Here is a 67244-nt window from a genome sequence, read left to right as displayed (position 1 = left end):
CTGGGCAGGACTTCCAGGGAGAGGCTCCAGAATGTTCTTCCCCAGCAGGAGGAAGTAGGCAGTAGGGCCATGAATCATGGCACAGAGTGGAGACCTTGGCAGCGAACTGGGCCAGTTTCAGGGTACATTTCAGGGTCTGATTGAGCAGATGTTAAGCCTTCTCCTCAGTCTGCTGGGTGCTGTCCAGGGAAGCCTGTTCTCTGCAAGGTGGGCACAGCAGCCCCCAGGCCTTTGGGGCACCCAGCTGCGAGAACACTCATGCCCTTAAGACAAAATCTTAGCCCCTCATGTAGTGGGGGCAGTCCGGCCCTGCCATCCAGCCCCACCCTCACTTCACTGGTGCATCCTGAGACCCTGCATCTCTCAACTCTTAAAGCCATGGTCATGTCTCACCACCCAGTTCTCTCAGCATATGCACAGAGCTGGCCTGGGCAGCAAGAGGGTCTGTCTGTCCATCTGTCTGCAGTTGCTGCCTGGAGCTAGGCCACTGCCAGGCCCTAAATGAGCCTCATTGGTACCATCAGGGCTCAGCTGCCCCTAGTATGGCCCCCACTACCCAGAGGAGGCCCACACATAGAAGCTACCCAGTTACACAGATTTGGGGAAAAGAGAGACGAGGATCTAAGGGCAGAGGTCCTGCCTCCCTGACCCAGCCTGACTGGGCAGCTGTGAGCGGGTGGACTTGAACCCCAAGCTGGCAGCCTCCAAGGGGGATGGCCACATGGACTGTCTGCCACAGATGAGGGCCGGGACGGGTGGGTGGAAGGACTGCCATGAGGGGGCAAATATCAGAGGTGGTGAAAAAGGAGCAGGGAGAAGGGGGAGCCCAAGCAAGAACAGCCCACACTGGTGGGAAATTCCTTGGGGGCAGGAAAAAGAAACACACACCCACATGCACACAAGAGCACACACATGCACACACGAGCACACATGTGCACACATGAGTACACACACACAAGCACACACGAGCACACACGAGCACACACAGGGCAGAGCTGGCCAACGGCACCTGTTCTAGACACAGAATGAGCCCCCATCTGGGCACAGGCCTCCCCTTGGTGTCCAGAAGCCCTGACCAATGGGCAGAACACCCGCTCTGCTTGAGCTCCAACAGGTACCATGCACGGAGCGGGGAGGCAAAGTGAGGATGCCCCAGATCCCCCCTCCATCCCACTCCCGACCCAGGCCCAAGGCTGGACTGGCTGTGCAGCCCTGCTGAGGGCTCTCTAAGTCTGAGGGGTAGTCCCCAGGGTCTGCTCACCAAAGAGATACCCCACAGCTGGCAGGGTGGCCAGCACAGGTAGGGCTGGTGGGGCTGTCCTTTGTTTCCAAGCCAAGGTACTGGAAGGCTCTGCATTCCGCGGTGCCCCAGCAGCCTGCTCACCTGTCCCAAAACCTTCCCTGGGCCCTGGATCCCACAAAGCCTGGAGCACAGCCTGGGAAAAGGCCCCACGGTGCTCCGTGGGCTCAGAGCCCGCAAAGGTCACACTATTCTCCAGGGAGAAGGTTCTGAGATGCTCAGGCCTTTGTCCTGAAGTTGGGTAACAAGAAAACTCTCACACTTGTCAAAAAGAGAAAAGAAAAAGAGAGAAAAGAAAGCCAAGGACTCAGTCCACGGCTTCCCCTCTGCTCCCCCTCCCACTACACACAGCGACCTGAGTGGTGGACCATGTCAAGCCTCTTCCTACTCCGCTGCCCCCTCCACCCAGCAGAGCAGGGACAGGGGCATGGCCAGGACAAAAGGCCTTCTGCAGGCATCCACTGCTCTTAGCTATGGCCACTGGTCAGGTGGGGACGCAGCTCTGTCCTGGCACTAGGACTTGCCTGGCTGAGGCTAAAGAATCTGCAGGAAGCCCTGTCCAGGGAAACCCTGTTGCCCTCAAGCCTAGACAGCCTTCCCCCACACCCTACCCAGCTGCAGCCACATCTCCAGAGGCCTGTGGGGTGCCCATCTGTGCCATGGTTGCTCCAAGGCTTGAGGTGGCTCCTTGCTGCTGGCGGAACAGTCCCTGGACCTCACACCTTCTGCAGGCCTGAGTTCTCCATAGATCGCCCACCTACTTCCTCTCCCCCAACCGCCCCAGCACAGAGCCTGACCCGGAGGAAGCTCCAGGAATCCCTTCCTTCCCCCAGGCGGACCTATGTATCTCACCTCCTGCCAGCCATGCCCCCAGGCAAAGGACTGGACCCCCATCTCCAAACTGTGATGGGTCTTCCCATCTCTGCAAGGTGGGGAGGACTTCCTACCCACAGCCTCTCTGAAGCAAATCCCTTCCTTCTCCGCAGCCCTCCAGCTCGAGAGAGCACACCCAAAGACTCCACAAAGCAGCGTTTCCCTTTTAAGACCAGAGACCCAGAGGCCCACCTTCATCTCCTCCCCAGCCCAGTGGCCTCCACTTTCCTTTAGGCCCCTCCTCCTGGGCAGCAGGAGCTCCTGGAAGCTCCAAAGGCAGAACTGAAGGAGGAGAAACTTGGAAGGAGGACTGCCCAAGTCCTCTGACAAAGCTTGGAATTCAAAGGGCCCCGCTAATCCCAGACACAAAAGACAGGGAAGCACAGCCCTGCAAGGGGGCTCCAACCCTCTTCTCCACTCCCCGACTCTTCAGGCCAAGATAAAGGGCAGGGGTGCCCTCCTCCAGCTTGGGGGTGCCAAGGGTGGGCAGAGCGGGGCTCACACACACTCTCCACAGACAGGCCAACACACGGATAGATACACACTCCCAAACTCACCTGAACCTTGGCCCCCAGGGGCTGTCAGATCTAAGAACAGGGACTCCTCAGGTCACTCATTGTGCTGGCTTCACACACACACATACCCTTGCATACACTCGTGCGCACACTTGGGGCCACACACAATTTCGGACACCCGTGGACGCGGCAAGCCTCGGCGCCTCTTCCCAGCTCAGGACTCGGAGATCTCGGACCGGGCCCTCCGACCTGGAGGCTTGTTCTGCTCCAGCAACTTTCAGAAGTTCCCCCAGCACCTGTGAGGCAGCTTGGGACCCCTCTCCGCACCCCCCGGCCGTCCCGCACCGCGCCCCCAACCCGGCCCCGAAGCGCACACACTGCGCACCGGGTCTCAAGGAGGGGCCTTCGGGGTCGCGCACAGGGCTCTGGCTTCCCACTCCCCGCTCCCAGGCGGCGGAGAACTAAGGCAGCAGAAGCGCGTGGGTCCGAGCTGTGCCCAGCCAGGAGCCCGCAAAGACTGCTGAGGACCCAGTGGGCAGAGCTGAGAGCCGGGGGCGGCATCCGGATCCCCTGTGCTCTGGGACTGCTGGGCCCGAGGACGGGTCACCACTCACCAGCTGGAAAGTACAGAGAAAGATGAGAGTGCAGCGGCCGGAGCAGCGGCCCAAGGTATCGGCCCTGCCTTTGGGCGCCGCCTCTGAAAGTCTGCACCAGGGACCACCCGGCGCGCCGGACTACAGACCCTCCGTCAGCCGCCCACGCCCTGCAGCTCCTCACTATCCCACCTCAGCCCCGCCCATGGACCCTCCCCCGGCCCCTCCCTCCAATCCCCGACCCCTCCCCGCAGACTGAAAACCTTCGCAGGCGAGGTCCCGCCCCGAAGCCCCCACCAGTCCTCTGCCCAGCTCCGCCAGGCAGCCAGGGTCCCCCAGCCCAGCCCCGTCTCTCCGAATAACAGCTGTGCCAAGTCTCTCTCCTCTAACTCGGACTCTGGGGGATTCTCGCCAGCTAGGGACTGGGCGCGGAATCCCCTTCTTAAAGGGGCGATGGCGCGGCTTCTCAGGAGGCCTGGAGTTGGAGGCGCCCTGCGGTGGCTCCAGGGCAGACCTGGCACTGCTGCCAACCCACCCCATAGTGTCCAGGATATCCCGCCCCCACCCCATACCTCCTGCACTTGCCCCCAGGCCCTCGCGGGACCCAACCAACCAGCCTCCTTCCTAATGGGGGCCCAGGCACACTCAATCACTGAGGCTTCCTGGGCCAGGTCAAGTGCTCAGAGGTCTGCCTCCTGGAGCTGAGGGCCCAGGAGGAAGAGGAGGGGGTGGCCAGCCTATCGGAGTTCACCTTCCCAGGCACCGTGGGGGGCCTGCAGGCCAGGCCAGGATCAGGCTGGAGGTGGAGGGAGACCCTGGGTTGCAGTCCCTCCTGTGCTAACTGGAGGGAGGACTACACGAGGACCCCCAGGTCACAGGTGTGGAGGTGGGACTGAACAAGAGAGATGGAGGCAGTTAAGGTGGGGGCCAGAGGTGTGGGCACAGCTGGGTTGGGCCTTCTCCCCTGGTCATAGAGAGCCTCTGGGTTCTCTGTCAGTGTGAGTCATGGTCAAGTGTGCCATGCCTGGAGGGGGCACAAGGCCCTGGTTAGACCCCAGGAGGAGCAGGACCCGAACAGAGTGGCCGTATGGGTGGGAGAGGGAAGGGACACACTAGGTGAGGGGCAGCTCAGCAGGTGGAACGTCAGTCCACCTGAAACCCTTCTTCCCTCCCACCCTCAGGCTGAGTTCCTGCTTCTCTGGACAGACAAGTTGCCCTTCACCCTACACTGGTTTCCTCCTTCCTTCCAGCAGCAGTTCCCCACCCCGCCCCAGAGAGAAGAGGAGATGGAAAGAGCCCCACCCAGGCATCTCCAGCATTCATGCCAAGCTGGCTGGGCTCAGGCTGGGCCCCGGGGACACAGAAGGGAGCCACGAAATCCCCACTTCAACTTTGGCCACAGGGAGAGCTCCCCTGACCCCCAAGGAATATGGTGGGCTGTGAGACAGGTGTAGACTGCTTGCTCCCCCACCCCTCAGACTTCTGTTGAGCCCTTGCAGTCCTGGGAACCTGCCTCCCTCTGGGGCTTCAGGGCTGAAGCCTGGGTCTTAGATGCCGCTGGTCAGCACATTCCATCCCTTTGGCCTGTTGTTGGTTCAGAAGTGGACACATGACCCAAGCGACTGCATCTTGGGCTTTTGGCTGGGATGTGAACCACAGAGCTTACAGCATTAGGAGCTGCATATTGGGGACCTTCAGATGAAAATGAGACAGCAGAGCAAACATACAGAGAGAAACCTGGTTCTTAGTAATGCTGTTGAGCTGCTGGATCAAACCTCATCCAAAAGCCAGATTACCACTGGGCTTTTCACCACATGAGCCAATAGCATCCTTTTGTTATTTAAGCCATGTGGGGTTGGGTTTTCTGTATCTAATTAGAATTTGGACAGATTCTTGACTAAGGTAGGCATGGGAAGGGCTAAGGCAGGGGGTATATGGGTCTTCCTGTCATAGCCCTGGGATCTAAGCCCTCAGGTCTGCAATCTGAGAAGCTGTCCCTGTCTTAACACATTCTTGGCTATGACTCCTTAGCCTGAGTAACCAAGTGTCCTCTGGCACAACTGCAAGTTCCTGGGTGTTTTAGGATGAAGACAACTCAGGTTCAGAGACAGCTGTGCTCTGCAGTGATGCATGGTCTCGAGAATCAGCACGGCCACATTCCGACTTCCTTCCACCTCCTTTATCCCAGGGCACAGTTCTTCCCTGTGCATCTTCAGAGCCAGGGGCAGGGGTCAGATAGGCCAGGTCGACCAGGCCTTTCTTCATGTGGGGCCAAGTCCATCCATACAGCAGGCCAGAGGCCAGAGGCCAGGAGTGTGACAGCCCCAGTCTGAGCCAGCCCCATGCCTGTCTCTCAGATGAAGGATGGATCCACTTCAGGGAGACACTGGCTGTGGAAGTGGTCAATGAAGGATAGAAACAGACAGAGCACAGAAACCAGGCAGGTGTCCACTGGCCAGTGAGCATGTGCCCAGCTCCACCACCATATGAAACTGGAAATCAAAGCAGCAGCGACAACACATATGTTCACAGTGTGGCAAAGATGAGCTACCGATGACGCTCAGCCGGGAGGCGTTGTACCTAAGAAACGGGTGCACTGGCATCAGGACATTTGGTACAAGGGCTCTGTGAACAATCTGGTCGAATCCACCAGAGCTGACCCAGCACTCACACAGTGAGAGTCGACACCATGTGGGCATTGCAAAGTGCATCCACAGGCCCACACCCGAGGGGGCCTGTGGTGACTTTGCAGGTGGACTGTGTGGCTTGGGCTGGCCCTTGCCTCGCGGAGCCATTTACTCTGAGGTTTTCATTTTGCTGCTCTTGTGTTCCCTTCAATTTATTCACATCGAGAACTTCAGGAGCCCTGGGGAGGAAACCACTAAGATGATCATGTTACTCTGACTGGAAGTTAATGGACTGCTGGTGGTTCCGAAAGAAAACAAATTACCTATGTGTTTTAGATGGGGCAATAAAACACCTTCAATTTGCAGTTCCATGTTCAGCACCATTCACCATGTCATACCCAGATTTCTCCTCTGTCACTTGGTCATTGTGCCAGACTTGAGACGGCAGAGAAAGGCAAGGGCGCGACAGCTGCTGCAAGGTGGCAGGCTTCCCTGTCCTTGGAGGGCCCTCCCTCTGCTTTTGGCTCTGGAAAAGACCGTGGCCCTAGGCTCCCCAATGGTGGAGTGGGGATTGACTTTTAGCTTTGTAGTCAGAAAACTAAACATCTAGCCTCTGCTCGGTGTTTACTCTTGTTGCTGTTGTTCAGTTGCTCAGTTGGGTCCAACTCTTGCGACCCCATGGACTGCAGCCTGCCAGACTTCCCTGTCTTTCACTATCTCTTAGAGTTTGCTCAAACTCATGTCCATTGAGTCAGTGATGTCATACAACCATCTCATCCTTTGTTGCCTGCTTCTCCTCCTGCCCTCAATCTTTCCCAGCATTGGGATCTTTTCCACTCAGTTGGGTCTTCACGTCAGGTGGCCAAAGGATTGGAACTTCAGCATCAGTCCTTCCAATGAATATTCAGGGCTGATTCCCTTAGAATTGACTGGTTTGATCTCCTGGCTGCCCAAGGGACTCTCGAGAGTCTTCTCCAATACCGAATTCGAAAGCATCAATTCTTCGGCTGTGCCCTTTCCAGGACCACTTTCCCTTTTCCTCTCCTACCTTTCAACGTCCTTCACACCTCCTCCTCCAGGAAGCTCATGTAAGGAATCCAGCACAGGGCTCTGGCTCTCTGAAGCCCAGGGTCTTGTGCTGAAATCTACACTGCCTCACAGTGCCCCTATGTAGACTCTATGAGTGCTCTGTCCACATCACCTCAGCCCTCTTGTTTCTGTGCATGCCAGCGGCTTCTCCCTGTGAGACCTGCTGGCTCCTTCCTGAGGGCTTCCCCTGACTGCAAGATGTGCTCATGCCAAGCTGGGCACAGGGCAGGCTAGACTGGCCAGGAAGCCAAGGTAAACCTCCAGGGCAACTTTCAACCAGCAGTGGAGGGAATTACAAATGAGATATAATTCAGAGTACCTGCAAACACTGGCCCCCTCACACTGCTGCTGGGGCATGAGATGGTGCCCCCATTTTGGAAGACTGATTCACAATTTCTTATGAAATTCAATACACACTTCCCCCATCACCCAAGAACTTTAAGTCTAGGTAATTGTGCAAACAAAATGTTAAGATACACCCACCAAAAGGCTTGTGTGTGAATTTCAGGGTAGCTTTATCCACAATAGTCAAGACCCAGAAATGACTCCATTGTCCAATATGTGAGTGGATAAGTGAGATATGTTCATTGAATGGAATAGTATTCAGCAAAAAAAGGAATGAAGAGCTGAAATATTAAGTGAAAGAAACCATTTGAAAGAGTACTTATTGAATGATTCTGTTTATGTAAAGTTCTAGGACAGGAAAACTAAGAAATGGGGATAAAAATAAGAACAGTAGTTGCCTGTAATGGAAATGTTCTATGGTGGAGGTTACACTGGGGTATCCATTTCTCAAAACCTATTGAGTGTAAATCACTGAATGTAAATTATACCTCAGTAAAAATGTTCATACTGTGCTTAGGCGCTCGGTCTTATCAGACTCTGCAAGTCTGTAGCCTGGCAGGCTCCTCTGTCTATGGGGATTCTCCAGGCAAGAATACTGGAGTGGGTTGCCGTGCCCTATTCCAGGGGATCTTCCCAACCCAGGATGGAACCCAGGTCTCTTGCATTGCAGGCAGATTCTTTACCATCTGAGCCACCAGGGAAGCTCAAGAATACTGGAGTGGGTAGCCTGTCCCTTCTCCAGGGGATCTTCCCGACCCAGGAATCGAAACGGGGTCTCCTGCATTGCGGGCGGATACTTTACCAGCTGAGCTACCAGGCAACTGGATCACTCCAAAAGTTACACAGATCAATGCAGAATGTGTGGATATACAAAAAAGCACAAAGTAAAAACAAAACCAAACATCACTTGCAGTTACACTCCCCAGAGAGAGATCACCAGTCTGGACAGTTACTCTTCCTACAGTCATAGTTCCTATACTTGGGACCCTACTATTTACACTGCTTTGCAGCCTGCTTGCAACATCTCCAGCTGCTCTCCACATCCACCCCCATCCTTCTCTACCTCAGATTACACCTGTGGGCTTGGCCAGTGGGAGGCAAAATCAGGAGACCAGAGGGCAAGAGACCATAGAAGCCGGTATTCACTCCTGTATCTTTTCCTACTGGATCACCTTGGGCTCGCCATGCCCACAACCAGAGATGACAGCGCCTCTGGGGCCGCGGCGCCGAGGACACTGTCCTTCCAGAGTCGGAACCTCTCCCATCCCCTTGGAGCCTGTTGACGTCACAGCTCTGCTGCTCCAGCACTGGGTTCCCGCAGAAGTCCTGCGGTGCCCTAAACCTGCTCACACTCTCCTAATCAGCCCCCTTGTAAGTAAACGCCCATGAATCATCCTAATTTGAGCAGGCCATCTTTATCCCGTCTGAATTCTGACGGGGCAGCGCCGGTGAGAATGACCGTCGGTCCCCAGAACACCGCGGTCCCTGCTGGACTAACAGCTCTGGCACAGCAGCCCGGAGGAGGACGCGTCCCTATAGCGACGGAGCAGGGTCGCGCTTCCGGCCCAGCTGGCAGGACGGAAGTCCCGCCCCCGCCGGCCCGCCCCCGGCTTCCCGTGAGACCCTGCGAAGCGCGACGTAGCCGGAAGCGGGTGGCGACCGGGTGGGCGGCCGGCGCGCGTCCTCTGTGCAGTTCGCGGCGCGGCAGACCCTGGCCCGACCCCCGCCGAGACCCCCGCCCTGACCCCAGCCCGACCAGGCGGAAAGGATCTAGCGCCCTGCCCGGTAAGCGCGCGACCTAGACCTAGAGGTCCTGGTTCCCCCTGGGGCTGGTCCACGGCCCCTCCCGGTGGCCACCCCCGCCAGACCCCCACCCATCTCGAGGCAGCCATCCACAGGATTTGGAAGCGCCGACCTCGCCCTCCCCCAGTCGTTCCGGGGCTGGTCCACGGCCCCCCTTCAAGTCCCCACCCCCCAACGCAGCACCCCTCCTCCGGCCGTCCCCGCCCAGACCCCCACCCACCCTGCAGGGCGCCCCAGATCCCCAACCTTCTTTCCTCTGAGACTGTCACGGGCCCTTGTTCACCTGCACCCCTTCCGTAGGGCCAGCCGGCCCTGCCCCGTCCCCTCCTTCGGATCCAAGACGTGGTCCGGACTTAGGGTCCGGTCAGGCCTCTTTCTGAGTTCTGAAGGGTCTTCCACTCTTCAGAGGGAAGGATCCTCCTCTCGGTGTTGAAGAGGCCTGTCTCATCGGGAGCGGCAGCCACCCCTTGGCCGTGGGTGACGGTGTTGCGGGAGGGAGGGGAAACCGAGAGAGGACTTTGGAATCCTCCCTCAGTTTATGTACCTCTAGTAGAAGGACTGTGTTTCTCATTTGCCCTGTTAAACAGCTTCTCGCCTGCCACAGACGTGAGAGTTAATTGTGCTCATTTGGTGCAAGCTTAAGGGTCCAGCCACCATGGGTTTCTGTGCCAAATGGGGCTGTCATAATGGTCCAGGGGATAAGTAGTGTTGAAGTTGGCCTTGGCATCCCTTCCCCACCCTGCAGAAGTGCACAAGTAACAGTGCTTTAGGATGAGAAACGGTGGTCCTTCCATGTAGGTGCTTTGAGTGCTCAGGTGGTTTCAGAGAAAGATCAGCATGATTTGTCCCTGTCGCTGGTGACAGCCCCAACAGTGTGCTTAAGTCATCCCTTTTAATCTCAGGTCTTGAAGAAGTTTCCACTTAGGGAGCAATGTTCTAGGGTCTGACAAGTGGCTTCTCTCATGAGCTGAGAAAAAATGTCTTGGTTCACCATTTACTGAAGCCTCGTCCTCTTGCAGAGAGCTGTGTGTTACCATCTTGATTTCAAGTATTAAAGCAGGAGTTCTTGGATTCTTTTTCAAGATAAACTTTGGCCACCTCATGCGAAGAGTTGACTCATTGGAAAAGACTCTGATGCTGGGAGGGATTGGGGGCAGGAGGAGAAGGGGACGACAGAGGATGAGATGGCTGGATGGCATCACTGACTCGATGGACGTGAGTCTCAGTGAACTCCGAGAGTTGATGATGGACAGGGAGGCCTGGCGTGCTGCGATTCATGGGGTCGCAAAGAGTCGGACACAACTGAGCGACTGATCTGATCTGATCTGATCTGATGGTTTTGAAAGAAGGTATTTGTTTCTCATGTATTAAAGTTAGGATTTCACAGAATTAAAGGGTCTTCTTATGCAAAAAAACAGTTGCTCTTAAATCCAGCCCACCTCATTCACTTTCATGTGACATGTTTCCCCCGCTGTCATTCTGCCAGTCCTCACTCTGCCTTCTTTTACACAATTACACATTCAGGGCAGGCTCATCCTAGTTTTGACTTCTGTTTGCCTGTGTCCTGTGAGTGTTTGGCATTCTAGATTCAGGAAGCATGGTTGTGGGGACAAGCTGGGTCCCCTTGAGGAGTAACTGAAGGTAACAGGCAGATGCGGACCAAGATGCTCCTGGGTTTTCATGCCGTTGCATTGGCAGGGAAGCTGGTGGGAACAGGCCCCTCTCAGACAGTGGGCGTGAGGTCAGAGGTTGCAAACACTGCTAGCGACGCAGGCGTGTGGCTCTGTCTCTGACAGTGGCCTATGTGTCCTCGACAAGACACGTCCTGCCGGGGAAGCTGGAGGGACAGTGTGCACACTCTGGTCCCAGGACCCCGGCCAGGTTAGGGTTAGTTTACATCCAGCACTGTGCTGGGCACCCTTTCCCTCCCTGGCTTGATTCTTACTGTATCAACTTTCCTGGTCATGAATTAAACAGGCCACCATTGAACTTGAACTTGGCCAAAGCTAGGAGATCTGTGAAGAGATGGCTTTTCTCTTCAGCCCAGGCTGTGTGGCTGCTATTTTCCACAGTGTCCCCATGAGGCATTGTGACAGATCTGCAGGTCTATAGGCCCCTGCCCATGCCCTGCTGTAGCTATGCTCTCTGTCATTTCCGTCCTTCAGATGGCCCCTGGGAGGCCAGCCTCGTCCCATGTCAGTCAGGACCACCGCTTCTGCCCCAGGCCTGGAGCCTCCCTGTGCTGGCTTGAGGCAGGTGGGGCGTTGCCGGGACCAAAAATGTGGGGCTCCCTGACTTCAAGTACCATCAGCCTGAGTCCAGTATGTTGCCCTGAAGGCAGGAAAAGAGATTTAGCAGCCAGTTCTGAGCACATTTTATAAAGCCCAGCCCTTTGCTAGGAGCTTCACTGGAAACCGACATTCCATAAATTACACAGTCTTGATGCGACGTGGTAAGTGGCCTCTAGTAACTGCACGTTGCTGCTCATGATCACTTTATTGGCCTGGCAGCATCCACACTGCTTTGGGCTTTTCCTTGCGCCTGGAGAGCAGGTTCCCACAGTGAGGGGCCTCCACGCTGCCTGTAGTGAGTTGTCCTATTCCCTAACAGCTTCCAAGCAGCTTCTTGGGGTTCCTTGAGGTTATATCTTGTAGTGTGTTTGCACTGGCGGTTGATTTTCTTGTGAAAATCTTGTTTTTCTCAGCACCATGGCCAGCCCAAGAACCAGGAAGGTTCTTAAGGAAGTTCGGGCGCAAGATGAAAACAATGTAAGCATCTGCTTTTCCTCGACACCCAGTTCAGGTTTCAGGAACCTCTCGGGGTAGTGTGTGGTCTTGGGGTCCTCACTCCCTGTCACAGTTGGCCTCATAACCAGCCTCCCTGTTCTTGCTCTTGGGGCCACCACTGGGTCTTGGGGGTCCCTGGGTCCTGCCTCAGCCTCTGGACAAGCCCCTGGACACCCTCCGCAGGTGTGTTTCGAGTGTGGCGCCTTCAACCCACAGTGGGTGAGCGTGACCTATGGCATCTGGATCTGCCTGGAGTGCTCGGGGAAGCACCGTGGGCTTGGGGTTCACCTCAGGTCAGTGCGCAGGGGTGGGGAGGAGTGGGCCCCCATGTAGGTCGGCCCCTTTCACCCCCGGGCTCTGAGTCAGGGGGCGATATAGGTGATGAGGCCAGCCCTCTGCTGTGCAGCTTCGTCCGCTCTGTCACGATGGACAAGTGGAAGGACGTGGAGCTGGAGAAGATGAAGGCGGGCGGGAACGCTCGGTTCCGGGAGTTCCTGGAGTCTCAGGAGGACTACGACCCCTGCTGGTCGCTGCAGGAGAAGTACAGCAGCAGGGCTGCTGCCCTCTTCAGGGACCGGGTGAGGCAGGCCGCCCGCCGCGTGGAGGCTGCTCCGGCCACGGGCACTGAGATCCCCTGTGGTTCTGACCACAACATGGAGGCCGCGTGCCATCTGCGTGGAGACAGCATGCATGGCCTTGGCTCTTCCCACCTGGAGGACTTGGGGGGCCTGTGGTTTACTGGGCTGAGGATGGGCTTTCCTCCCAGATTCCGGGAAGCACTGTGTCCAGACACCTCTGTGCATGCAGCTAAAGCTCCCCTGAGAACTTCAGTGCCTGCGGGGGAGGCCCATCGTTCGGGGTGTAGAAAGAGGGCCTCAGAGACTAAGAGCTTGCCCGTTTGGCGTCCACACCCAGCAGAGCCCCCAGCCCGTGGTGTAAAGCCAGAGGGGCTGTGTGGGGGGCAGGGAGTGCACTGCGGTCAGGAGCATTTAGGCCACCTTGATGGGCCCCTGCTCTCTGACCCAGGTTCCCTTGGCAGGTGGCTGCTCTGGCCGAAGGCAAAGAATGGTCTCTGGAGTCATCACCCGCCCAGAGCTGGACTCCGCCTCAACCCAGGACACTGCTGTCCTCTGCCCACCGGTAGCTCCTCATCCAGCCTTCTGGCCAGCTCTGTGCTGGGTTCAGCCCAGCCCCTTCCTCCTCTCTCTTCAGTAGTGAGATTCTGGTCAGAAGGGCTCCAGACTGTGGCCCAGTGCTTGCTGTGGCCTTGGTCCCCCTGGTTTCCCTGCGGCCCCCCTGCAGGCTCAGGCCGGCATGGAGCCCCTGTGGCCCCCGTCCCCCCAGAGCCGCGCCTCCCTTACTTCTCACCAGTTTCAGCTGCTGAGCCTAAGCTTGAGCTGCCTTCTGCTCAGAGCTTAGTGTTCAGAGGAGCCAGGCATGAGCAGGTGGGCGTGACTGCACCTCCCAGAGACCCCTGCGGGCATGTACCCACCCTCTGTTGGCCTCTTACTTTTGACCCACCATTGCAGAGCCTCTGGCCAGGTGCAGAACTCCACCGCCTCTGGGGACAAGGCTTTTGAAGACTGGCTGAATGATGACCTTGGTTCCTATCAAGGGTAGGGTTTCAGGCGGGCTCAGGGGAGGCTGGGGGCAGGGGGCACTGTGAGAGTGGCTGGGGCTCCTGCCCATGTGTGTGGTGGGTGCAAGATTGGCAGGCCCTGTGGAGTCCTGAGTGGCAGCTTCAGGAGGGTGCTTGAGTGAGAAAACCACTGAGAGAAAGGACGTGATTCCTCCCTGGAACCTGCCTGGCCTGTGGACGAGTGTGTCCCACTTCCGGCAGTGACCTGATATCTGGGTCTGGATGCCTCTGCACCCTGTGGCTGTCAGGAGCAGCAAGCCTGTTGCCTGTGTCCCCCAGGGCCCAGGAGAACCGTTATGTGGGGTTTGGGAACACGGTGCCGCCTCCAAAGAGGGAAGACGACTTCCTCAACAGCGCCATGTCGTCTCTCTACTCGGTGAGGATGCCGTCCCAGTGCCCCCCGCCCCGACGCCCCAGGGCCTCCTGGAGACCAGCCATCCTAGGATTGCAGTGGCCCACTCCCCTTTCCTTCACTGACCTCACACCTTAAAGCTGGGCTTACGGGGTTTAATCCCACTTGTGTTTTGTCTTTCATTTACTTTGGCTACAATGTATAAGACACATGCCCCAGGTTTAACAAGGCATGTTTTCCCCGGAGACCTCGGGCTCTGAGTGGAGCCTGCCTGGCTGCCCCTCCTGGCAGGGCCACCCTGTTGCATGGGTTCTGGGCTGAGTCTGCTCCAGGGGAGAAGGGGCCGTCAGCCTGGCCTGTTTTTCAGAAGCGCCTCCCAGGGTGTGAAGTTTGTGTCCCTGTGTCCCTTCCATCCTACCCCATGAAGCTGAGCATCTTTTGTCAGCTCCTCATGAGGGTCACTCCACATCTCCCCAGGAGGCACAGGCTCAGTGGGGATTTAATCCAAATGACTGGCTTCTGTTGTGGAGGCTCAGGGGAAATGACCTTGGACTCAGAACAGGTTTCATGACCCCTGCGGCCTGGTGGGAAGGCCTGTCTCCAGGGAGTGGACCTGAGCTGCTTCTGGGGCCCCTAGCTGTGTCTTTCCCACGGAGCATGGGTGCGAAGGATGCTCTCCTGTGTCTGCGTGTGGAGCTGCCACATGGCTTGTGTGTGGCTTCCTTGCAGGGCTGGAGCAGCTTTGCTACCGGAGCCAGCAGGTTCGCCTCAGCGGCCAAGGAGGGCGTAAGTACCAGGCTGTCCTGCAACACCACAGGCTAGGCAGCCAGGGGTCCTGACGGGGCTCCAGCCACAAGTTCGTCTGCCCCACGGGGGTTTCTGTGAGTGGCCCCTCTGCCGGGGCCCTGAGAGCACCCAGGGTGCTGGGGAGAGGTGAGAAGTATGACCAGTTGTGCTCAGCAGTGAACAGCAGAGCCCGCTGGACAAGGCCCCACCCCGCCTGGGGGCCCAGAGCGCAAAGGTCGGCGTCGGGCCTGCTCCCTTGCCCTGGGCGCCCCTACCCTACCCTGGTGGTCTAGCTCCTGGGGGAGCAGGGGTAGAGGGCAGCTTTGCGGGGCCTGAGAGCCACTGTGGGGTGAGTGCCAGTCCTCGTGGCCATCAGGAAACGGGCCTGAGCACCCAGGCCCTGCAGATGCGCAGCTCCAGCAGCCAGTGTCGGGCAGCTGATCAGAAAACCCTCTTTGTGCTTCCTTCCAGGCGACAAAGTTCGGGTCCCAAGCAAGTCAGAAGGTACCGGAAGAAACCTTTGCGTTGGCACTATGGGGCTGCTTCTAGGCTGGGTGGCCTCCATGTGCCCTGTGTCAGGGGAGGAGTGTTTTACACCAGCAGTCAGGCGCCCACGGGCCCGCACGAAGTTGTCTCTCAGGCTCCCACATCTGCATGTTACTTCAGGCGCCTGTGGGTTTGGGAGGTGGAGGCCACTCCACCTTGGCCTTGTGGGGAAGGAGGCCCTGTGCTGGGTCTGGGCAGCCGTGGGCGGGAGACCCAGCACCCCCTGGGCATGGGGGTTTTGTCCCAGGGATACAGCGTTCCTCATCTCTATTGGTGTTCCCCCTTCCTGTGGTTGCGTCGGGGCCCGCTGTTTGTCTTGTTTTCAAACCTTGGCTCGCAGTCCTGGTGGTCTCCTGCGTGGTGTCTGGCCCTGGGCTGGGTTCAGGACTTGGGGTAATGGCTTTGGGGGCCGGCGGAGGAGCCTCCGAGCCATGTGGGCCCCTCCCACCCTGAGGGCTGAGCTCCCCCAGCCCCACTCAGGGACGTCTCTAAGCCCCCATTTCACTTGACTTCCACCCAGCCTGCTCCTGTCATCCTGGGAGGGTCAGGTGGGAGGGGTGGGTCTAGAGAGGGTGCGGTGCCCGTGGGACCCTGTCCTGGTTGTCGCGACTGTGGCGCCTACCGCCTTGCTCTCTCTCTTCCCCCACCCCTGTCTCCCCACGCTGTCTGGGTAAAGTTCTGGGGTTCCAAGCAGCAGCCAGAGCTGGTAAGGCCCCGTCTGTGCTTGTGCATGCCCCCTTACCCGCCCCATGTATCCGGCACATGCCTGCACTACAGCCTGCATGTTGGCGCTTCCATGTGCTCACACTCAGAGCTGCTCCCCAGCTTGATGGGCTCCCATTTGAGCATCCGTGTCACAGGCAGGAGGCATGGGATCCAGAGCTCAGGGCTGCCATAGGAGACCAATGAGCCGGAGTACCCTGTGGTCCACAGGGAGTTTTTCGTGGTGTGGTTTAATTATCTTCAGCCAAATAATCTGAAAGAGTCCAGTCCTACTGGCGAGGGCCCCGCACTGTGGTCATCTCCCCATTGTCCTGCCTGCTCCCGACCTGAGCCGCTGGCCTGGCCTGGCCTCCCCCCACCCCCAGCTCCATCCCTTCTGTGTGAGCTCCCTTGGGGGCCCCTGGAGGGCAGATGGGACTGGGAGTACACCTGTCTGTATGAGGGACAGCGGGGGCTCTTCAGGAGCCCAAAGGCCAAGGACGGCAGTGCCCGGCCTCCACGACAGCCAGGAGCATCGTGTGGTGGTGGCTAGGCCTTGCCAGCCACCTTCCCTCCACGGGCAGAGTTCGCCATCCTGAAGAGAACATGCCACAACACGCACACAACTTTTCTTCATCATGTCTTTCCTTCTAACAGGCTTCGGAGTTGGGCCACAGTCTGAATGAGAGCGTCCTCAAACCCGCCCAGGAGAAGGTAACATGGGGAGAACTTCTGGTGTTCAGCTGTGTTCAGTTCCCTGGGCCCTCGTTCGAGGGGCAGTTGCTCCTGGGGCTGTTTGGGTCCTCAGACTCCCTGGTGTCCCTGGGGGACTGGTGCCTATGGGCCCTCATCCTGGGTCAGCGAGGCCTGGCCTTGCACCCTGCTCCTGCGTGGCTGGGCATGCATCCTGCCACTTGCCCTGGAGGCCCAGACAGGCAAGAGGAACATGGGGTGGGCAGGGCAGGGCAGTGCCAGCCTGTGTGGGAGGTAGGGGGCGACGCAGAGAACACCAGGGGTGGGGGTCCAGTGAGACTGGCCCGGGCTGTAGGGTGGTCGGCCGGCCCTCCCTTTTGCTTCTGGGGAGGGGACAGCATAGAGACAGAGCCCCTGGTGCCAGTGCTGGTGGGTGGCAGCCTTCAGTGCAGGCAGTGGGCGACTGCTGGGCTGTGACGACGCTGTTCCCATCTGCCAGGTGAAGGAGGGGAAGATTTTTGATGATGTGTCCAGTGGGTTCTCTGAGTTGGCGTCCAAGGTAGGGCAGCCCCGCCTGACATGCAGGCTTGGCTGGAAGCGTCTCCATGTTCCAAGGCACCCGGAGCCGTGAGCAGGGAGGGCCAGCGCTTCATGCGCGTCTCTTCTTGGCCCAAAGGGCCTGTAGGACCAAGGAGGGTCAGGCAGACGCTCCGGTGCTGACAGCCTGAGGAACATGGAAACCTCTGGACAAGCTCCAGTCCCAGCCACTAACCTGTTGCTATTTTCTTTCATTCTTTTCTTGCTGCGGCCAACCTTCCTGGTGAGTGTGCTGTGGGTGGCCTGCCTCTCTGCCTGGCGCTGTGGGTGGGGGCGCATTCGTCCTGCTTCCTGGCCCAGAGCCTCTCCTCAGGCTCTCCTGGCCGTAGCTTCTTGTGCCCACACGGCAGGCATCCTGCCGTCCCCATCCGATCCTGTCCAGTAAACTGGCCTGAGTTTGGCGGTTCACTGCATTTCTAATCTTCACCCTGGTCTTTGGACACTGCGCAGTCCCAGCAGAGCCCGGCTGAGCCGTCTTCCGCTCTCTTCCAGGTCCAGGGAGTTGGCAGCCGGGGCTGGCGGGACGTCACCACTTTTTTTTCTGGGAGAGCAGAGGATTCATCAGACAGGTATGCTGTGTCCATTCCTGAAGTGGGCTGCCTTCTGACATCTCCCCCAGATCTCAGAGGCAGGGCGTCTCCCCCAGGGTCTTGGGTGACGATCAGAAACCCCTGGAGCCCTGGAGGTGCAGAGAGGCATGTCAGTCCCTCAGCCTCTTACTCTGAAGCCCTGCCTTCTACCTCGGGAGCTACTGCTGCCCAGGTGATGGGGTGGTCTCAGCCTTGCCCTTGTTGGACGGGCTGAGGGAGAGGAAGGGCCACTGGGCTTTGACCCACCTCCTCGGGGTCTCCAGCGCTCAGGGCTCTGCCCAGGCCTTCCTGCTGGGAACCAGGTGGGCCAGCTTTCTCCTCCTCTGACTTGGATGGGACCCTGGGGCTCTGATGGATGAGCTTATGCCCGGCCCAGAGTGGCAGCCACTCTGCCAAGGCGGGTGCTGTTGGTCTGCCTGCTCGTGGACCAGCTGCTTCCTCCCAGCACTGCTGGACGTGTTCAGCGGTGAGGTTGCGGTTGGGTGAGGAATTCTCGTCCTGAGCTGGTTCCACAGTACAGAGAAGGGTCAAGTCTCTGAGTTTTCTTCCCATTATTTGTTGCAGGAAAGTAGTATTTTACATTTTCCTCTGAAACATCCTCCATGTGGGTGGGACTGATGGAGGGTGGGCTCTGGTGGCAAGTGGCCTGAGTCCTTCCATCAGGTTCCACGGCCTCAACTCCATGGAGGAGCCCCCCCGAGGCTGGGCGTCCTCTGCCCAGGAGAACAATGACTCCAGGACCCTGAGGGGCGTGGACCAGGACTCTGGGTTGGAGCTCGGACTTAGCTAGGGAGAGGCTGAGGGGAGGTCAGATGGCTTGGGGCCCCCGTGATGACCTTCCGGTTCTGGGAGCTCAGAGAGCCCTGTCTGTCCCAGACCCCCGGAGGGCCTGAGCTACCAGAACAGCGGTGGGGACAACTCCCAGAACACCCTCGACCAGAGCTTCTGGGAGTCCTTTGGGAGCACCGACCCTGCCAGGGCCCACCGGTCCCCAAGCAGCGACAGCTGGACATGCGCGGATGCCTCGGCTGACAAGAGGAGCTCGGACAGCTGGGATGTGTGGGGCTCGGGCTCTGCGTCTGCGTCCAACAATAGGATCAGCGACAACAGTGACGGTGGGGAGGCCTGGGGGGGTGGCGGGGAGGGCCGGGCCAAAGTCGCCAAGAAGGCCACGCCGCCACCCACGGTGGACGATGGCTGGGACAACCAGGACTGGTAGGGGCCCGAGGCCAGGTGCAGCGGCTGCTCTGCCTCCTCCCTCTTTCCGTTCCACCCAAGAAACGCCGGACGTGCGAGAAGACAGCCTCAGCCGAGACCCAAGAGCCACGTGCCTGTGGGAGTGGGGGCGTTTCTGTGCCCCTGAGCTCGCTTTCCGGGGGACCCAAGCCAGGTGCTGTCACAGGCAGGGCTCCCTGCTGCTGCAGGGCCAGCACACCCAGCCCCTCCCCAGAGAGCTCAGTAATAAACGCTCTCCTGCTGTTGCACGAGGCCACATGTGCTCGAGGCCTGATTTTCCTTGAAGTGACTTTAACTTTCTGTTCGCTCTCTTTTTTTCTTTGCAAGAAATTGCCTGAGGTTTGAGCGCTGCCTCCACCTCCCCTTCCCATTTCTGTCTGCACTAACGCTCACCTGCGGCAGCTTGCCTGGCCTCAGTCCAAACCACTGGTCTCCCATGGGAGCGCTGGGCCCAGGTGGTTGCCAGCCCTGTCCTCCTGGCTGGCTTTGCAGCAAGGGCTGGAGTATCCAGCTCCCCTGCCCCTGTGGGGCTTTGATGTCACAGCAAAGCACCTGGAGACACAGGGTGGTCTGGGCAATCGCCCTCACCAGCGAAGGGGAGAAAGGTCCCCAGTGGGTGTCTGCCTGGGAGAGCAGCTTTGTAAGGACAGACTGGCAGTGCCCCCTCCTCTCCTGGTTAGACATGGGGCAGCCAGCACGTGGCCAGCTGGGCCTTCGTCTTCCTGAAACCTCCTGACCCTGGGCACCTGGGGCCGCTGGAGGTTCTGGACCTCCGGAGCTGTGCCTTCTGGGTTGTTCCGTGTCCTGTCCTGGGGCAGCACTTTGGGGCAATGTGGTCCCTGGTGGGATGGTCTTAGAGCCTGTTCTCAGCTGAGTTCCAGTTGTGATGACCAGGTGGGCCTTTGCCTCTGGACAGCACACCTGTCAGCCGTGCAGCTATCCTCAGCACCCTGGCTGCTGTGTGCTCTCCCGCCCAGGCTCTGTCTCCAGGAGGCCAGGCCAACCACCAATTGGAGCCTGGCCAGCCCTGCTACCTGTCTGCCCCAGGCTTCCTGGCCAAGGCTCCGGGTTGACCAGGAGACACTTCAAGGCTAGTCTGCCCAGCTTAGCTTCCTTTTTGGGAACTTTCCCCAATGACCTGTTCATCTTTCTGGCCCCTGCTTTATATACAAACCCCTCTGCTGCCACTGTGTCCAGTAATCCCACTCCCAGATGGTGGCCCTGCCTAGCAGGCCCAGGCCTGCAAGCCAGATGATGGTGGCTCTCCTGGGTCCCCATACCCTGAGCTGGGCCTGATAGGAAGATAGGGAGCAGGCTTCTTGGGGACTGTCTGGGCGTAGAGGCCCTGCCCCCTGCACCTGCTCTCCAAGGAGCCAGGGAAGCTCTGCTCAGCCCTGAGGGCCCCTTCCTGAACATCAGGACTGGGGTTCTTGGGGCCATCTCCCCACTGCAGAGGTGCCACCTGTATAGGAGTGAGGGTCACAACGGCTGTGCAGCTTCCAGAAGGTTGACAGGACTCACCCAACAGGGGCCAGCCTGGCCCCATCCTTCCCTTTCTGCTGCTGCTGCTGCTAAGTCGCTTCAGTCATGTCCGACTCTGTGTGACCCCATAGACAGCAGCCCACCAGGCTCTGCCGTCCCTGGGATTCTCTAGGCAAGAACACTGGAGTGGGTTGCCAATTTCTTCTCCAATCTTCTCTTTCTGAGGGCAACTCAAACCCTGGCTGAGCTGTGACCCTGCCAGGTGGGCTGTGAGGCTCGGGTGCGTGGAACACCTGCCGGATGCAGGGACTCCTGGGTGGATGCACACGTGTGGGCCTAGATGGGGTCTGGCCGGGAGTGCTGAGGACCTGACTGGCTTGAGAACACCTTGGTGGGCTGTGTGGTTGTGTACACGCGTGTCCTGAGCACCTGTGAGCCACGGGTGTGCAAGGTCATGTGTGTCAGTGCTATCTGAGGCCGCTGGGCCAGGCGCCCTCCACTGACCTCCACTTGGGTCTGCAGGGCCCACCTGCATCCCAGCGCCCAGTGCAGGGCATCCACCAGCTCTGCAGTGTCTGGTGTCCAGCCATGAGTCCGAAGCCATAGGTGGCTCTCAGGCCACAGCAGGTCTCGGGACTACCTTTGCCTCACGTCCTCAGACCCCTCCTGGTTGCAGGAGCACCAACCACAGGGCAGGACGGAGGCCAGAGGGGTCTCAGGCTACCTAGAGCAAGGCTGGAGAGCTGGCTGGATCCAGCAGTGCCTTCCCAGTGGCTGTGGGTCCAGGGAGGAGGACAGGGGCCTCCATGGGAGTTGGAAGGGCCTCACTCTCCAGCAGCATCCAGCCCCTGATACTTGCCCACCAGCCTCTCCTAGTCTCCAGCAAGTATCACAGCCCTCACTGGATGGTGGCCTCTGCTGGCCAGCAGCCCGAGGGCCCTGTGCTGTGCCTGCCTCCCCCAGAGCACCTCTGCCTCCAGAAGCTGAACCCAGAGGGGCCCTGGCACCCTCAGAGCACTTGGGAGAAGGGGCTGGTCCAGGTTGGGGTCGGGCGGTTCTGGGGGGTGTGTCCTGGGGTCCAGCAGTGGAGTGCTTGGGGCCTAGACTGGGTACTTTTCCCTGCCCCCACCACAAGCCTTGGTTGGGTCAGGCTCTGAGGCTGTTGGGTGGGCTGAGAGGGCTCTGGAGGGGCTATGCTTGGCTGGCCTTCACAGACTGCGGAGGGTTGTGGAGAAGGGTTAGGTGCAGAGGAGGCTGGGCAGGGCAGAGCGGGGGTGCCCTGGGCACTGGAGAGTCCCACAAATGGCTCGGGTTTGGGGTCACAGGTCCTGGGAGGCGATGCTGGACGAGAGAGGAGGCTGTGGCTGCTGGTGTGACACTGGCGTCCAGTTGCTGCTCCAGGCTGCCACTCACCGAGGCTGCCAGAAACCCCCTGCCCATTACTCATAGCTTGGCCCCCTGGGGTGACACATGGTGACCTTGGTCCCTGAGGGGCCTCCCCATGGGCTTCTCTGGGACAGGCCCTGTGAAGTGAGGGGTATAGGTGTTTGTCCCTTGGTGCTTTGGGCCCCGCCCTGCAGGGTGATGGGTCCTTCATGCTGTGGCCTGTGTTCCCCAGCTCTTGGGAGAGACATTCTGGGCAGCAGATGGAAGAGCTGGTGGGGGGTGGGGGAAGGGGCGGAGGCTCCGGGTGGGTGGGGCTAGGCCAGAGCAGTGACAAAGGGGCCTCATAAGTCACGGCCTTCCTGTGACTGCAGTGGGACGGGAGCACACGGGACCAGGGGACGCTGCCCGGGGACAGGAGCAGGTTGGTGACTCGTCTGGAGGCTGGGTGGGCAGGGGCTGCTCCCATTAGGGGCTGCTCCAGGTGTGTGATTTGAAGATGAGCTTGACCTTCTAGAGAGGTTTCAGGGTCGGGGGAGCTGAGTTCCTGGGGGTGCAAGGACCGGATGCATGGGGTCTGGTGGGGGTGGGGCCTGGACCCCTAGTGTCACAGGTGGAGGAGGGCAGACACTGTCGAGGGATCCCGATCACAGCCTTGACCTCTGTGCCCCTGGAAGGGTCCCACGGAGGTTCCAGGGAGGGCAGCCTGGTTTCAGAGTGTGGAGGAGGGTCAGAAAGTGAGGTCACCAGGTAAACTGCCTCGTCCTCCAGCCCCTCCACAGCCCAAGGACATTGTGAGCCCCACCGCCAGGGGTGTGGCTGGGCTGGGGGTCCCAGGAGCCTGAGATCCTGCCCTGCGTTCCTCTCTTTTCTGTTAGCAGAGGCCTGGAGGGAGTCCCCCAGGACCCAATCCCCTTCAGGGCTTCCCCCTGACTCACTGAGAAGCCGGCTCTGGGGTAGAGAGGCTGGTGTCCTGGGGGGCGGATTCTCAGCCAGGACACCTCTTCCTGGGCTGGCAAGTGAGCAGCACACCTAGGGTCCTGCTTCAACTGGGGTCCCACCTTGACTTACTCAGGGCTGCAGGCAGGACCGCCCACCTGCCCCCACTTCCTCCCTGGTCTAATGACAAGTGGGCAGAGCAGCAACCAGGCCCCATGTGGGGCTGTCGAGAATGTCACAAGGATGGGATGCAGAAGCTGGTGGTGGGCAGGTGAAGGGCAGCTGACCTGTGGACCCAGGAAGCCCCCCAGGCCTGTTGGACACCAGCTCCTGTAGACAGGAGGGTGGGCGTCCGGAGGTGTCTGGGTGGGGCTCAGTCCCAGGCCCACAAGGGCAAAGATGAACAAACTCTGGCTTAGAGATCAGGAAGGGATGGACTGACGAACGGACAGTCAGACAGGTGGCTGAGTGGCCTCTTCTCCTCCTATAGGCTGCGCACCATGAGCGTCCGCGTGCGCCCTCACCTCGGAGTCGGCCTCTGTCTGTATCTGAGTGTCACCCTGGGGCTCAGCCAGGGACAAGGTGAGGACACGGGTGAGGGTTCCTGGAACTGTGGCTCCTGCCTGGCTCCCCCAGGCCATACCTGCCCAGGGCACAGGCCCCCCTGCGGGACCAATCTCCCTCTGGCCCTGAGCAGCTGCTGCTTCCAGGGGCTCGGGTGCTCAGGGGACAGAGACGGGAAGACAGGACAGCTCTGCCCCCAGCATCACCCTCAACTGTGTGGCTTGACCTTTGGTACTGCGGTTTTTCCTTTTAGTTGGGCTTTTTTTGTCTTATCCATTTGTTAACACAAATGTGCATTAATGCACTGTGCATTTGATTCACTCTTGCATTAGTGATTTTTTTTTCATCATTCTCTGGACACGTTTTTAATTGTGAAATTTTCAAACAACAGAATCTAGAGTGAAAAGTGACCCCCCCGCAACACCCCCAAGGAGAGCCCAAGACGCCGCCTCCAGCAGGTCCCTGATCCTTTCAGCTCATTTATGGCCACGGGCAGCACCTTGGTCAGCTGTCCCCCGTCCAATGAGGGGATGCTCAGCTCCCTATGGGGCGTGTCCCTTTCAGGGTGATGCTCAAACCCGTCAGGGAAGGCTGGGGAGACCAACCTTGGGAGGTGGTGTTTGAGTCACGTAGCGAGCCTCCTCCACACTGCCCCCCAGCCACATCCCTGGCATTTGTCCAGCTCCCACGGGTGCCGAGAGGGTAGGAGACCTCTGAGCTAGTCCTCACGGGGGCGCGGCAGGGACCTGTCACACAGCCACCCAGCCTGGAGTCCTGGCTTCTCTAACTACCTTCTTACTAGCGGCACATCCTCCTGGCTATGATTTTGCTCACAGATGATTGGGGCCTCCATCCCTGGGGCTCTGACAAGATCCCCCAAGGGGACCAAGTCAGTAAGAAACCCCAGACACTCAAGGTAGACAGCACAAGGCACCTGCAGACTCTGGGTGGACTGCGTCGGGGGGTGGTTGGAAGATGGGGGTGGGACCCATAAGTCCAGGCTGCCCTTCTCCGAGAATGGCCCTGTGTGGGGGTGCCCCTGGTGGGGTGCTGTCTCCCCAGTGCCTGCCAAGGCTCCGACCTGCAGACCCAGAAGGCAGCTCGGGATGCCCCCCCAACAACATGTCAGGGGTGCCGGGAGACAGAGGCTCTTCATGAGCTGGGCCCCCCACTCACAAGCGTCTTTTCAAGGCCCCCACTGCTGAGACATTCCTGCCTTTCAGCTCACGCTCCAGGGAGCAGGGGGCCCATCCGGAGGCCCAGCTCAGCTGCTACCCGCTCTGAAGCGGCCATTGTGTCTGCCACGGGCTCCCCCCAGCCCTGCCCTTCCCCTGTGCCCCTGCTCTGAGGGGGGCAGCCAGAAGAAGTCCATCTCTGTCCCCACTTTCCAAAAATAGTCACCCACACCAAGGAGCTGCCGGAAGCTTGGAAGTCAGGCTGTGCTGGAGGGCTCAGGCCTCCATGGCCCCTTCATCCTCCCAGGACGGCCAGGGCACCCGCCCCAGGGAGCCCCCGCCCCCAGGCACCCCCACCTCCTGGGATGTGTGACCATGGCAGCAGGGAGTCTGCAGCTGTGTCTCCACTGCACTTCGGGGACTCAGGCGGGGAATCGGGAGGGGTGGCTGGCTGCAGCTGGCTCTGAGCCTGTCTCCACTGGGTGGGTGGGCAGTTAGGGCCACTCTGGGATGCTGGCCTGAGCCTAAGTCCACAGTGCAGGGCACCCCTTATAGAGCCAGGAGGGCCTCTCTGGACAGAAGTCTCCCCCACCCAGATCTGCCCGGCAGCCTTGGACTGCAAGGGGGACCAGTCCTCCTCCAACCCTGGCTCGGGGGAGGTGGGCTCCTCTTCTCAAAGTTCCCCCCAGTGGCACTGGAGTCCCCTCTGAACCTCGGAGGGGCTGAGCCCCAGAAGGGCCACAGCCTCCTCGGAACCTCAGGATGGGGTCCCACAGCTGGTTGGGGAGGTCACCAAGGAGGATCAGTCCTGACCGCCTGTCCTGCTTCCTCAGCGAGTGGCCGCCTGAGGCTGGCGGTGCTGCCTGAGGACCGGCTGCAGATGAAGTGGAGAGAGTCAGAAGGGAGCAGCCTCGGCTACCTGGTGCAGGTGAAGCCCAGGGCAGGTAGGGGCCTGCGCCTTGCCTCTGTGCAGACCGACGGTGAACACGCTCAGCACGGCGGTCGCAGTGCTGGTTCCCCTGGGCTCTGCCCTACCTCCTCGCTGTCTCCCCACTAGCACAGGGAGGTTGTGGCGGGAGAACAGGGCCCTTAATGTCCCCGCCGTGTGTCCCCACACCTGGCACGTGCAGAAGGCAGTCAACGACTTTGCAAAAAAAGGGCCCTCCCCCAGCTTAGAGTTCTCAGGGCCCTGACAGTGCCAAGCCCGAGTGGCAGACTCGCTCCATTTTAGGAGTTAAGGTTGTTTGACGTTGGGCTTCAGCTGTTTCAAGAGCTGACCTGTCCTCAGAAACCCTTACACCTGGGTGGAGCTCTTCAGGGTCTCAACCCCAAAGAATTAGGGGGGGGGGATGTGCCAAGGATGCACTCTTCAGAGAACCTGCCTGTCCATCCCTCCCTGGAAAGCAGCAGGAACCCAACAGACCTGGGCTTAAATCCTGATTCTGAGCAACTGCGTGACTCGATTTCCCATCTACAAAACGGGTGGGGGCTTGTGAAAATTATGCAGCTTGAGTCACGTGAAGCACCTGGGACCTCACCCTCCTGGCCTGTGCCACCTCCCCATGCAGGGCTGGGCCCAGGCTGGGGGCTGTCCACCTTGCAGGATGTTGGACAGTGGGCAGGCTTGTGAGTCCTTCCTCTCTGAATCCCCTTTCTAGCACCTGAGGTCCAAGAATTGCCAGGTATTCCTGACCTCTGATCAGTCGCTCCTATCGCCTCCGTGGCCGCCTCCCCTGAGAGCATGGCAGCATGCCCTTGGAATTGTTTCTTTGTTTTTAGCATAGACTCACAGTCACACTGGGACGTGCTTACAGGTTCACTGCCATGTGCTATCCAGCCCCTGTGCACAGGCGGCAGGCCCCTCCCCACGTGCAGCCCTGTCTGCACAGACACCTCCATGGTGTCCCCAGCGCTGCTCTGATGGCACCTGGAGAACTTACAGATCCCCCTGTGGACCCTGAGATGAGTCCCTCTGGGGAGGAGCACAGGCCACTCCCATCAGGTCCTAGAGAGAGACACACAGACCTCTCCCCCTACTCCCTCCCCTGGCCCAAAGGGAGGAACTAGGGGAGGGGAAAAAGGGGCGCCAGGCAGATTCCACCACTCCTAACACACATGCACACACACGCACACCTCAGGCATAAGCACACACACGCATGCAGGTACCACCCGCCTCAGCTGCCTCGATCCCTCTCCCCAACCCCACCCTAGGGGACCCAGAGCAGGACGTGATGCTGACCACCAAGACCCCCAAGGCCACTGTGGGGGGCCTGAGCCCCTCCAAGGGGTACACCTTGCAGATCTTTGAGCTCACTGGCTCAGGGAACATCCTGCTGGCTCGCAGGGAGTTTGTGAGTAAGTGCCCTGGGCGTGCATGTGTGCAGAAGAGGCTGGGAGCCCATGGAGCCTGGATGGGCTTTTGTGGGAAGGGTTGCGTGGGCAGCCCCCAGGCCTCTATCCCCCCTGCCGGGCGGTGGGGTCCTGATATCCCATCACATCTCTCTGCAGTCAAGGATCTGAAGAGTAACTCCGTGAGCAGGAGCAGCCAGAGGCCACTGGGGGCAACCCTGGAGCCCACCCCTTCCCTTGTGGGGAGCCCAGACCTTGAGCCCCCAGGGGCCCTGGCCCCAAGCCAAGATCCACCCACGCTTGGTGGAGCCAAGTCGGGGGACGGTATGTGCCTGGGAACAGGGGGCAGTCTTCAGTGCCTCACAGTTTCCACGTGGCCAGGAAGTCCTCCTTCTGTCTGCCCTCACACTCCTGCACTTAAGCTTGGCTGCCCGCTCCTGACTTTACTAACCCTCTGGGACAGGTCATCTGCTGGGAATGTCCTTGGGCCCCAGTGCCTGGTCACACTACCTCGACTTCCCTCAGGTACCCCCCAGCCTGAGTGTGGCTGGTGAGGGGTAACACAGCTGTGATCCCCCCAGGAGTACCTGGTGAGGAGCAGCACCCACCCAGGGGCCCCACAGGGGAGGGCCCTGCTCAGCCCACCCCAGACCTGGAGGGGCCGAACCACGCCAGGACCTCAGCTGGAGGGAGAGGGAAGCCAGGTGAGATGGCTGGGGTGCCAGCATCTGCGGGCTTGAGGGCGGGACCACAGCACAGCATTGCCCATGAGGCCCTGCAGGGGCCTCCCCCTGCAGGAGATGTGCCTCCCCCACCAGACCTGGGATGTTTCTGATTTTGTCTCCCCCATCAGACTTGGAATGGAAAAAGACACCTCCTTCCTTAGACCTCACGTGGGGTCCTGGGGTCCAGGCCCTCTACAGTCTCCCAGTGGACTTGGGGTCTTACAGGGTGGTCTCCCCCACAGTGCAGGGCCTTGAGGCCAGAGGGTGCCTCCCACATTCAGTGAGGGTCTCACCACACCTACCCAGCCAGGAGCCTCCAAGAGGGGGTCTGGCCCTGGCTCTGGGTCTTGGCCTGAAGACACTGTGCAAAGCTCTGGGAGCCCCAGGTCAAGGGGCATGGCTTTGTCTCCAAAGAGCTCCTGGTCCTTAGGACAACCCTCTTCACACACGGTGAGGACTCAGCCTAGAGCTGGTGGAATGAGGGGCCACCTGGCGCTGTCCATGGTGCTGACTCACCCCAGTCGATCCTCTTTGGACAGCCTCTGCCAGCTGTGCCTGGGAGCTGGTGGGTAAGGAAGGTGCAATTTCCCCTTGGACAATTGCGCAGTGACCAGCACTGGCCAGGCCAATAGAGGGTGGAGGTTCCAGAGCAACTAGATGTCCTATGAACCCCCTTTTGGGGGACTCAGGGAGGCTGGGACAGTGGGCTGAGCTTCAAGTGCAGTTTTCTAAGTCTGGTGAGACCCTGGTACCTGTCCCTCAACACTTTGCTGCCCATCTCATTTGAAGCCAGAGTCCTGCAGCCCCTCCCCCTCTACCAACCTCAGGGAAGGAGATCTTGGGGACTGGAGCCCAGCCACAGGCAGTTCAGGGTCCTGTAGCAGTGATGACATTGCCCAACACCTCACCTCCCTCCCCTCCCACCCCAGGCAGACCCCAGTTCCGCTGCACACCCCCCATGCCTGTGGACATGATCTTCCTGGTGGATGGGTCCTGGAGTATAGGCCACAGTCACTTCCAGCAGGTCAAAGACTTCCTGGCCAGCGTCATCGAGCCCTTTGAAATTGGGCCGGGCAAAGTCCAAGTAGGTGGGTCCCAGCCCTGCCCTGTGCCCCGCTGGGGTGGTCCTCACAATTCCACTCCATACCCCCAGCTTTGAGAAGGGAGTGCAAAGTGAGGGAGGAACCAAGGCTAAGTTCTCACCCGACCAGGCAAAACTGAGGTCCCCACCTGCACTGGGAAGACAGCTAGCTCCCAGGGGGACCTTGTGTGGAAAGTGGAGATTTGCAAACATGCCTTCCTGGTGACCTGGGCAAGGCTGTGTGTGTTCTGCCCACCTGCTGTGTGCCCACTCCCCCCACCCCCTGCCAGCCTGATTCAATATAGAGGAGACCCCTCCCCTCCCAGTCTGACTCAGTAGAGTGGGGACTTCTCCCCTTCCAGGTCTGACTCAGTACAGTGGAGCCCCCCAGACTGAGTGGGACCTGAATGCCTTTGGCACCAAGGAGGAAGTGTTGAATGCTGTGCACAACCTCCACTACAGAGGAGGAAACACATTCACAGGTCTGCCTGGCCCCAGCCCCAGCCCCAGCCTCGGCCCCACCCTCGAGGTCCATTCAGGTCTTGTCCCGTGATTAGTCTCCCTTGCAACCACAGATAAGGAGAGGCATGCATGAACCACGCCCGAGTCCTGTGTTTTCATGCCTTTGCAGAGGGCCAGTCTGCCTCGTTCATCCATGGTGAATGTGGCAAGTCGGGCAATACTGCTGAAAACAAGTTGCTCCTCTGGTCAGTAGAGGCTCCTGGGAAGGCCCACCAACAGCTTGGGGGAGCCCTGTTTTCAGCAGTCCTCCTCAGGGGAGAGGACTGCTGACCCAGGCAGACCACACACCCATGGCACAATTCCCTCCCTGATCCCCATTCACCCTGTGCACCCTGCAGCAGCAAGGTGTGGGGTGCTGGCCCCTGGGTCTCGGGTGCCTGTGAGGGAAGGAAGGGGGAATCCTTGCCCTCCAGGCACCCACAGTCTGAAGGGGCCAGGACTGCCCTGGTGGGCAGAGCAGATGGCCAGTGGCTGGTGGAGCCATCGCAGGTGGGCAGGAGAGTGTGTGGGGGCATGAGCACTCTTGCTCTCACTGTGCCCAAGGCCTGGCCCTGACCCACGTGCTGGAGCAGAACCTGAAGCCCAGAGCAGGTCTCCGTCCAGAGGCGGCCAAGCTGGTGATTCTGGTGACAGATGGCAAGTCCCAGGATGATGCCCACGCTGCTGGCCACGTGCTCAAGGGTCTGGGTGTTGACATCTTTGCTGTGGGTGAGCAGCTCCCCCCCGGGCTCTCAGTGGGCATTCTCACAGAACACAGTAGGGTGGCTCCCGGCTCCCCAAGCTGCAGGTCTTGTGGCCTCTGAGCCTCAGCACCTGCTCCCGCCCCCCAACCCCATCTATGAATGGGAGGAAGAGTCCCTGCTCTGAAGACCTGAGTTCCCACCTGGCCAATTGGAGGTGGCCACACAAGTTGGCGTGGGCAGCCTGGCCACTTCCTGGTGAAGTGGCCAGTTGGCAGTGTCATCTGTGGACATGTTTGTGGCCCCTCCCTGTTCCCCACACCATATGCCCTGGGAACCTCTCTCTGCTACCATAGCCAGCCAGTCACTAACTCCATCCCTTGGGAGGGAACTCCAGACCTGGGGGCAGAGTTTCTGGAAGCAGAGACCCTGCTCTGTGCCTGACCCCAGCCCCTGGGTGAACAGGACCCCAAGGAAAGCACACTGACCTCTCTCCTGGCTGCAAGCTCCACAGAGACCTGGGCAGGCATGCCACAGGCACCTTCACACCAACCTGTCTCTCATGGGCACCTGGCCAGGTGACCCCATTCCGGGGCCTGTGGGGTCTGGGGTCCTTGGGAAGGGCTCTCTGCCGACTGGGTGACCAGCAGGGGCCCAGTGGTCCTGACTGCACAACAAACATGGGTGCTGAGTGGGCTAACCCTTCTCTCAACACTGCGGCAGGCGTGAAGAATGCCGACGAAACCGAGTTGAGGCTCCTGGCATCCCAGCCGCTGGACATCACCGTCCACAATGTGCAGGACTTCCCCCAGCTCGGCACACTCTCTGGCCTACTCAGCCGGCTCATCTGCCAGAAGGTCCAGGGCAGGAGCCCGCGTGGGAGCCCAGGTGAGCGACGCGGCTGGGGCAGGGGCAGGGTTGCCACACCAGGTGCAGCCCCACCAGGTCCCCTCCCACTGGGCTCTCAGGGCTCCCAGGACAACTGGGGAGCCCCTGTCCTTCCTGGAAGTGGCCGCCAGGGGGCGCAGGCAGAGCCACTGACACCAGCCTCCCCCTGGGCCTGGGCTCCTCTCCCTCCCACAGCTACACCGGCCCTGGATCCCCCTCCCGCTCCCACAAGGCTGGTCCTGACCCAAGTGACCTCCTCCAGCGTCCTCTTGTCCTGGAGCCCGGCCCCACAGCCGCCCCTCAAGTACCTGATTGTGTGGAGGCCTTCCAAGGGCGGCACCCCCAGGGAGGTGAGCACCGGCCCCCCAGCCCCGCCACCGCAGGCAGGGCTGGAGTAACGCCCACAGGTGATAAAATCAAGGTGAATGAGGAGCAGATGCGGGAGGTTTATGCAACCACGGCCCCAGGCACCCGTGGATGGCAGGGTTGTGCTCACGCCTGTGTGACAGGCTGATGGCCCAGACCTGCTCTGGGGACACAGCTGTGCAGGGAGTGAAGGCTGACCCAGCACCCCTTCCTGCTCCCCTGCACCCCACCGACCTGCTCCTCGCGGCTCCTATTCCAGGTGGTGGTGGAAGGGCCCACCTCGTCAGCACAGCTGCACAACCTGACCTCCAGCACCGAGTACCTGGTCTCTGTGTTCCCCCTCTACAAGGCTGGCGTCGGCGAGGGCCTGCAGGGCCTGGCGACCACAGGTGTGTGCGTGAGCTGAGGGTTGTAGGGGCTCCCCCTCCTGCAGCCTCCCCTTGGAGCCCGGCACCCTCAAGGCGGTCTGAACCCAGGCAGGGTACCACACCCAACAAAGGCCGAGTCACTGGGCCGCTCTGACCCTCAGTGTCCTCTTCTGAGCACAAGTGACATCCTTTGTATCACAACCCTAACACACAGGGACCCATCACTGTTGCTGCCACACTGTGGAGCTCCCACCCTGCCTGGCCTGCAGTTCCCCCAGGACTGCGTGAGACCCGCCACCTGGCGGCTTTATTGAGATACACCCCACAGTCACCTGTTCACAGCGGGTGATACTGTTGTTTTCCATATTGTCCCAGCATTGTGCACCCGTCACCCTGAAGGGGGCCCCACACCTTAGTGGTCACCCCAGTCCTCCCCTCCCCCACAGTCCCTGCCGACCCCTGATCTGCTCTCTGTCTCTGGGGTTTGCGGATCCTGGACCCTCCATCTAAATGGGACCACACAGGCTGTGGCCTCTTAACCCCAGGCCACGGCCCTCTCACCCTCAGGGCAGGTGGCCTTAACAGAAACCTGCGGGGCGGTCCAGAGTGAAATAAGTTCCAGGACTTACAGTCAGTTGTCTGTCCTCCCCTACCCCTGCTGGTCTTCCCCTCTCTGTGTCTCCATCTGGACACACCTAGCCCGCGCCTACCAAGGGACTGACAGGTGTCTGTCCTCCCCCGACTCCCGCTGGTTGATAGGTCTGATTTCTGCCTGCTGCTGCATTTTTAAACTTTCTGCTCCCGTCTCCCCCAGCACCCCTGCCCCCACCCCAGGCGCTGACCCTGGCTGCAGTGACACCCAAAACTGTCCGCCTCACCTGGCAGCCCTCGGCAGAGGCCACCCAGTACCTGGTGCGGTGGTCACCTGCCTCCCCCAAGGGCGAGGAGGAGAGGAGAGAGGTGCGGGGCACAGAGGAGAGGGGGGGCGGGCACGGGGGGAGGAGCATAGGGAAGGGAGGCTGGGGGAAGGGGGCAGGTAGGGTGGGGCCAGCATGAGTGTCCCTGCAGGTGCGGGTGGGGCGGCCGGAGGTGCTGCTGGATGGCCTGGCCCCGGGCAGGGACTATGACGTGTGGGTGCAGAGCCTTCGAGGGGCAGAGATCAGTGAGGCCCAGGGCATCCGTGCCAGGACCCGTGAGTGGATCCCGCAGGTTGCTGCCTACTCTGGTTCCCCCCAACTTTCCACGGTGGGGGACCCCAACCCTATCCAATAGTCCCCCAACCCCGGCTGTCGCCTGCCCTCCCCTGGTACCCATGAGGCAGTCCTAAGGCCTCGGTGTGCCCTGCAGCCGCCCTGACCACCCCCAGACACCTGAGCTTCTCAGACGTGAGTCATGATTCAGCCCGCGTGTCCTGGGAGGGCACCGCAAGACCTGTGCGCCTGTTCAGGGTCAGCTACATCTCGGGCAAGGGAGGCCACTCGGGACAGGTGAGAGCAGGCCTGCATGTCCGGGGAGGGGGGCGATTTGTTCACGGGGACCAGCGCTCTCAGCCTCCCCGACCAGGCCCCTGAATTCAGGGTCAGTGGATGTGACCGCGTCTCCCGAGGCTCAGCCTCAGCAGTGCAGGGGGAGTGGAAGGCAGCTGACCCCACCCCGGCCCTTGTGGGCCCCAGTCCTAGTCAGGGGGGATGAGGCAGAAGTGAAGCAAAGAATTGTAAGAATCCTTACATGTGACAGGCTGGACGGGGTGTGCTGGGGGAGCAGGCCCTGAGAGGTGAAAACACCAGTGTGTTGGGGGAATGGGCAAGACCCCACCCAGGGGCACAGATTCCGCTCCCGGTCCCCTCTCTCCAGTCTGGGAGTGGTTGTGGGGGAGGCCTGGGTCTCCTTCTGGCAGGAGCTGCCCCCCTCAAGCTGCCTGTGTTCCCCCCCACCGCAGACGGAGGTTCCTGGGAACGCCACCTCAGCCATCCTGGGGCCCCTCTCCTCCTCTACCACCTACATGGTCCGCGTCACCTGTCTCTACCCTGGGGGCAGCTCCTCTACACTGACCGGCCGCCTGACCACACGTGAGTGGCAGTCGGGGTGGGGTCCCCAGGCCACCTCCCTCTGCTTCCCTCAGTGATTCAGACCAACACAAGTCAGGTGAGGGCGAGTACCTGGACAGGTGTGGTGGTGGGACCCGGGACCAGTGCCCAGCCCGCAGCCTGCCCTGGGAAAGGGGACCGCAGGCACCGTGAGTGGGGACTGGGGGCCCCTCTGCCACCCCAGCCTCAGTCTCCCTCTTCCAGGGAAAGTCCCCAGCCCGAGCCAGCTGTCGGTGACAGAACTGCCTGGGGACGAAGTCCGGCTTGAGTGGGCGGCCGCGGCGGTGTCCGGCGTGCTTGTCTACCAGATCACGTGGACGCCCCTGGGAGAGGGGAAGGCCCGTGAGGTGTGGGGGGAGTGGACCCTCCCCACCCCAGCTTCTCCCATGAGCCTGGCCCCCAGGGAAGGACACCTCCCCCAGGTGGACACCAGTCCCTCTTCTCCACAGATTTCTGTCCCGGGGAACCTGGGCACGGCCATCCTGCCTGGCCTGGGGAGGCACTCAGAGTATGAGATCACCATCCTGGCCTACTACCGGGACGGGGCCCGCAGTGACCCTGTGTCCCTCCGTTACACCCCCGGTAGGTGGCCCTGCTCTGCCCCAGAACCCCCGACTCCGTGGGCCTGACAGGCAGCCCCTCCAGTCCTGACCCTGCGAGTGGGCCACTGGGTCCACAGAGCCTCCCTGAGTCCTCCAGGCAGGCTTCCCTGGGGTGGCCACGGGTCCAGGTCACTTGGTGTGACACCGCACCCGAGGTGGTTCCACAGCTGGCCTGGTGGCCCTGTCTGGGCCATGGCCACTGGGCTGGGTGGTGGGCATGGTGGGGGCCGTGGAGTGGGAGGGTGGCGGGCATGGTGCAGAGTGGAGGGGAAGCGCTGCCATCTGAGATACCCCACGCCTCATGCTCCCCCGCAGTCAGCCGGAGCCCACCCTCCAACCTGGCCTTGGCCTCAGAGTCGCCTGACAGCCTGCGGGTCAGCTGGACGCCCCCGAGCAGTCACGTGCTCCACTACCGGCTCTCCTACGCGCTGGCCTCAGGCTCTGGACCCGAGAAGTCGGTGGGTCTCCCTGGAGCCGGGGAGGCCATCGCCCCTCACGGGCCACCGCATGCTGGGCTTGGGGAGACATGTCCCATCCTGCCTGTCGAGGGGGCCACTCTTCTGCGATGTGACCCACAGACAGGGAACCAAGATGCCCAAACTAGCGGAGATGCTCAAGTGACCATCTTCACCCCACCCCCGCCCAGATCTCCATTCCAGGACCCGGGAGCCACGTGACGATCCCTGACCTGCTGGCGGCTACCAAGTACCGGGTCCTGGTCTCAGCCATCTATGGAGCAGGGGAGAGCGTGGCGGTGTCTGCCACAGGCCGGACGGGTGAATGGGCGCCAAGATCCCAGATCCCAGCAGACCCTGGCCAGGCCCAGGACCCTGGCAGCCTGGACGTGTGGGCCCTGTGACTCCCAGATGTACCCCGCGTTGCAGAGCTTAGCGAGAGACCCTCTGGTGCAGGATTAAGGCCACTGCAGTCCAGCTGAGCATGTGCAGGCTGGCATAGAGGGAATCGTGGCTGTGGCTGGCCTGCAGAGGCCCGGGGCTGGGGGACGGGCGGTGTTCTTCTGGGTCTGTGTCCAGGAGGTTCAGGGCAGATGTGCAGCTTGTAGGAGTGGGAAGCCGGACACATGCCACAGACGGGCTGGCTGCAGCGTAGCCCAGGGCCCACTCTGGGCTGGCCCCGCCCCCGGGGTCTCAGTGGTCCTTGAGGTCCCACCACCCCCAGGCCAGGACCCAGCTGAGAGGACCCTCAGTATCTGTTTGCTGTTCCTGCTGCTCCTTTCGAAAATCAGACAATCAGAACAGAAGGCCCTTTAGTCAACCACCCCAGCTTCCCCCCGTGTCCCCTCCATGGTGTTGCCCAGTTTTGACTTGAATACCTCCGGGGACAGGGGCCTCACTACCCAGGGCTCAGCACCTTTCGTCTTTTGGGTGGCAGGGAGCCACTTCCTGCCCTGAGAGTCTCAGTTCCCGTCCACACTCATACGTGAACACTCAGAGTGTCCACACAGTGCCTGGAAGTGGAGCAGGCTGGCTCAGCCTGGCCCCAGGACGGTGTGGACCCAGGCACGTCCACATACCCAGGTCTCTCCCGGCCTGCACCTAGGGCATCTCACCTCTCGACGCAGACCCTGTGGGAGCACCCGGCCAGGTGCTGTCTTCCTGGGGGTTGGACACTGTCCCTGTCCTATCCCTGAAGTGTGGGGACCACAGGGCAGGGCATCCAGCCACAAAGGGCCCCTCCCCGCTGACCCTTACCCCTGTCCCCTCTCAGCAGCCTGCCCGGCCCTCCACCTGGATGGCTCCCTCCCAGGTAGGTCCCACTCTGGCGTGGCAGCTGCTCCCCAGCAGCCCCCACCCACTCTTCCTCCTCTGGGTCCTTGTTGGGGGAGGGTGGCCTGGGTTTGGGGTCAGGCAGTCCTGGGGCCCGTGGGTCCTGCGTGGCCTTTGTGAGCCTGTGCTGACCGGGAGGTGGGCGGGCGAGGGGCTGAGCCTGGGTCCACAGCATCACATCTTTACTGCTTGGGTCTGAGACCCTCCCCGGAGAGAAGGCTGACACGTGGGCCCCGCGTGGTCAGGGAGATCTGCCAGGTGGGGGCAGCTAGTAGTGAGGGCGGGGGAGCTATCTTGGTAGCTGGGTCTCCTGAAGGATGTCCAGAGCTGCTCAGACCAAGCTGCAGGGCCGGCCGAGTTGGGGTGGGAGTGGGATGGGCGAGGGTCTGGGCACTGAGACTTGTGGGGAGGTGATGGCTGTGGGCATGGTAGGGCCAGGTTGGTGCTCCCTGCATGTCCTTCCTGAGTCCAGGATAGAGGGAAGGGGGGACCAGACCCCTGAGGCCCGACATCCCTGCACTGTCTCTGTGGCTCCCACACTCCCCTCTCACCAGAAACGTGGTTTTCTACTCTGCCTCCTGCTCACCCCCACCTCCCCTCCTGTCTGATGGCGCCCCCCTCCCAAGGCTTTGACCTGATGGCGGCCTTCGGGCTGGTGGAGAAGGAATATGCCTCCATCCGCGGCGTGGCCATGGACCCCTCGGCCTTTGGCCCCACCAGGACGTTCACACTCTTCAAGGACTCTCAGCTGACCCGGCGGGCCAGGTGGGAGCTGGGGCGGGCCAGAGAGCAGGAGGACACCCTGGGGGAGTCAATTGGGCAGACTCCTGGGGGCACACGGACTCCGGGAATCCGAGTTCCACAAATTAATAAATCTCCTGGAGGTGGGGTGGGAGGGCTTTCCCCAGGTGGCACTTCTGGGCAGGGGCCACCACCTTTGTCTCCCTGAGAACTCCAGCTTCCTGTGTGCTCTAATTTGATCCTGCAAATCTGCACATATCCGGGGTTTGTGAGAAGCCACTGCTTTGTGACTCACCATGACCATGGCTCGGATGGCCCCCGATGTCTGATAATCACCCCACTTCATACACAGAGGTGTCTTTAACCACACGTTGGAACTTCCACATGCACAGCATAATATTTCTTAAGTTAAAATGTTTTAAATTGCAAAGGTAAATCAGGTGCTTTATAATATTGATAGGAATTTGAAAAATACAAATTGCAACTCTGGGGTTGCAAAGAGTGGAGGGCTCCCAGGAGCTGGCAGAGAGTAGGAGCTATGAGGAGAGAATGTGGGGGAAGGGCACTGGAGAAGAACCAGCACGTGCCAAGGGGATGGCCTCCCGTCCCTCCTGTGGGGCCGTCCTGGGGGTCCCAGGCTGCTCCTGTTGAGACCCAATAGGCCAGGAGGAGAGGGGAGTTCCACTGCTGACACTCCCCAGCCTGGCCTCGAGGACCCCACTCTCGGTCCCCGGGGTCTGACCTCCTCTCGGGCCTGTGGTGCCCCTCCTGTTCCCTACAGCGACATCCACCTGGCCACCCTGCCCCCAGAGCACACAGTCGTCTTCCTCCTGCGCCTGCTCCCTGAGACGCCCCGAGAGGCCTTTGCATTGTGGCAGGTGGCAAGCGAGGACTTCCAGCCCATCCTCGGGGTTCTGCTGGACGGTCAGTTGGAGGGGCAGCAGTGGGCCAGGTGATGCTCTGGGGGGTCCTCTCCCGCCTTCCGCGCAGGGGTCTCATGTGATTCTTGTCGCATCCCCCAGCCGGCAGAAAGTCGCTGACCTACTTCAACCGTGACCCCAGGGCCACCTTGCAGGAGGTCACCTTTGACCTGCCTGAAGTGAGGAGGATATTCTTTGGGAGTTTCCACAAGGTACTGGCAAGTCCTGGAAGGACCACCGCTCGTGCCTTCCTGCCTGATACCCTCGGTGCTCCCAGGTTCTGGGACAGACCCCCACTGGGCTCTGCAGGACACAGGCTGCCCTGTCACCATGGCACCCCCCAGAATGCAGGAACTTTGCTCTGCCCTGGATGCCCCCACCCTAATCTGGGTCAAAGAGCATCCAGCCCTTGCTCCTGGTCCCGCAGCCCCTGGGAGGGGCCGTGGGGGTGTCATTGTACAGAACAAAACTGAGGCCCTCTGAGGGGTTTCAGGAGATGTGGGGTGGTCAGGACCCAGACACCAGCCCCGGGAACGGTCCCTGCCCCTCCCTGCTCCAGGCCTGGCCCTTGGACATGGAGGGAGCCCATCCTGGCTGGGGCCCCGGGGAACCTCCTGCTGTCTCCCAGGTGCATGTGGCCGTGGGCCACGCCAGGGTCAGGCTCTACGTGGACTGCCGGAAGGTGGCCGAGAGGCCCATCGGGGAGGCCGGCAGCCTGCCTGCTGCCGGCTTCGTCATGCTGGGCAGGTTGGCCAAAGCCCGGGGCCCCCGGAGCAGCTCCGCCTCGGTGAGCCAGACCATCTGGGGCTGGTGGGCCCCTCCCACCCCCTGTGACAGCCACACCTGACCAACCCCACCCCTCTCTCTTCCTCTCCGAAGTTCCAGCTCCAGGTGCTACAGATCGTGTGCAATGACTCGTGGGCAGAGGAGGACAGGTGCTGCGAGCTCCCAGCATCGGTAGGTGGCCAAGTGCCCACTGAGGGCAAGAGTCTGGGGGTAGACAGGCCATCCAGGTCATCCGGAAGAAGTGTGGACAGGCTTCCTGGAGGAGGTGACCCACAGGGCTGGAGCTGGAGCTCAGGGCAGCTGGATGGGTGTCCTGGAGGCCCTGAGGCAAGGAAAGCTAGAGCAGGCCAGGCAGCCCCCAGCTCCAGGGTGGCTGCTGCCACGTACTCAGGGCCACTGCCCTTTTCTGTGGGCTCAGGCACAGGAAGGGGTCCTCACTGACTCCCCTGTGTGCCCACACTGGGCTTGGCCCTGCCGAGGGCTTGCAAGGGAACGAGAGATGGCATCCTGTCAGCATGCCTGTACCAGGCAGCCAGGAAGGTGGCGGCCAGGACCAGGTCCTCACCCTTTACCCCTCGCCTCCCTGGACCCTGGAGTTAGTGCAGATACTGAGCTCTGGGGTTAAACAAGAGGCGAAGAGGGGGTGCATTTAATGGCGGGGGTCTCCTTTCTCCCAGAAGGAGGGAGAGTCCTGTCCTGCCTTCCCATCTGCCTGTGCATGTTCCTCACAGACCCCTGGGCCCCCAGGCCCCCAAGGACCTCCGGTGAGTCCCGCAGTTCCTCCCTGGGGTAACCAGGGACTCTGGCAACATTTCACTGCCAGTGGTGATGGATATGGTCCCCTCCGCAAGCCCCAGCAGATGTCCCTGGGCCTGCCTCACTGATGGCCAGAGTTCATGAGTGTCCTGGCTGCCTTGTCCACCCCCGGCCCTTGAGTTCCCTCCTAGAAGCCCCTTCCTTCCCACTGCAGCCTTCTCCTGAGCCAGCCCCTCTCTGGTGTTGGAGCCCATATGTTCCCCCTGGGAGTGGGAGCCTAGCCCATCAGGCTGCAGCATGGTGCTGGTCATGGCCTGGCCATGAGTCACAGCTCCAGGCCTGGGCCCCATTGTGGGGCAGGCCCAGACCCTCTGGCCACCTGGAGGGTGCAGGACCCATTTCGGCTGGTGGTCCACAGACCTCTCCAGGGAGGGGCCAGGGCTGGAAGCCATGAGCCCGTGTGTGCGGTAACCAGTGACTGTGGGGAGGCGGCCAGGAGGCACTGGCCCCCGGAATCCCTCCCTCTTCTACCATGAAGGTGGGGACTGGAGTCCAGGGCACTGCCAGGGGGGCCAATGTGCAGCCCGGCCTTAGCCTTGCTTGTGCCTCTTCAGGGCCTCCCCGGGCGGAACGGAGCCCCAGGAGAGCAAGGCTTCCCAGGGCCCAGGGTGAGTCATGGGGCATCCTGGGGGTGGGTGCAGGAGTGAGCGCCCCGCAGTCCAACCCTAGGCAGGAGGGGGACCACAGCCTGGGCACCGTGTGACGGGCAGTCTTGGGCGCCGGCTGGGCCACGTGTGCTCTGCCCTCCCCTGTGTTTCTCCCTTTAGCCGCTCCACCCCCTTGGAAGTTGCTGGCATTTTATTGTTGGATGCATGTCTTCGGGCCCCGTTCGACTGGCTTTTCTCCTTCATTCGAGGAGCTCTAGGTTTTCTGGGAACCCTGTGCCCTGAGCTGTGACTAGTGTACCGAGTCGTGGTCTCCTGACCTGGCTTATGATATGTGTGGCAGGCAGATTTAGGATCCACTTTGTCTTATCGGCTGTGTCGGCTGTGTGGGTCTGTCTCCACGGCTCCTGACTCGCTTTGTATTTAAAGGCCTTCCCTTAGTCTGTGAGGACCACCTCCTCATGGGCCTTGAAGTGCTTCTAGCACCTTCCAGCCTGGAACTGTGGTTCCTCCTTCCTCCCCAGACCACTGCCCCTCGGTCCTCTATTTATTGAGTAGCCATTCCCCCACCCCCGCCACTTCAAATGTGGTCTAATCACATCACCAGCTTTGCACGGAGTCCAGAATCCAAATAGCTCTTCAGACACAGGAGCAGCCACCGTCCTGGCAGGGATGGGTCCAGCTCTACATCCTCTCCCCTAAACCCCCTGTCCTCTCTGTGTATTGTTTTTGGGCCCCATTTCTTACTCAATTACCTTATTTGCAATTGTTTTTTAATTTCATATGGTTTCCTTGGACTTTCCTGGTTTTTATTTACAGCACCTGCGAAAAATCATATCACTGTCTCCTTTTCAATTTTCTCTTTCTTTTTAAAATTTTTTTCTTGCTTATTTCTCTGGTGTGGGTGACACTCCAGAGTTTGTTAAGGAAGCCCGGTGATAGCAGACATGTCCATGTTAGCTTCACAGAAATGCTTCTGGGGTTTGCCCGTTGAGTGTGGGGCCGGCCTGGGAGCTGAGACAGATGGATTTTGTCATGTGATAGTCAAATCCTAACCTTATTTTATTAGGAGACTTTAAAAATCAAGAATGGGTGTTAAATAAGATTTAGTGCCTCATCAGCTGCTCTGAACACAAGCAAATCGTTTTCCTTTTTGGAGCTATTAGTTTGGTGAATGATTTAATCTCTCTCAAATGCTGAACTCTTCCTGCTCCCGCTAGAAGCCGGCATGGTCACTGAGCCCTCACCACTCATTTAACAGGCTGCAGGCTTCTGTGTGCTCATGTTTTATTTAGGATTTTCACATTGATATTCACAAATGGGAATGCCTGTGGTTTTCTTTATAGAATTTGGTGCATTGATATGCTTTAACTCTCAATTATTTGAAAGCATTCTTTAAAAAAAAAAAAAAAACTGCAAATCAAGCCATTTAAATGGTGTTGGTGGCCTCTGTCCCTTAGAGGTTTGGTAGGATGTTTTGGTGTCTGGGGTTCGGAGCTCTGTGACTGGACTGTCAGAGCTGGCCCAGCTCCTAGCTATAGAGTGGGGTTGCAGCAGGACCCTCTCAGGGTGGGCCGTGAGGGTGAAGATGCCTGTGTGTGGGCGGGTCTGCCCCGCCCCCCGACCCAGGGCAGGATCAAAGGAGGGGCTGTAGGAGGAGCCATGTGCCTCCTCAGCCCCCATCTCCCATGTCTCCAGGGAGAGCCCGGGCCACCTGGACAGATGGGACCCGAGGGTCCTGGGGGTCAGCAGGGGTCACCGGGCACCCAGGGCCGCACCATCCAGGGACCCGTGGTAGGTGCTGCATCCCCCCGCCCTGTCCCCCCACCCCCTCCCCTCGCCTTCCCGCCCAGTCCATCTTCCCCCTCCAGGGTCCGCCAGGGGTCAAAGGAGAGAAGGGGGACCATGGACACCCCGGCTTGCAGGTCAGACCATACTGGGGACGCAAGGGCTGTGTGCTTGGAACAGAGCTTCCTCCTCTGGGTTGGACCTCAGCCCCAGCCTGGCCGATCACCTCTGTTCTATTTCAGGGCCACCCCGGCCTCCAGGGCACCCCCGGGAAGATTGGCATCCAGGGACCGAAGGTGGGAGAGAAGCCTGGCTGAAGGGTCTTGAGATGGAGGCAGTGGGGGCTTCCTTCTCTGCCCCACCCTGCCCTCTGCATGGCCTGGCTAGTGGGGAGGGGAGTATCAGTCCATACTGACCGGGGGCAGGTGCAGTCACTGCCCAGGGCGGGGCCAGGCCTTGAGATGGGCCAGCTTCAGCCAGGCACAGGCATGTACCCCCCATAGCTGTGGGTCTTGGTGATCATCATGGGAGGGGCTTTCAGGGGTACCAGCCCTGCCCCCGCCCACCCTTCCTTTGCCCTCAGGGAATGAGAGGCCTGGAGGGGACTGCTGGACTGCCTGGCCCCCCAGGCCCTAGGGTAAGCGCTGCCTCCTCTGTGAGCCCTCCAGCCCTGCACATCCCACTGGCATCCCTCAAGTTTCCTTGAGGCTGAGCTGAACATGGTGACCCAGGGAGGGCCTCTCTCTCCTGGGCTGGGGCAGGGACTTAGACTGCGGTGGGGTGTGTGTCCTGTGCTCAGGAGCACAGAGGTAGCCCCCTCTTCTCACCCCACCAGAGAGATTGGTAGGAAATGCATTTGTGCAGCCCCCAGCCTCGCCTGCACCCTGACGGCACACAGCAGGAAGGTGCCTGAGCCCCTAGTTGGGCCTGGGAAGGGCGGACGGGTGGGTCTGGCTCCCTTCCCACTAGACAGTGGGGGCAACCCCCTCACTCGGAAGTAGCTTCCTCCAAGCCCAGTGTTCCCAGAGGTCCTAGCTGAACTCAGAGCCGGGGAGCTGCTCTGGGTTGGGAACTAGGGCCAGCAGCCCAGACCTGGCCAGGGTCTCCTGGGCTTGGCCTCCCTGGTACCTCACTGGGTACCAGGGAGGCCAAGCTGCCCCTCCTGCAAGAGGCCACCCCTGGGAGGCCTGGCCTGCAGTCACACCTGGACAACTGGGACATATTCCTCTAGAACCAGTGCCAGTGGTCAGGGTGGGCCGGGACTGCCCTGGGTAGGTGAGGAAAGCAGGGCCTGCTGGGTGGGTGTGGGGCTCAGCTGGTGTGAGGCTGGGGACAAGCTGAGGAGTCTGATCTTGGTTCAGGGTGGGGGGACTCGGAGGGAGAGGCCACCCCCGGGGGACAGCCACCAAACCCAACCTCCCACTTTCATAGGGCTTCCAAGGTACTGCGGGGGCTAGGGGCAGCAACGGCGAGCGAGGACCCCCAGGGGCCGTGGGGCCCACAGTAAGTGCCCTCCCCACCCAGCCCAACAGCCAGGGGGGCTAGTCGTGTGCACTGATGCCCAGGGGTGCCCAGCAGCTGGTACATTTGTAAAGCTAGGCTGACACAAAGCTTAGAGCAGAGGGAGCCCTGGACTGCCCCCTGCCAAGCCCAAGACAGAGGAGGGGGACAGGTTGGGGTGGGGCTCCCCAACTTGGGCTCCAGGGGTCAGGGTGGCAGCAGATCTGGCCTGCAGGCTGGGTGGGGCCTGAGGACAGGGAAACCTAAGTCTGCCGGCTGTCTCCCTCTTGCAGCAGCAGAGGTGGGTCCTCTGCTCTCTGGGGACTCCTGGGTCTCTGGGCAGCTGTGGGGTCCAGGCACTTCTCCTTTTCCTCCCACTCAGGGACTGCCGGGGCCCAAGGGGGAGCGAGGAGAGAAGGTGAGTGTGCAGAGTCTGGGGTCCGGGCCGACCCTGGGGGAGCACGGGGAGGCACTGACCCCCACACTGCCTGAGCCGTCAGCCACATGGCCTGTCCTCCCTTGCAGGGAGAGCCACAGTCCCTGGCCACCATCTACCAGCTCGTGGGCCAGGCTTGCGAGTCCGCCATCCAGAGTGAGTGGCCTTGCCTCCTGTGGTGCCCAGTGCCTCTGTCTTCACACTGGAGGGAAGGGAGCCCCGTGCCGGGTCATTGGTGCCCCAGCCTTGAGCAGTTCTCCTGGGCCGCTGCCTCCGGGCAAGGCAGGGAGCAAGGGAGGGTCTCCCAACCCCCACTGACATCTTCCCCCGCCCCCCAGCGCACGTGTTGAAGCTCCATGCCTGCACCCACGAGAGCACCCGGCCCCCCATGCCCATCTTGGAAGCCCCCAGGGCCCTTGGCACAAGCAACAAGGCCCGGCTCCCTGGAGAAGGGGGGCATGGTGGCCCCCACCCTGGGGACAGAGGTACTGGGCGAGGGGTCTTCTCCAGTCCTGGGGCTGTGTGCTCTGAGTGGAGTGGCCATGGGTGAGGGGACAGGTCCTCTCAGCCCACACAGACCTGGGGCTGCCTGGCTGCCTAGGGTCTCCCAAATTCCCCTTCCCCAGCCTCCCAGGAACCCTGAGCTTAGGGCCACTTTCCCCTCCCCCAGCCCTCCCCGCCCTTCCCTCTCTCCTTGCTGGGACACAGTGGGAGGCTTGGTCCAGTGACCTTGTCATGATCCGTCCGTGTAACAGGGCTGCGGCTGCTCACAGCTCAGATGCTGAGATGGATGGACGGGCTGATGAGGGGAGAGGAGCTCACAGTCTTGCTGGTGGGGGTGGGGCTGAGGCTGGCTGGGGGACAGTTCTGCACCCAGGTGGGTGAGAGAGGACGGGGGAGGGGCAAGGGACCCACCCATAGCGCCTTGCCCAGGCCCACACATTTGTGGAAAGAGAGGGGTCCCTGCCCCCCAGCACCCACCACAGTTCCCCAGACACGGCCTTTGCCGTAAGCGCCCCGCTAGTTTGTACCCGCTGTCCAGACAAGGCTGGCAGGTGCTGTCATGATGCCCTCCCCAGCCCCCTCCCTCACCCCCACCACGCTAAACCTCAGCCTTTGAGATGAAACAAGGATCAGAGCCTGTCTGAGGTCAGGGACCGCCAGCCCTAAACTTTCAGCCTCAACTTGAGGGCTGGACCTGCTGCCCCAGGCCCCAGGGGGTTCAGGACCCACCTTTCCTGGGTCAGAGCAGGGCCCCCGAGAAAGGAAGGCAGTGCCCCCTGCACCCCTCACTCAGGCACATCCTCCTTCCCCTTGGGGAAGCCTGGAGCCCTCAGTAAGACAGAGCAGGCAGAGGCGTGGGCAGCCTGGCGTGTGGGGGCCCGTGGGCCCTGGGGGAGCCCAGCAGGACTGCAGGAGGTCCTCATGGGGCTCAGCACCCCGGGGACACCTGGCCAGGCTGGCGAATCGGGGCTGGGGGCCCAAGGGTCAGTGCCCGGAGGAGCACGTTCAGATAGAGGGCTCACTGTCCTACCGGCACCCGGGGCCTGGTGCACATAGCATCATGTCTGATGGTGTCAGCTGTCCACCAGACCTGTCAGCCTCTGCTTCTGCAGGACGGTCCCCCTGCTGCCTCAAGTGAGCCCGCATGTGCCCCTGGATCCTGGACACCCGACATCCGACCCCTGGAGCAGCTGGAGAAGAGGGTCCAGAGGTGCAGGGGGAGGAGGCGGAGGCCGGCCTGGAAACCTTCCCTCTGTGCATTTCCTGCTCAGATAAACACGCATGCTTGTCAAGGGAGGCGGCTGCTCATTGCCGGGGACTCCCCCATCTGCCCCATCCCCCACTGAGTGGAGTCCCACCTTCCCTCCCTGACCCGCTTCTCAGAGACAAGCTGCCGTTCGTCCTTGGTCGTGAGGATCCCTCCACCATGGTCTCCCTCACTGCCTTCTTCCTGTGAGGCCACTGAAGCCTCCAGGCCCTGGTACCCACAGCCCCACCCCTCCAAGGATCAGACCCCACTCAGGGCTCTCAGCCTTGGGCACACTGTGAATCAGCAGGGTGGGGTAGGTTTGGAGAACGTGTCCAGCCCACCCCCAGATGCTGAGGTGACCATCCTGGGCCCAGCCAGGGGCTCCCTACCTCCCTCGTAGTGGCCTCTCTAGTAACATCTTCATGGAACCCCGACCTACTGGCCCCTTACCTTGCCACTGCCCAGTGCGTCTCCCCTCGACCAACCTGGGCACCACAGCCTGTTCAGTGACCACGTCCCTTGGCTCCCCCTCTGCCAGGGAAACCCGCCAGCCATGGGCCCTGGGGAGGCACCTGCTGTGGCCCATTCAGTAGCTCTCTGAACACTAGGAAGAATTTGGGGTGGGGCCAGTGAGGGCTCCAAGGTGACACGGGGGCAGAAGCAGGACAGGCTGGAAGGGGGAGACCGTGGAACGTTCTGGGCAGGGACCCACCTGGGCAGGCTGGGTCTGGGCCTGGCCAGGCCCAGCCCAGAAATGGCAGGAGGAGAGAGCGAACTGAGGACGGGCTGGGCCAGGGGTCAACCCCTGACCTGTACAGGTCAACCCCCTGTAGCAGGGGTGCTGCAGGGAGGGGTCTGAGTTTTGTCCTTGGAGTGTCTGGAAGCCCCTGGGGTTCAAGCACAGGCTGTCGTGACCTGCTGTCTATGTGAACGGCCTGTAGATGAGAATGTGGGTGGCCACCAGCATCACCTTTTGCTGGGTTCAGGGGGCTGGAGAGAGACCAGCCAGGCCCTGGCCCTTCACTGTTTGACCTGACCAAGGGCTGACATGAAGCCTCACAGGACAGTGAAAGTCCCTCCCAAATCTCCCCTCTGCACACACACTCTTGCACCTCCCTGTGTGCGCATACACTCACTCTCACACATCCACACTCGCAGCACTATTTCCAGGTTTGGGAGCCAAGGTAACCTGGGGAAAAATGACATGTGAGCCAAGCACGACTCGGGAGAAGGGGAATATGAGTCCCCGTTTAGTCCTTTAATTTAAAATCACAGTATCTTCAAAGAGTTGGAAGGATGGGTAGTAATAACACAGAGCCAAAATTAACAGGCTTGAGGAAATACAGCATGGAAACATAAAAGGAGAAATAAAGTCAGTGAGGCAGGCTTGGTAATTACAGCCTGACCACAGACAGGCTGAGATCACTAGAGAGGCTACCCAGGAGGCTCAGGAAAGGATAAAATAGCAAAAGCAAGTGTTGCCTCCACACGAGGGGCTCCCAGAGGAAGCAGTGAGTCTATGAGGGGTCGGAATGTTGAAATAGGTGCTTTTTAAAGATTTGAGAATTAAAAAAAAAAAAAAAAAACGATTTGAGAATTAGAAAAAGACTTAAAATCCCAGACTGAAGGGTTCAAAGGGCCAAATGGGACCAGATTTTAAAACACGCCTTTAGATTCACTGATGCAAAAACATAGAGATGGTGGGGAAAGTCTTTAAACCCTTTTCTACAAGAGGACAAGAGCCGCTTGACATCAGAACACGGGAGAAAATGGCCTCAGAGTGTTGAAGGGAAAGGCTTGACCCTTAAACCTGGCAGAACTATTACTGAAACGAATAGGATGAAAATACATCCTGAGACCCAAGCCTAAGAAGGCAGGTCACACAGCACACAGGATCCCTTTGAACCCGGCTGAGGGCAGCTTCAGCAGAAAGGGAAAATCATCAGCACTTAGATTCACTACACCAGAAATCCCTGGTGAGTGGGCTTCCCAGGTGGCGTTAGTGGTAAAGAATCTGCATACCAATGCAGGAGATGTAAGAGACACGGGTTCAATCCCTGGGTCAGGAAGATTCCCCCTGGAGGAGGGGACGGCAACCCACTCCAGTATTCTTGCCTGGAGAATCCCATGGACAGAGGAGCCTGGCGAGCTACAGTCCATAAGGTTGCAAAGAGTCAACACGACTAAAGCAGCTTAGCATGCATGTGACTTAACATGCACACACACCTGGGTGAGTAAAACCTAGTGATGTTTGCCGTTCACGGAACCATCAAGCCCTCCCCAGACCCTCGTGTCCACAGTGACCTAGAACTAGATTCCAGGTTGCTCCAGAATCCCCACGGGGCAGCGAGGTGCTTGCTTTGTCTGGAGGTGGGAGGCCTGATGGAGACAGTTTTCATACCAACTTATCAAGCTCTTAAAGAATACATACGTGCGTGCATCCGTGCTAAGTCGCTTCAGTCATGTCCAACTCTTTGTGACCCCATGGACTGTAGCCCACCAGTCTCCTCTGTCCATGGGATTCTCCAGGCGAGAATACTGGAGTAGGTTGCTGTGCCCTCCTCCAAAGGGTCTTCCCAGCCCAGGGATCAGATCCACTTTTCTTACATTGCATTGGTAGGTGGGTTCTTTACCACTAGCACCACCTGGGAAGAGCTCGAAGACTACAAACAAACACTGTTCTATTAGGGGCAGCCACCAGGAGGGAAAAGACTGAACATATGACCTTCAAGATTAGCCAACTAGACGGCCTAACCAGATACGGGTGGAGCAGAAATTACAATAAGGGGGGGAAGGGGTTAGCTCTTCAAAAGATTGCATTAAAAGGCAAGATACAGCTTCCTGCTTCTAGCCCTGATGGAGTAGCTCACCCCAGACCAAAACCCATTAAAGAGCAGGGAAAATATACAAGGAAACTTTTTAGGCATTTTACTGTGGGATGGTCAGTTCTTCAAGAAACGGTGCTGAAACAACCCTCCCAGGCGGGTCTGGGAGGCACCCAGGTGTCAAGTTATCACAAGACACAGAAAATGAGACACAGTCAACACTAACAGGAAACGGACGCCCAGAGAGACCTGCCCGCAGGCCGGTGGAGGTGATGGAGACACAGACACGTTTTAGTTTATTGGGACAGAAGAACGTGACTCAGCACAACAAACTGCTTACGGATGGGGACAGGGTCACGGTGGGCGCCGACCGCTCCACACCCAGTGGAAGAGCAGAAAGGCCGTGAACTGGGGGCTCCGCTCAGACCAGGGTCACGGTGGGGGAAGCCCCTCTCCGGGGAGGAAACCAGGCATAGGCTGGAGGGGCTGGAGGGGCTGGAGGGGCTGGAGGGGCTGGAGGGGTCTGAGGTCAAATCTAGTTAAAACTCACTGATCTGAGGGCTTAGAACCAGGCATTTTTGTCGTAGGTAAATTTTATGTCAATCAAAAAAAAAAAAACAACAACAAAAATCCCTGGAGGCAAGTAGCCCAAAATAGTGGTCGTGGTTAATTTGGTGGGAATGTGGGTGATCTATTCTGCATGTGGATTTTCTGACTTGTTTTTGAGTCTCAAAGAAAGGAAAACACAGAAACCAGAAAGTGGGGGCTGTTGTCCTTCCTGGGGCTCCTGGTCTCTCCCAACCCAGGAAAGAGCATCTGCACACGGGCCCCAAGGCCCCCACTGCTTCCCCACATCTGGCGCCGGATCCGCTTACGTAAGGAGGATTGGGGTGATGACGTCTGAAATCTGCGTCCGGGCTGCGACCTTGGGGCCCGTCCTGTGTCCTGGTGAGCTGCCAGTCTGGGCTCTCCCCTAGCATCCTGAGAAGATTGGTGCCCCAGTAGCCTCCAGGGGGCAGGTGCCAGTCAGATGGTGTCCTGAATGTCCAGGGTGCTGGTCTGCAGTTCACCAGCAGCCCGGTGGAGGCTGTGAATTCCAGTCTCCTCCACCTGGGCAGTGCCCTCCAGCAGAACCTCTGCAGAAATGTCTTTGAACTTCACTAAATTATTCATTCAATTCTCCCAAGTTCCTCGTGACCCAGGTGCAGCCTCGGGGGAGACCCAGGGCTCCAACCTGCCAGCTACACCCCTGACACACAGGTTCTGGAGAGGCATAGCTTGACCATCACTGGAGAAGGGATTCCTTGGGCCTGGGGAGGCTCCCTCCACCCAGATGTGGCTCCTGGGGGAGGGGCCACATTGTCCAGACCCCACCTGGCATCTGGAGCCTAAGGGCTTGCAAGAATCCGCAGAGCAGGGGCAGCCCACCCCACATTACCACAAGGCCAGTGTTTCCCCGGGGTCTCAGGGGACACTGTGGTGGTCCCTGGTGCTCAGCCTTCATGAGGAGGGGACACTAGGCCCCTGGGGCCATTGCCCTCCAACCTCCCCTGGCCACCTCGGGCAGGGCAACCTCCACATGGTGTGAGGCAGAGGCTTTTGGGCTGTGGAGGGTCCCCTCCACCCCCGCTTCTCAGCCCCTCCCCTGCAAGGCACCACACTCCAGAGGGCCCCAGAGCTAGCCAGACAAGCAGTCCTCAGGGCCTCTGAAGTCACCACAGCTGCCATGTCAGGGAGGTCTTACCTGTCACTATGCCCCAGAGGGGTCCCCTGACTGTGAGCAGAGGGGAAATCAAGGGAGGTGGTGGGTGAGGAGCCCAGATCTGGGTCCCTCACAAAGTCTCAAGTCCATGGGAGACCTAGGGGCATCACCAGGCCAGCAAAGCGTCTGCCCAAGACCCAAGCACCCCTGCCGGGGAGACATCTGGGCTGCCTAGGGCTGAGGGTCCCTCACCCGAAGGGTACCTGCACCTGATTCTCCTCCACGGGGACCATGTCTAACCACTCCAACCCCAAGGCTCCTAGGGTGCAAAATCTGGGCTTTGACTAATGTGCCCAGAGGACACCAAACCCAGCCCCTGCTCAGAACCCCCACTCCCCGGCTTGGGACCCCTCCCAACCACTCAGATACCCCCTGCTTGGACCCTGCCCTGGAAGGTGAGGGTCATGTGTTTGCTGACTCACCTCTGGGGTCAGAGAGAGCAAGCCTGAGGACCCAGGGGTGCCCCAGGCCAGGATCTGTGCCTGGGTCTCAGGGATCCCACAGGGGTCAAGGGCTCTGGGGGCTAAGAGGGGCTGAGGGTGGCTAAGTGGCATGGCCTGGGGATATGCTGGGACGTTTGCTGAGAGCCATCAGCTGCACGTCCTTGTGGGAAGCCATCGTGTCGCCATGCTCTGGTTAAACTTTAATAAGACAGGCAGTGACACCGCCCTGCAGACAAACGGGCATTCACCCATCCCCCAGGGGTCCCAAGGGGTCCCCAGGGGTCCCCAGGGGTCAGAGGCTCCTTCCAAGGCCGTCTCATAGCAGACAGAGGATGGGGGGCAATCTGGTAAGTGGCATGACCCCATCGAGTTCAGGAAGTCCCGAGTCCGGGCCCCTAGATCATGCCGGCCAGCCAGGGAGGCAGGAAGAGGCCAGCAGTCCCCAGCAGGCAGACGATGATGAACACCCAGAGAAAGATGCGGTCAATGACCATGGCCACGTACTTCCAGTCCTCTTTCACCTGCAGACAGACACACACGGTCACTCCCAGCTGCCTCCCTCAGGCCTCGCCACAGCAAGAAACTTCTAGAACCTCTGTTCCTATTCTTGCCACCAGGGTCACCAAGGTTGCAGGCATAGCTGTGCTGGGTAAGGGGTGTGGAGGGGATGCAGCGAAAGGGCTTTGTCTGAAGTCTGGGCTCAGAAACTCTGGGCTGCAGGTGCCAACACTGTCTATGGGGGTGGCAGCAAAGCCACTGAGGGAAATGGGGTCCAGCATGGGGGCCCTACCAATTCCACCAGCCGGGCAGGTGCCTGAGCTCCCAGGAGGTAGTGGTGGGGACGCCTCTGAAGGAAGGCTAGGGTCCAGGCTATGACACGGTGAAGTGTGCTCTGGGTTTTTGATAGTTGGTGGCACCATGGGGACCACCCAGCCCCCGCATTTACAGATGGAGCCAGTGAGGCTGGAGTCAGCAGGCACCCACAGCCCCTCACAGTGCAAGGCAAGGGCCAGAGCATCCTGGATAGTGGTGGGGGGAGCTGACCTCCAGCAAGAAACCCAGGGCAGTGCTCACAGCTGGCTGTCCTTCACTCCTGCCTCTGCCCAGGGCAGGGCTCACGGCTGGCTGCTCAGGTGGCCTGAGCCCCTCATGGTCAGTGGGACGCTCAGGTCTGTCCCCAAAGACCCTGAGGGTGAGGATCAGACGTGAATACAGGCACAGCCCTGTGCTGCCAGCAGGCTCTGAGCGTGCAGTTGCTGGGTGGAGGGCTCCCTGGGGACAAGGGAGGGGACCCCAGGCTCGAGGTGAGGAACGTACTGAGCCCACCACCTGCGGCCACTCCCTGGACCCGACAAGGAAGGTGGCTGACCATCTGGGCTGCAGGGGGTACACAGAGGCCCAGAGGCAGGACAGGTCATGTTACATGTCCACGCTGGGGGAGTGGGTCCCAACCCCACCTGGGGTGCTCCCAGACAAAGCCTTAGGGAGGCCACAGGCGGGTCCTGGGTGGGTGGTTGTCAGCACTTGAGTGACCAGAAAGGAGGGGCACCTGGGCTCCGGCCCGCTGGACCCTAGCAGGGCCCACAGGCCTGGCCAAGGGCAGGCTCAGCCTCCCATTTTGGGGGCCTTGAGAGAAAGAGAACTTTTCACTGTGGTTTTCTGCTCTGATGTTTAAAGTAATCAGCTGCATCGTGACAGTTTTAAGCCAAAGCTGAAAGGGCCGAGTTTATTCTCGGGTAACCAGAGCAAATGGGGTCACTTGAGAGCCAGGGAGCGACAGGACCCTCTGTTCTATGAAGCAGCCAGTGGTGCTGCCGCATCCGAGCAGGAGCAGTCTTTCCAGCCGCCCCCTCGGAGGTTGAAACGCTGCTCACAAAGCCGCCCAGCCCCCATCCCAGGTCGGTTCCTCTGAAGTTGCTTTGCTTCCCAGAACCTGGGCACAATGCCGGAACCAGAACCAGGTTGTGACAGCTGGGCCTGTGATGTGGATGGAGGGGTCTGGGGACAAGGGGCTGGCCCTGCACTAAGAACCACTGGGCGCCTCCGAGATCCTGGTGACACTTCAAAGGCATCGATCTCTTCTCAGCAGCCCCTCAGACCCGCACGTCAGAGCTCCTCAAGAACTGGGGAACACAACGGGCCCAGAGCCAGCGTCTCCCGGTGGAACCTTCCAGAAACCCTCGGATGACTTCACAACCCCTTGGGATTCAGAGGGCAGCTAGGAGACTGACTCGCTTTTAGGTGGGGTGGCCCAGCCACAGGACAGACAGTCCCCAGGGATCATGTGTGTCTGGGAAACGATCACGGGCTGTTCCCGAGGAGGCAGAGGGATGAAGAGGTCGGGGAGGGAACTGCAGTGTCTTGCCTGCCCACAGGCCTTCGTTCCTGCAGGAGGAAGCTGATGTGGGGCAAGGTCACAGCCCAGGTTGAGCGGCCAGTAATGACCAAGCAGACTGAGCGGTGCCCTCCCCCACCCGCCTATGTGCTCCCCTGCCCCACCCCACCCAGGATCTGAACTGGGGCTTGGCCCTCAGCCTGGACTCACCCTTGCAGTCCCTGACTCCACAGGGCCCTGATTATGACCCGTGTCTGAGCACCTGCCCTGCTCATCCAGACCTCAGGCGCCCTCTCTCTGGCCAAGCATGAGGGTGCTGGCCAGAGGGTCCTGGGTGCCAGGCCTGATTTCTCCTCTCCCCGTGCTAGGCCACAGAGGCCACTCAATCTCATCCCATCTCCTCTCAGCACCTCTCACCGCAGACCCTCCCCGGGGGGCCCACAGCAGGGTGGGGGGCACTTGAGGTCAAGGGAGGTGCTCACCAGGTGCAGATGGCACTGGGGGCTGCCTAACACCCCACCTGCAGGCAGGCTCCTTGTGCCCTGAAGCCCAAAGGAGACACAAGAGGTCCACTCTGCTCCAACAGGGCCACAACTGGGGGTACCTCCTGCCCCCAAGCTGATGGAGGCTTGGGGCACAGGGAACAGCCGGGTTGGGGTCCTGGTTTCTCTGTCTTTCACCAGTCACCTCCTCCTTCAAAGTGGATGGGGTGGTGGGGCCCCATGACATGGACAGGGCAGCGGGTCCCCCCCTTCCAGGTGGCTGTGGTGGAGACTTACCGAGAAGTCTGTGTCTTCCGCCTTCAGGTGGTCTGCGATGTACTGGACGCCCTCCACCGCCCGTGCCAGGGCTGGCGACAGGGGCAGGGGTGGTGCTCTGGTGCTGGAGGTCTTGAGTGTGGCATTTGGGGCCCCCGGCTCCTTCCTGCACTGGCATTTGCAGGAGGCAGCCTGGTCTGGGGGCGGGAGCTCGGCTGAGGGGGCCTTGGTCGGAGAGGAGGGGGAGCTATCCGCCAGGTGGGCGGCCGGTGAGGCGGCCTCCTCTCGCGGCCCGCAGTACTGAATGCTCCGGGACCGGCACCGCACACCGTCCTCCACCGCTTTGCTGGGGCTGGACACGTGCTGGACACTTAGGGACCGGCTTTTGGTGAGCCCTGGGGCCTGGGTGCCAGTGAGTGGACGGCAGGGCCCAGGAGATAGGCAGGGGCTGGCCTTCTCGGTCTCTGAAGGCTGCAGAGTCGGCACCTGGTCAGAGGGTGTTGTACGGGCTGGCTGGGGCTTGATGGGCTGGTCCACCCCACAGGTCAGGGACGGAGACCGGGCGGGCTCCCCCTGGGGCTCCGGCCAGAAGTGCGGAGTGCTGGCCGCCTTGTGCATGGACTCGATGAGCCGCCGGCAGTGGTCCTTGACCACAGACGGCCGCTTCATGAAGAGCAGGCGCGGCACGATGTCCAGGAAGACGCGGCGGACCCAGGCGGGCATGGTGTGTGTGCGTGGGGAGCGGTGGTGCACGTTGAGCACGAAGACAGTGATGATGATGGAGAGCGTGACGAAGATCATGGTGAAGAGCAGGTATTCGCCGATGAGCGGGATGACCAGCGAGGTGGATGGGATGATCTCGGTGATGAGCAGCAGGAAGACGGTGAGCGACAGCAACACGGAGATGCAGAGGGTGATCTTCTCCCCGCACTCGGAAGGCAGGTAGAAGACAAGCACGGTGAGGCAGGAGATGAGCAGGCAGGGGATGATGAGGTTGATGGTGTAGAAGAGCGGCAGGCGCCGGATGATGAAGGCGTAGGTGATGTCCGAGTAGACCTCCGCGCAGCACTCGTACTTGCGTGTGTTGTAGGTGCCCACGGCGTCCACGATGACCCACTCACCGCTGTCCCAGAAGTCCAGCTGGTCCACGCGGCTGTGCATGCTCACCAGGTCAATCTTGGCCTTGTCGTAGGTCCAGGACCCGAACTTCATGGTGCAGTTCTGCTGGTCGAAGGGGAAGAAGGTGACGTCGATGCTGCAGGAGCTCTTGTAGATGGCTGGGGGCGTCCACTGCACCCGGCCGTCGTGGAAGAGGTGGGCCTTGGTCAGGTGGGTGACGGCAAAGTCCCCGTCCGCGCTGGGCAGGAGAGAGAGGTGGTGGGTGAGGCACCCGACACCTGAGGTCCAGAGCTCTCATGCCTCTGCCCACTACACCCACCCTCACTTCACAGTGAGGCCTCGCCCGGGACCAGACAGCTCTGGGCTCATTGCTCATGGTGCCCATGTCCAGCTCATTGCTCCCCTGCCCACCTTGCTGTTTCCCCTGCCCTTGGGGGTCACATGCCGTGGAGACTGTCTCAGCAGCCCACACCACACTTGACATCCAAGCCTGACCATGGTGATGACCACGAATATTTGGGGGCTAGAAGGGCCATCCATGCCACATCTGGAGCCCCTGATGCACTAGTGGCCCCAGGGCAGCACACAGAGTGCCTCGTTCCCTGTGGTCACCCTGGAGCTGGACGGAAATCTGACCTGTCTCACCACCTTCTTCTGCTCCAGGCCAGCATTTTCTCCCCCACAGATCCCCCCAAACCTAGAGGCGAGAACCCCCTTCTTGCACAGGTGAAGACTCTGGGGCCCAACAAGGCAAAGACTGGGCCTCCCAGAGGGGGATGTGGACTCCAGCCATCACATCCCAGGCCCTCAGCCCTCCTGCCAGTTCCCTGGCCTCGGGGCTCCCTGTCCACAGACCTGGCAGGCAACAGAGCTAGGGGCTGCTGTCCTGGCCCAGGCCTGGGTCTCCCAGGGACAGCCGTCTAAGATGCCCATGGTGAGGAGAGGGGCATATTGACGCCATGGGGGACCTGGGGACACCTGCCCACAGTCTGCTGAGAACACTGCCTGCCCCCAGGGTCAGCCACTCTCTCCTCTGCTGCTGGAAGTGCCCAGTCCCTAGTCTGAGTCCCAAGCTGTTATTGCCTGGGTCAGGAGGGCCCTCTCTCAGCCTGTTTCCCTGCAAGGCCTGAGCTGCCCACACTGACCACACGGGGCACCCACAGGCAGGTGAGGGAGCAACTGTCCTGGGCTTCGACTCTGAAATGCTGACAGGAGACCTCCCCTCCTCCCACCGGGGACAGCCCCACAGACACTAGTCTCTGAGCCCATGTCTTCACGCTCCTGTGCTAAGGGCACTTCCACCCTGGGCTGGTCCCTTACTCTGCATGTGGGACTCTGGGACCCAGCCACCCAGGGCAACCCCAGGAAGAAGGAGCTTTCCCAAGGGAAGTTGTCACCACCCCCACCTCCCTGCCACCCCACTCCGCCCCCATCACCACTCTAGGAAGTCCTACCCCTCCCCCACAGTGGGCTTTGCATGCCAGGGGACAAAGCACCCCCCAGAAGCTGGCCCAGCAAGCCCAGGGGGAGTGGTCATTGGGACAGCTTGTGGGGAAGAGGTCAACCCTGCCCGTCAGATTCCTGCTCTAGGCCAAAGACGCCATCCACATGAGGCCCTCTGCCTGGCAGGCCAGTGGAGGGAAGCCCCTGTGGACAGCACGGCCTCACGTGCACTCCCTCCAGCCTCGAAGGGGTACCCCCAAAGCTCTCAGAAAAGCCACCCTCAACCCTTCCCCTTGCCTAGCAGCCCGCGCTGACCACTGGGCCACACGCAAGTGCACATGGGCCTGATTCCTGGAAATAGGCCTCCCCAGTGGCCATCTGGCCAACATCACCACCAGCCCTGGGCTCCATCCCTGCCCACGCCCAACCCCCTCCAAAGAGGGCCTTGGTGCCAGCCTCCATCCGCAAGGGAAGCTAGGGGTCCAACCTGCTACCTCTGGGTCTCGGTAGGGAGTCTAGAGAGGGAAGGGGCTGGGCTGCCATCCTGGGGGCTGTATGCCTCCCAGACCTGCTTATTGGTCTCGGTTGAGCAGTCACAGAGCACAATGCTCCCCTGGGTCCCAGAGTCCTGACCCTGGTCCCTGTGTTCTGGGTCAGAGAGGTTCAGGCAGATTCAATGTTGGGTCCCCTAGGGGCTGGGGGAGCTGAGTGGGGACTCCGGGGGGCCTTAGGGGGCCTGGAGGATTCCAGGGCTCAGGGTCTGACCGGGCAGCTTGCAGAGGGACAACAGAGAGTCTGCCCCGCCTCCCACTCTCCAAGCGACCCCCCTTAATGCATCCCTAAAACCCTCTCCTCCACGTGCGGCCGCTCTCCCTGCTGCCATTACTGGAATCAATTAAGCTGCAAGTGGAGCCCAGTCATTCTTAATCAAATAGCATTTGTAGGTCAGGCCCAAGCCCGGGGCCCAGGAAGGCTTTTGTGCAGAAGCACCGGGGTCTGGGTGGGAGGGCAGGGGGCTGTGGGCAGGGGGACCAAGTGCTGCCATTGGCTGTGTTCATCAGTGCTGTGGGGCCGCAGCCACCCAGAGCCTGGGTCTTCCAGCATGGATTCAGCTCTGGGTGAGCTGGCCTGGCAATGACACAGCAGAGACCAGGGACACGGTAGGCTGTCAGGCTGCCCCGAGGTCAAGGACCCAGCCAAGGTCCCAGGAAAGGACAAGTTCAAGGAGGCCAGCCCTCTGGAGCCCATGTCTGCCATGGCAGTGCCCATAGCCCCCTGGCCCCCCAGCACAGAAACACTCTCCAGAGATGAGATTTCAGCTCAGCTCCCACAGCTGGGACACAGCCCTGACAGAGGCTTTGTTTGCGGAGTGTGATGAGCTGGGGTTTGGGGACTTTCGGTGATGTCTGTGCCGGGAGCACAGATGGAGGGGCAGGGGAGGGCGGGGACAGGCATGCTGTTCTGGGGGCTCCCTCTCCACTCCCCTACCCTGCCCTCTGCTCCAGGACTGGGTGACCAATGTGCAGGGGCCCAGCCTCCCCAGACAGGGACTGATTTTGGAACCAACTCCAGCCCGAGGGGGAACTGGGAGGGGCCCTGATCCCTTCCTTGCCCTCCAAGAGACTGAGGCCCCAGGGCTGGCACGGGCAGGGAAGGAGCCCTCAGGCACCTGCAGGCCCCCAGAACCCCCATCTCCTTGCCTCTTTGCCCGTCAATGGGCCTCAGCACCCTCTATCTCCGCCTGGGCCCGAGGGCTGAGCTGTCTGCCTCTTGCTCACGCTGGCTTTGGCAGAGATTCCTGGCGGGGATGTGGCTGGATGTGGCCCCACCCACTAAGGCCCCAGCTCACTTGTTGTACAGGACGATGTCTGGCCGCCAGATGAGCTCAGAGGGGATTCGGATGGAAGTCACGTTCTCATAGTCGGCGGGGTCCCAGTGCAGCTTATAGTCGTGCCATTCCTGCGGGAAGAAAGGAAAGAGGGGGGTCAGAAGAGACGGGTAGGGAGAGGATGGGGAGGGGGCAATGAGGGCTCTCTCCCACTCACCTGCTTCACCCACACATTCGTCGTCATCATCTGGTTCTTCTCATCCTAGGGCACGAACGAGAAGAAGGCAGGTTGTGATCCCCTTTGGTTCAGGACACATCTCTCTGGCCAAGCTTCCATACCCACAAGGACGGGCCAGGGCCGAACATGGGGACTGGGTGACCTCAGGAGGGAGGGAGTGTCTCGCCCCTGGAGGCAACCAAGCCCAGGATGACAGGCCCAGAGGGGACTGAGGGCCACAGGGTAAGTCCCCTTGACCCTTCTAAGAAGGAAAGTGTGGACAGTGTCCAGCTGACTTTACAGGTGGCTGGGCCTGGCCCTCTCCAGCTACGTAAGTAAGGGTGTATGCAGCACCCAGGGCTCCTAGCTGCTGGAGGAGCTGCCCTCTTCCCAGCAGCCCATGCTGGTCCTGCCCACCTGCATCACTGCCTCCCAGCTGGCCAGCCTGCCCCCTCCACTACCCCTGAGCCACCCACTCACTGGCCAAACTGCCTCTCCAGGCCCAGAGCCTCAGGACCTGGAGGTAGATAGGTGAGGGTCAAGAACAGGTGAGGCGGGAGCAGGAGACCCGGCAGGCTCCTCTACAGGTCACTGAGAAGCCCCCTGCCAGGCGAGAAGGGCTGGAACACACACACCACTCACACACACTACACACACACACTGACACTCACATACAACACTCACATGCACGCATACACACTGACACACTCACACACACAACACACACACTCTCACATACAACACTCACATGCACGCATAAACACACACAATACACACACACTCACACATACACACAACACACACACACAGCACACACACACTCATACACTCATATACAACACTCACATGCACGCATACACACTGACACACACATACACACTGACACACACACTCACACAATACACACACGCTCACACACTCATATACAACACTCACATGCATGCGTACACACTGACACACACTGACACACCCACACACACATACTCACACACACAATACACACACACTCATACACACACACTCACACATACTCACATACACACACACACTCCCTGCTCCCTCCTCCCCTCTTCCCAGCCCTCCTCCCCTCTTCCCAGCCCTCCTGTTCACTGGACACAGGCAGTCAGACACCAGCACAGGCTGGAGAAGAACGCCAGCCTCTGTGCATGGATGTAGGGGTCCTCTTACCCCACCCTGAACCTGCAGGGACCATGCAGCACCCAGCCCAGGCAGAGGGCAGCTGGGTTGGGGCTGGAGGGGGCTGGCTCCTTGCAAAAGGTTTGGGGTGGGACACTTGCTGCTGATGGAGGGTACTTCTCAGACAGCAGGGTGCCTGCAGGGCCTGAGGGACAGGGACTGTTCCCCTGGGGAGAGTAGAGGGACTGGACACAGGCTCTGGGGGGCGGTGCTTGAACCAGCCTCTCCCCACTTTATGATGGCCCAACTTTTTCCCTTGTCGGCTCTAGACCAGGGACACACAGGTCGTCAGGATGACTGCTCAGCCCAAAGAAACGCGAGGATGGTCAAGAAGTGAAGCACCCAGTGCCCAGACCAGGGCTGGGGGCAGATGGTTATTCAAAGGCAAGGCCGGGGAGTCTCCCCTCCTGTCCAGGGGACAAGCCCTGGGTCGGCTGGGTCACGGGAAGGGACCACATCTCCTGCCACCCCAGGCACTGCCTTGGTCCTGATCTCCCTCAGGGCCACCTGGGACATGCCGCCAGAGGACACTGAGGATAAGCATGACCTGAGCAGGGCCCGGACACCACTCCAACGACCTTGACCTTGGCAATGCAGTCCTGCAGTGATGCCGCCCCCACCACCACATCCTTCCATTCCCCCAGGGGAAGCTGGCCCGGCTCTGCCCCATTCCCTGCCCCCAGATCAAGCTTCCAGGTGCCGGGCCTGGCCTCCTTCCCCTTGTGCCCACCCCTCACACACCCCCCTTGCAGCTGTCTACCCGTTCACCCCACCCGTATGAAGTGCCCTTCGTACATTCGGGCACCTGAAACGTTAGTCCAAGGCCCAGAGGTGCCCAGGGATTCCCAGCCTCCTCTGCAGGCGTGAACACACACGAACACACACACACCAGGGCACAAACCTGCAGCAAACACTGCAGCCCTTCAAAGAGTGGGCAGGGAGGCGGCCCCTTCCACAAAAGGCCAGCACCCAGGACAGGCAAGGACGTCTCATCAGCACACGTGTGCAGGAGTGTCCTTGGCCAACTCGGCTGCAGACAGTAGGGCTGGAGCAGCTCCTGTCCAGCCCGGTGCTGCCATGGGGCCACTGGTGGGTCCCACACTGGGGTTTCGGGACTGGTGTGCTCCGGCTGTCTCTCCTGGGCAAACTAGGGAGATGGAGGGGAGGAGGATGCTGCGATGTGGGAGTGGGGGGGATGCTGCAACATGGTGGCCGGGGGACGAGAAAACCCCAGGAGCTCAGGCAGGAGGCCAGGCCACAGTGCAGCTGACCCAGAACATGAAGCCACAGCCATACTGGGAATAGTGTTTACGAACGCAGTGGGTCGGAACCCTCGCCATCCTGAGCTGCCTTCTGGCTGCACCCCAGCCAGGAGTACTTTACAAGAAGCATTTGAGGCTTGGTTCCAGGAGGCCTGAGAGCACAGGCCAGGATGGGAGACTGACCGGGTCTCTCTGCTAATGGGGCGCAAGCATGGCTCTTTCTGTCAGTGTGAACGTGGCCACAGCCCCCACCCTTCACCTCCCAAAGCCCCTCGGATGTTGCTGGCTCACTCATCCCATTCCACAGGTGAGAAGGCCAAGGCCCCAGGGGCCACTCAATACACCTGGCACGAGCTGGAAACCAGGATCTCCAGGCTCCGAAACTGGTGGCTCCCCCCCTCACAGAGCCCACTTGGGGTTGGGGTCCTGTCAGGGACATGGGGTGGATATTTGGAGAGATCTACAGCCCCTGGCAGCTCCTCCTGGAACCTGAGCTGACTGGAAACCCCAGTCCAAACCCAGCCAGCCTCAGACCCTCTTGCAGCCAGCAAACCAACTCCTGGAGGACTCCTCCAGGCCAGGCTGGAGCCCACACTCCAAGGCCCTTGGCTGCTGCCCCAGGATGTGCAGCCAACACGCAGTTAGACCCATAGGACAGGCCCCCACCCTGAATGGTCACCCCCACGCCTCCAGAGCTGCAGCCACTCGGAGGCTGGACCTTGACCTCCTCCCAATAGCCTCCTGGGTCCCCATCCAGGGAAGTAAACTCACCTGACAGCCTGTCTGACTCGCCAGGTTGCCCCATTCCAGACAGGTTGGGGGAGCCTCCTGAGCAAGGTGAAGGTCAAGAGGGGCTGCCAGGGCACCACACGGCCCCACCCTGACCAACTCAGTACCAGGACTTACCCCAGACCCTGCACTAGCTCCACAGATGAGTCTCCTGCTCTCTGTCTCTGACAGTCACAGCCCTGATCCCCTGCTGCAAATCTGGGCCTTTAAGCTTTTCTACATGGAGAGGGAGGAATGGGCAGGGCCTTGGAGGGCACTGCATGGAACAGTCCTTGCCCCCCGCATTGCTTAGGTGTATGTGCAGGACTCAGGCAGAGCTGGGACTCAAGTGCAGCCCTCCCAGCTCATCCAGCCCGCTGCCCCCAGCCCCAGGGACATCTCCAGGACTATCCCTCCCTGACACAGGTCGGCCCTGGGTTGCTGACCCCCACCCCATCCCCAGAACCTACCACATCAATGAGCTGCGCGATGGATAGGCCGAAGTGGACAAGAACCGCATCCGAGATGTTAGCCACAGGCCGGGACCACTTATTATAGCCAGAGAAGAGCTTCTTCAGCAGCCGCTCCTCCGCATGAGCCCGGGTCTCTGCATGGCTGCTCACTGGGGGGACACGCGGGTGCGTGGCTCAGGGGAGGGACAGTGGCCATCCAGGCTGCACCCTTGGGCCTCCTGCCAGGCCTCATTCAGCACTTGGGCTCCCTTCCAGCCCCTCAAAGCACATTCCTCCCTCCTATCTCAGGACCTTTGCACCTGCTGCCATACTTCCGTTCGCAGTTTCTCCTCTACCCCAGGGAAGGGAAGCCTTCTGAGCACTGGGTCCATCACTGTGAGAAGGTATCACTGATGTGATGAGTGCTGACTGGACAACTCCCCATCAGACTGTGACTGCGGGAGAGAAGGGCTCTATCTAGAGCTACTAGCACAGTCCTGAGCACCTTGTCTCAAAGCACAAGGCGGGGGTAACCGCAGGACAAGACGGGGCAGGCCCAGGCAGGGAGAGAAGGACGGGGAGTGAGGGCTCCACCCCTGAGGGTTTCCTGTGGCTGCAGCAACCGCAAGTGATCATCCTGGAAGACCATCCTGGATGCATGAGTGACCTGGCACCCCCAGACTGGCACGCTGCATTCCTGGATGGTCTCTCCTCAATGACCAGGTCTGGAGTGAACCTGGGGAGGGGCTTCCTCATTCAGCCCAGCCCAGTGGCCAATCTGTGGTCTGAGAGCTTCCCTGCCACTCTTGGGCACCTGTGCTTCGACCACTGCATCGTGGAGGGCATCTGAGGGCAGGACAGGAGACCCTTGCTTACCTGCTCCTCTCAGCTCAGTCCTGCTCACCTGGGAGTTACAGCTGGACCCATGAGGGCATTCACAAGTACGTCTGGGATCAGTCCTAGACCCGCAGGACCTTCACTCCCAGCCCAGAGCCCCAGCCTGGTCCCTCTGACAGTACAGTATCTCTCCTTCCTCACTGGGGAGGCCAGAGGATTAAATTCCCTCCATGCACCCCTGAAATAGCAAGGTGGCTTCCCAGGGAATGGGGAGGAGCAGGGGCTGGAACCTCGACAGTCCTAGTGAGCCTGGGGGAGCAGAAGGGGTTTGGGTGGGGCCCTGCCAAGGGCAGAGACCAGCCCTCTGATTCCCCAGCCCCCAGGGGTGGGGGGTGGGCAGGCATGGTGCAGCCTGCAAGGAAATTGGGCAGAATGGATAAACGGGGGTGGGCCGCACCTCTCTCCATTCAAGTTGAAGCTTCTGGGTCTAGCTCTTGAAACAGCATCTCCCCCACACCCACCCCAATCCTTTTCTTCGAATTGCCGAACAGGTTAACTCTTTCTTCGCCTGGCTCCGCCCGCGCCCGCAGGACAGTCTTTTGCGTCTGGGGGATGCGGGGTTGGGGGAGCCTCCGCAGCTGCCCCGTTGCGAACACCCGCGGCTTGGGACCGCAGCCAGGAGCCTCCCTCCCTCTGGCTCCGGAGGTCCGAGGCTGCCCTGAACCGGGCGAAAGGGGGTCCTTCCAGCGCCCCGAAACTTACCAGGCAGGAGGCCGGCCCCTAGAAGCAGCAGCAGCAGCGGCGGCAGCGGCGACGTCCCCGGGCCCCCGAGCTCCATGGCGCACAGAGCGGGCTCTAGATGCGGGCGGCTCCCGGCTCTGCCGCGCCCCTGCTCTGAGCTCCCGGCGCACCCAACTTCATGCCCCCCGCGCCGCGCGGGCCGCTCCGTCCGCAAAGCCTCGCTCGGTCGCTCCTCCCTGAGGGAGCGGCGGCGGCTACCGGACCGGGATCGCGGGCTGTGGGCTCCGCGGCGCTGCCCCGCCCGGACCTGCCTGCCTCCAGCCGGCGAGGAGGAGGGGGAGGAGGGACAGGAGGAGGGAGCAGGAGGGAGAGCGAGGACCGGGAGGAGAGGGGGAGGGGGATGCACCGCGAGTCGAGAGAGGGCGCGGGGGCTGAGGTCGACCCGCGCGGGGGCAAAGTTTCCTTTGACCTCCCAGGGCCGGGCACGTGCCCGAGCCACGAGTGGGGGCCCGGCAATCGCTGCGTGCGTCTCGGGGATCCCGGCGCGGGCTGGTTTGCGGACCACGAGACATCAACCCTCACCCTGTCCCCAGCCCCGCGCCTCCACCGCCTGCCTGCAGGGAGGGACGCGCCCCACGTTCTCCGGGCGCCAGGAGGGGCGCCCGAGCGGATGTGGTTAACTTCACCACCCCGGCTCCAGCTGTGCAGTTTGTAAATCACAGGTCCCTGATCGTCTTCCCCAATCAGGCGCTCAGGACAGAATCCTTCCCATCGGCCTGTCCCCCGCGGACCGGGAAGCGTTCAGAAGGGCTTCTACCCGGCAGCCGGCCTTTCTGGGACGAGGAGAACTCTAACGCCCCCTCCCCAGGCGAAGCCGCTTCTTGCCGCCTCCAGGTCGGGCCTGGGCCGGGGTCTGCTGCCCCCGCCTCTGAACGGCCTGCGGCCGGGTGGACTGCGCCGGCGAGAGGGCAGCCCCCATTCCACTCGCGGTGGGCAGCGGCTGAAGGGCGGCTGTGGAGGGTCTCGGTGAGACCCCCGCAGAGCAGTCCGCGGCGCCCCTGGACTAGTCTTGAACTACATCGGCCGCAACCGAGATGACCTGGTGCCACGCTCGATGACCCCGCACGGGCTCCGCCCTTAGGTGGGTCGAGGTGGCCGCCGGCCGAGCAGCAGGTTCTCGAAGGAGGGCCGTGAGGGGCCGCTTTGTGCGGCGGAGCCACAGTCTGCGGCGCGCACACCGCGCTGCTCGGCAAAAACGCGAACCCCGCAGCCATCCGTGTGCAGTTCCTGGGAATCTGCGGCCAGCGCTGGATTGGGGGAATCCAGCTCCCAAACCGGGACTTCGGTTCCGGTCGAGGATGAGGGCAGAGAAGGAGGGGCTGGAGCTGCCCCCGCGCTCCTCCCGCGTTGGCGCCCGGGCCTTGGGGGCACTGAATGATGGTCCCGGAGGCCCCTGGTCCCCGCCCCTCACAGACGATGCTCTGCAAGTAACAGGCTTGGTCCCAAGGTAGCAGCTTCAATCAGGGGAGGCCCCTGCCGCTCCGCATCCCCCAACTCCTGCCCCCTTCCAGCTGGTTTCCCAGTATTCCCTCTTCTCCCTCCTCCCCATCTCCCCTCCCCCCATCTCCCCTCCCCTTCCCCATCTCCCCTCCCCATCCCATTTCCCCTCCCCTCCCCCATCTTCCCTCTCCATCTCTCTTCCCCCTCCCCATTTCCCTCTCCTACCTTCCATTCCGCCCCCCAAGCCCCCTTGCCCCGACTCTGGCCAAATGATCTGAGGCCTCCAAGGTTCCCCACCCGGAGCGATCTGTCCACTCTGGCTGGTGCCTACAGACCTTTCGAAATGCCTGGTCCCGGGCAACTGCCAACCTCAACAGCGACGGTTGCTCCCTTACCCTGTCCACGGGCTCCCTAGATGCTGGCCCAAGCCACTAAGACAGGTGGACGTGGCTCCCACAGCATCCCTATGAGGTGGGTTCTTTTGTTATCTCTGTGTCCCCATGAGGAAATGGATGGACAGAGGGGTTGTGCCACATCCCAAGGTGATGCAGTCAGCACCAGGGTTCCTACTGGGAGGTCTGGGTCTGCACCCTGGCCTCCCCTGGCCTCAGGCGTAGTGTGTCCCAAAGCTGGCCTGTGCCCCTGCAAACTGGTACTCCCCAGTCTGCCCTTCAAGGGGGCTGCCTTCTGGGAGTCCTCCTGGACCATGACCCGCCCACTGCATGGCCTTCCCTCGGACTCCCCGCAGACCCAGAGCCTGCTCCAGTTTGTGGCCTCTTTCCCTTCCCCCATCAGCTCTGTGCCAGGATCCAGAAAGTTCTCTAAGGTGGAGATCTGCCCTAAGATCTAGGAGCCGGGGAGCAGGCCCTCGGATGGCTCACTGGGTACAGGGGGCGAGGAGGGCAAACCTCCCCCCTTGCCTGTCCTGGACCACTCCCCCGACTCACAGTAAACACTTGATCACATGAGGTTCAGAGCCAGGGAACCCCCCTCACAGGGAGAGGACGAGCCCTGGTGTCTCTGGTAGCTCTCTGTCCGTTCCTGCTTGGCGCTGTCCCAGGGCAGGTTTCTGCCCCATGACCTTTTCTTGGTGGCAGAGGCCAGCTGTGCTCCAGGTCCCTCCAAAGTCTCCTCCAACCACCTCAACATCCCTGGGAAGCGGAGGTCAGCCTTCCCTCATCTGGCAACCTAGAAAGGTGAGGTAGGGATGGGATTTGTCTGTCTGATGACATCTGGGTGCTCCTGGGAATGTTAGTTGGAGTCAGGAGAGAGGGTGAACTGGGCCAATCTGTGAAGGCTTCCTGGAGGAAGGGGCACCCAGGAATGCAGCCCCTGGGACCTTGTGTATCTGCTCATAGCTGTGCACGAGGAATCGCCTGGGGAGTTGGCTTAAGTTTCAGACCCTGGCACCCCAGCCTCAGAGAGGACTCATCCTTGGCCAAGGCCCCAATCTCCATCTGCTGACAACCGTCTCTAGACCACCCTGATGCAGGAAGCCTCGGAATCAGAGATGATTGGGCCCAAGGACCAGGCAGAGAGTCAGGCCAGGCCCCCACCCAGCCTGGCATCCTGGCCTGGTCCAGGTGCTACCCTTGCCAGGGGTTGGGGCATGTCTGAATAGGGAGCAAGGCCTGGGCCCTCTCAGGAGCCTGCAGCCTCTCTCAGCCGGGTCAGCTCCGCATCCTTTCCCTGCACCTTGGCCAGCTCACACAGTGGACAAGGAGGCTCTCCATGGCCATTCCCATGGGTGAGTACAGCCAGGGAACTCAGCTGTGGCCAGCAGGCCCATCCCATCCTGTGCTGGAGGCCAGGCTGGGGTGGTGCCCATTGTCAGGGCCCCGACAGGCCCAGTGGAGCGCCCACTGTGTGCCCACACTCACACATCTGTCCAACCTCGTTTGGCTTTCCCCGCGGATTTGCTAATGCAGAGAGATTAATCGGGCCTAACTCATTAATTTGCAAGGCCCTCCCTCCCCACCTGCGCCCGGCTGGAAAGCACTTATTGCAAGAACCTAGTCATCATCCTATCGCTGAATTAGACTCTTACTCCAGGCCTCTAGCCCCTCCCTTCTGCTGCTCCTGAAAGTGCTGTTTCAAGGGAAAGGAAAACCCCCATTCACAAGCCGTAAGACCAGCTTTGGGGAACTGCCCCGAGTCCTGCGGGGTCCTCTGAGGTGGTCTCAGGCAGGGCCTGAGGGCAGGAACAATATGGAACAGGTGCCCTGAAGACCTCTCCCCACACGCTCCCCCGGCCAGTGCCAGGCTGCTGGATACAGTCTCCCTCTCTCCCTCCAGTGACCTCTCCGCCCTCCACCCTGTCCCAAGGACATTGCCATGGTAAC

General features: G+C 60.6%; 3 protein-coding genes across 15 annotated transcripts; 2 read left to right on the top strand and 1 right to left on the bottom strand.

The window, feature by feature from the left end:
* Positions 1 to 8968: 8968 nt before the first annotated feature.
* On the top strand, positions 8969 to 19334 carry ARFGAP1 (ADP ribosylation factor GTPase activating protein 1). 8 transcript variants are annotated; one of them, XM_061436926.1, is made up of 15 exons: positions 8971 to 9127; positions 10229 to 10494; positions 11850 to 11913; positions 12115 to 12224; positions 12338 to 12509; positions 12971 to 13071; positions 13461 to 13547; positions 13850 to 13946; positions 14652 to 14708; positions 15180 to 15212; positions 15931 to 15960; positions 16614 to 16670; positions 17149 to 17208; positions 17739 to 17815; positions 18713 to 19334. In XM_061436926.1, exons 3-15 carry the CDS (start codon positions 11854 to 11856, stop codon positions 19053 to 19055), a joined length of 1284 nt encoding a protein of 427 aa, XP_061292910.1. In that variant the 5' UTR covers positions 8971 to 9127; positions 10229 to 10494; positions 11850 to 11853; the 3' UTR covers positions 19056 to 19334. The 8 variants fall into 8 exon arrangements, with proteins under 8 accessions (XP_061292912.1, XP_061292910.1, XP_061292915.1 ...); XM_061436925.1 differs by lacking the exon at positions 10229 to 10494 and having other exon boundaries at positions 8972 to 9127; XM_061436927.1 differs by lacking the exons at positions 8971 to 9127; positions 10229 to 10494 and adding an exon at positions 10511 to 11597.
* Positions 19335 to 22224: 2890 nt separating this feature from the next.
* On the top strand, positions 22225 to 45458 carry COL20A1 (collagen type XX alpha 1 chain). 6 transcript variants are annotated; one of them, XM_061436920.1, is made up of 37 exons: positions 22225 to 22361; positions 23367 to 23458; positions 25449 to 25559; positions 26827 to 26970; positions 27124 to 27288; positions 27546 to 27668; positions 28619 to 28777; positions 29133 to 29252; positions 29836 to 30000; positions 30696 to 30860; positions 31056 to 31210; positions 31486 to 31615; positions 32409 to 32554; positions 32663 to 32786; positions 32942 to 33081; positions 33534 to 33663; positions 33886 to 34028; positions 34131 to 34263; positions 34599 to 34741; positions 34930 to 35059; positions 36015 to 36050; positions 36697 to 36835; positions 37593 to 37735; positions 37834 to 37943; positions 38360 to 38518; positions 38611 to 38688; positions 39195 to 39281; positions 39888 to 39941; positions 41637 to 41732; positions 41810 to 41863; positions 41969 to 42022; positions 42310 to 42363; positions 43158 to 43229; positions 43609 to 43644; positions 43752 to 43818; positions 44001 to 44147; positions 45279 to 45458. In XM_061436920.1, the coding sequence occupies exons 2-37, from the start codon at positions 23377 to 23379 to the stop codon at positions 45302 to 45304; spliced, it is 4020 nt and encodes a 1339-aa protein (XP_061292904.1). In that variant the 5' UTR covers positions 22225 to 22361; positions 23367 to 23376; the 3' UTR covers positions 45305 to 45458. The 6 variants fall into 6 exon arrangements, with proteins under 6 accessions (XP_061292904.1, XP_061292905.1, XP_061292901.1 ...); XM_061436921.1 differs by having other exon boundaries at positions 36012 to 36050; positions 39198 to 39281; XM_061436917.1 differs by having other exon boundaries at positions 36012 to 36050.
* A 1179-nt stretch (positions 45459 to 46637) lies between these two features.
* CHRNA4 (cholinergic receptor nicotinic alpha 4 subunit) lies at positions 46638 to 63684 on the bottom strand. Its single transcript, XM_061436924.1, has 6 exons — positions 63424 to 63684; positions 61843 to 61994; positions 58146 to 58190; positions 57950 to 58059; positions 53560 to 54895; positions 46638 to 50966 (listed from the first exon to the last, which is right to left on the bottom strand). Exons 1-6 carry the CDS (start codon positions 63497 to 63499, stop codon positions 50841 to 50843), a joined length of 1845 nt encoding a protein of 614 aa, XP_061292908.1. The 5' UTR covers positions 63500 to 63684; the 3' UTR covers positions 46638 to 50840.
* Between the last annotated feature and the right edge of the window lie 3560 nt (positions 63685 to 67244).

Source organism: Bos javanicus, chromosome 13 (assembly GCF_032452875.1).
Source record: "Bos javanicus breed banteng chromosome 13, ARS-OSU_banteng_1.0, whole genome shotgun sequence".
NCBI lineage: Eukaryota > Metazoa > Chordata > Mammalia > Artiodactyla > Bovidae > Bos > Bos javanicus.
This window is presented reverse-complemented; position numbering and strand designations above follow the sequence as displayed.

Excerpts from the sequence above, each read along its gene's own strand:
- ARFGAP1 (XM_061436926.1), top strand. The coding sequence starts at position 11,854 with ATGGCCAGCCCAAGAACCAGGAAGGTTCTTAAGGAAGTTCGGGCGCAA. Across the intron at positions 12,225-12,337 it reads GGGCTTGGGGTTCACCTCAG|CTTCGTCCGCTCTGTCACGA; the intron begins GTCAGTGCGCAG and ends TCTGCTGTGCAG. Across the intron at positions 14,709-15,179 it reads CCTCAGCGGCCAAGGAGGGC|GCGACAAAGTTCGGGTCCCA; the intron begins GTAAGTACCAGG and ends GCTTCCTTCCAG.
- COL20A1 (XM_061436917.1), top strand. The coding sequence starts at position 23,377 with ATGAGCGTCCGCGTGCGCCCTCACCTCGGAGTCGGCCTCTGTCTGTAT. Across the intron at positions 34,264-34,598 it reads GTCCCTCCGTTACACCCCCG|TCAGCCGGAGCCCACCCTCC; the intron begins GTAGGTGGCCCT and ends GCTCCCCCGCAG. Across the intron at positions 34,742-34,929 it reads GCTCTGGACCCGAGAAGTCG|ATCTCCATTCCAGGACCCGG; the intron begins GTGGGTCTCCCT and ends ACCCCCGCCCAG.
- CHRNA4 (XM_061436924.1), bottom strand. The coding sequence starts at position 63,499 with ATGGAGCTCGGGGGCCCGGGGACGTCGCCGCTGCCGCCGCTGCTGCTG. Across the intron at positions 58,191-61,842 it reads TCGCGCAGCTCATTGATGTG|GATGAGAAGAACCAGATGAT; the intron begins GTAGGTTCTGGG and ends TTCGTGCCCTAG. Across the intron at positions 50,967-53,559 it reads CGGAAGACACAGACTTCTCG|GTGAAAGAGGACTGGAAGTA; the intron begins GTAAGTCTCCAC and ends GTCTGTCTGCAG.